The 72,089-nt window shown below is 41.2% G+C and overlaps 1 protein-coding gene across 3 annotated transcripts; it reads left to right on the forward strand.

The window, feature by feature from the left end:
• Positions 1 to 975: 975 nt before the first annotated feature.
• tnca (tenascin Ca) lies at positions 976 to 60,013 on the forward strand. 3 transcript variants are annotated; one of them, XM_026173187.2, is made up of 30 exons: positions 976 to 1,269; positions 21,523 to 21,723; positions 27,974 to 28,535; positions 29,039 to 30,352; positions 30,712 to 30,975; positions 31,067 to 31,182; positions 31,692 to 31,845; positions 33,387 to 33,656; positions 33,853 to 34,038; positions 34,150 to 34,239; positions 34,382 to 34,645; positions 35,139 to 35,537; positions 36,314 to 36,763; positions 42,156 to 42,431; positions 44,448 to 44,720; positions 44,871 to 45,146; positions 45,252 to 45,524; positions 48,379 to 48,687; positions 49,751 to 50,023; positions 50,281 to 50,403; positions 52,637 to 52,780; positions 52,886 to 53,005; positions 53,092 to 53,235; positions 54,448 to 54,578; positions 55,378 to 55,510; positions 55,903 to 56,054; positions 56,250 to 56,346; positions 56,434 to 56,595; positions 58,916 to 59,079; positions 59,278 to 60,013. In XM_026173187.2, exons 3-30 carry the CDS (start codon positions 28,058 to 28,060, stop codon positions 59,386 to 59,388), a joined length of 7,146 nt encoding a protein of 2,381 aa, XP_026028972.2. In that variant the 5' UTR covers positions 976 to 1,269; positions 21,523 to 21,723; positions 27,974 to 28,057; the 3' UTR covers positions 59,389 to 60,013. The 3 variants fall into 3 exon arrangements, with proteins under 3 accessions (XP_026028972.2, XP_080160264.1, XP_026028974.2); XM_080304138.1 differs by lacking the exons at positions 44,448 to 44,720; positions 44,871 to 45,146; positions 45,252 to 45,524; positions 48,379 to 48,687 and having other exon boundaries at positions 978 to 1,269; XM_026173189.2 differs by lacking the exons at positions 35,139 to 35,537; positions 36,314 to 36,763; positions 44,448 to 44,720; ... (1 more) ...; positions 45,252 to 45,524; positions 48,379 to 48,687 and having other exon boundaries at positions 981 to 1,269.
• The last annotated feature ends 12,076 nt before the right edge of the window (positions 60,014 to 72,089 follow it).

Below are 72,089 nucleotides of genomic sequence, written 5' to 3' on the forward strand. Positions count from 1 at the left end.
CCATTTCACTGAAAAATCAACTAATCAGTTTAGATCGCCAAGATCTATTTATTTGGAAAATGTGCTAAATGTGGGCTCATTGTGCTAACTGTAGCTACTTGTACATAATCATTTGAAAAGAAGCACAGAGTCAGTTGAGACATGTACTAAAGCATTTGCAATTTGATAAAACCAATGAAAAATGCCATTCTGTTGTGAACAATTGCAAGGTGGTTTGGAGATTTGTCCATGTTATTTTGAGAATGTCATCTCGGTTTCAAGAAATGAGCCAAACCAATCGAGAAAAACTGTAATGGCACCGTGAAGTTTAAAGGTAAACATCAAATCTGTCCAATAAAACTTTTTATTTGTTTAACAGGATGAAATTAAAGTGAAGTACAGGTATAACCAAAAGGCTGTTAAAACCCAGTAACTTAGTAATAAAGAGAAGTCTGGAATTTCATAAATCACTTGTTTTTATAGCATGAAAAGGCTCCCAACAAGAAGCTTTTTAGGTCATAGTTGCAATATGTGTGTTTGTAATGTTGCAAATATAATGTCTGTGTGTGATGCAAACCTAATTTTGACATCAAACAAGACTGCTTCTTATTTTGCAGCATACACAGTACACCAGATCTAATAAAATCAGTTGCAATAGTTTTTTTTTTAAAGAAATAAAGTAACCCATATTTGCAAAACAGTAAAATCGAGAGGGATTCAAAAATCTGCAAAAGCAATCAGGTTAATAAAATCTTAACTGTCAACTCTGTCATCTCTGCCTTTTGTCAGGGAGACAAAAGATTTTACAGTAAATCCAATAAATGTAGATGAATGGCGTTCATGTCACTGTATCCAGACCAGCCTGCCAGCTCTAATCTCTCTCTGTCTGGGAGCACTGACCTCTTTTGTTCAGTTGATGGCTTATTAGCTGTATTGATTTTGGCTTCTTTACTTTACAGACCTCCTGCAGAGAGCCAGATGACCCATGCACATATCAGCTACTGTTGGCCACCGAGAGCACCAACAAACTTTACCAGTGTTTCTTGCTCAAGATAAATTCCCAATTTATTGATGTCAATTTTGCTGTTTTTTGCTTTGATTTCAAAGACAAAAGGGGGAGTACTCCACTGAAGACTGGATCTGGATTAAGTGTCTCCTGTTATACTGGATCATGTGTTACAGCCTTGCATGCTGTTTCCCCCCCTGCAGTCACTTCATTGATGGAAGCTTCTCACAGAGGACTCAGTTGCATCTGCTGCATGAGCCAAAGTGGCCAACACATTGTGTGTTGTAAGTACTGAGACTTTTCCACTCATTTTAGTGAATTTCAGACAAATCTAGGATAAGTTTGGTCAATACTGTGTCATATGTACAAAGCATCTAACTGAAAACACTTTTCTTGTCCCTGCTGTAACGCTTTCTATAGTGTTTTAAATTTTAGTAAAAGTATGAAAGCTTCATGGCCAGCCTGATTGATTTGAAGGACATCTGATATCCAGTGACACTATAATATGCATGATATTTTAGAGTGATGTCATTAACTGAGTATTAAATACCGTGGCTCCTTATCTGCAGTTTTTTTCGTTCACACACACACACACACACACACACACACACACACACACACACACACACGGTTTTTAGTATCCATGTAGCTGTTAGAAACATTGAAAAACACTTGTGCGTTTAGGGTTAGTATTATAGAAAAAATCATAAATGTTGCGTAACCCTCAGCTTTGTTTTGGAGTATCTGAGAATTGCAGTTGTCTGATCATGATTTATCTCAACAGCTGGTTGAAAGCAACATCTTTTCCCCGATCGGTCTATTTGAGATGTTTGTGATTTCCTCACCATGGTTTCTGAATCATGTTCTCCGTGAGGTGGAGCGCAGTTTGAGGCAGAACAGAAACTGATGTTTGATACAACCTGGAAAAACTGTCAGGGTTTCAAATTTTAATATCGCCAGGGGACAAACGTCAACAAAGAAAACAGACAGTTTGTCATGGTGATTCTTATGCAGACTGGTTTGTAGGCAAAAATTAAAGATAGATTCCAGTTTTAAAAGTAATAGATAGATTTCACTGCTTTTTGTTTCATAACAGTATTTTGATTATGTTAATAAATGCTTTGTCTTATGCATTCACTACTTCTGGAATGGATTATTGTAGTTAATTATCATGATTTTGTCCTAAAACCTCACTGAAAAGCCTTCAGTTGATCAAAGATGCTGCAGCCAGAGTACTTTAGGGACTAGAAAGAGAGAGCTCTTTTTCTCATATTGGCTTCATAACTTAAAAACCTTATAGTACCATATCGCCCCATCAGAGCACTTTGCTCTCAGAGTGCTGGTTTATTTGTGATTCCTAGGGTATTTAAAGGTAGAGTGGGAAAGATAGCCTTGAATTTGGAGGCCTCGCTTCTGTGGAACCAGAACCCAGTTTAGATTCAGAAAACAGACACCATTTCTATCCCCCCAAAAGTCAAAGCATATATTAGCATAACTAAGGGATGGGCCAGAGTCACCTGATCAGATAGGCCTGATAGACGGGTCTGCCTCCCATTCTACTTTTAGAAACTCAAAAAAAAAGTAAACCTGCAGTTGGAGAGACTTGAACATCAGTCTTTGCTCTGGTATGAGGCCCTCAAGATATGATGGCACCTGATCATTCAGGATGTTGTACACTGTAAGGATTTTAAATTCAATTCACAGGGAGCAAGTAAAGAGAAGCCATAAATCTCTGTTTGTAGACCCCTGTTACGCCCCTAGTCTAGGCGTGTAGAGACGCACATAAGGTTGGAGAAGAGAGAGACAAATCCCCGCCCTGGTTCCCAAGCCAGACATCCAAAACCAGTTGTGAGTAAAAAAAGGTGATTTTATTTAAGGTAATGAAGCATAGCTCCAGGGTGAACCCAGGCCAAAATAATAAACAAAACCAACTAAGTCCCACCAGAGAAAACTAACTAAACCCTAAGAAAGAAACAGAACAAACAAATGACAATACTAACCCTCGCTCCCTAACCCGGAAAACAGGAGAAAACTGTTCCAAAGAAAAAGGTGGCTCACCCCTTCCGCTTCAGCCTAAGAGTGCCTAAGCACTAAGTTAATGCACCAAGAGCAGCTCTCACAGATCACGCTCACACAAATACACAGTAAAAGTATAGGCTGGGAAAACCAGGGTCAGGACCGCGTCGGCTGTCAAGCTGCCTGCCTGCCTGCCTGCCTGCCTGCCTGCTTGCTTGCTTGCTTGCTCGCTCGCTCGCCCCACTCTCTCTCTCTCTCTCTCCCGGGAGCTGTCAGAGCAGCTTTTTGAATGTGGTCACCTGTTCCATGGTCCAATCAGCTGCTCACTACTCTTCATTAGGGGAGGGACCTGTAAAGAGTCTTAAACACAGTAAAGAGACACAGAACAAAACAGCCCACACAGTGTTCTTATGGCCACAGCCGTAACAACCCCATTTGTACTCTCACTGTAGCATTTTGGATCAAGTGAAAGCTTTTCCAGGGAGTTTTTAAAACAAGAGGAATAAAAATAGTCCAGCCTTAAAGTAACATTTTTAGACTAGTTTTCAGCATAATTATAGCTCAAGGCACCATCTTCTCTTTAAGCATTATGTTTTATTCAAAAAGAGGACCCAAATGCAGACAAGAGAAGGCAGGAATAAAACTGGCAAGGAAGCCATTGGTTGCTAACACAGTTTACAACCCAGGAGACCAGAGGAGTGATTCAAATCAAGACAGGAGTGAAGGAGAACCCAGACAGTCTTAACAATTCATAAAAAATAAAAAAGAGCTATAAATACACAGGGAACTAATTGTGAACAGGTGGAACTAATGAATATGGGTGAAAACAATCAGTTCGGAGCAGTCGATCATAAGGAGCAGAAAAACAGGCACGGACAGGAAGTAAAACAACAAAGGCTGTGTGAGGAAAGCCAATTACCAAAATAAGACAGGGCACAATAACAAGGGCAATGAGAAGTTGATGCAGGCAAAGGAGCAGACAAAACAGAAACAAAGAAAGAAGTTGACCAAGAAAGAAACAGGATGTGACAGACATGACAGATTAATGGCATGATTTAACTCACAAAATAACATTGAGTGACCTATGAGTCACTCACTGCTTTCAGTGTACAAAAATGTAAAATGGTGACATGTTGGCAAATTCTTATCTTGAGAGGCTGAATTGAGAGTTTGGGCATTTAGGGGGAAAAAGACACCGAAGACCAAAAAGCATGTCAGAGTGGGCGCCTGTGTAAACCTGTGCAGGGTTTGCCATGTGTCCCACATTAACTTCCTGTATGAGTAACCTCTACGGAAATGTTCCCACTCCTACTGTCACCCACATCTGAAGGCAAATCGTGCAGTTGTCGTGGTAACAGCAGATTGTTTTGGTTGGTTGCGGTGGGGCTTTCGATGAGGGAAACTGTGTCATCAGAAATTTGTCTTGTATAGGATTTAGGACTCTCTCGCTGACCTGATGTGGGTGGAAGTCTTCTCAAACAGCTCAAAAGCCTTGTCTTTTGCTAGTTCATGTGTACGGCTTCCTGACTTCCTGGAGCATCTTGGTCTATGATGATGGATTTCAGCATGCTTTATCAAAGCCAGTCTAGTGTGGTTCCCCAGCTGCACCAAGGCCCATCAGCAAGCACTCCAGCGGGTGGTGAAGGAAGCTGGCAGAATTATTGGAACAAGTCTGGCAGAGATCAGTAATATCTTCCCCACTCGCTGTCTGAGCAGGGTGCACAGTATCCTGCGGGACCAACATCACCCTGCGCGCCACCTTTTCCATCTGCTGCCCTCAGGGAGAAGGTACAGGTCTATACAGGCCAGAACATCCAGACTGGCCAACAGCCTGTATCCACAGGCTGTGAGGCTCCTGAACTCTCTGCCCCCCTCTCACGGACAATAACCATATCCAACTTCTTAATAGCAATGAACTGGTCTGCATTGGTGCATCATATCTTTATTCTCTTCCCCCTCCTGCCCCCCCCCCCTCTTTCTTAAATAGATAACTATCATATCTGATATCATATCTCACAGTACAATAATATTGAATGGGTTGCATTGTTGTATTTTGTCATGTTTCTCAGGTCTTTGTCTGAATTTCTACGAACATTATTGCTAAGGATTGTCTTATTGCATTGGAGTCACACTGGGTTAAATATGTACACTTGGGTTTTAAGGGGTATTTATTATTTTCTTCTTTTTTGGGGGTTGTATGGAAGCCCCAAACGCAATTTCATTGTTCTTGACAATGACAATAAATAAATAAATACTAAATACTAAATACTAATACTAATATGTAGCAATTTTAACTAAGCACATGCCTTTACATTAGAGAAACTTTATTTTTGGTAGGAATAATGGCTGAGTCTTTCTCATCTTTCTTGCTGCTTTCCTGGAAGTAGTGCTTGATATGTCACTAAGAAATATATTAACTGAAACTTCAAGGCCTTCATCCTTAAATATATACTCGCTCTCATTTCAAAACAATTATCGATTACTATGATTATCCCTCTTGTAAATATTCCTCATACGTGCCAGGTCATAACATGAGGTATTCAGCCAAGGATGTGCTTGCCATCCCACAATCCCAGCTGATGAGAAAGGATGCCCAGGTCTTTTATGTTAGAGCACCTACTCTCTGGAACAACCTGAGGAGAACACATTGGCAAACTCATTATTTTGTTATTTTATCTGTATTTTTATAAGCAGGCTTTCTCAGTGTTTCCAGTTTTAGTTACTTTACATCTTTACATCTGTATCTTGTAAAGTTTAAAGCTATTAATTTTAATTTCATTATGTTTTTCATGGAATCTCTTTGTGCTGATAGTCCTCCCACAATGTTGCATATCTTTTATTATCTGTCATTATCACTCTAAGACTAAATGACTTTATCTCAATTCGTATTTCCCAGAAATGATGACTTTCCACTGGAAACAGGACGAGATGACGGTATCTCATGTTTTATACGCTATGCTAATGAAACAGCTCCACATTAGAAATATCTCTACTGCAAAAGAGAAAAATATCAACAAACTGACACTTCTAAGCTGTTTGTAACAATAACACTGAAGTGTTTTTGACTCGTGTCCCATATTTAGTGTGACTATGACAGATGAAAAATATTGTTTATGAACTGTGAGCTTAATATTTGTGTGTGATGTGTAAATACTCCTTCCTCTTGACCTCAGTTTGATTGCAAATGTTTGCTGAAAACACAACACGTGGAGCTGCACGTGCAGCAGCTGCATGAAGTTGTCCTTGTGCAGGAGCTCATGCAGCATTTCTGGCAACACTTTATACAAATAGAATCAAGAGCCAAAAAGTAAATAACTTTTCAAGGAACTACTGTGCTGAAGTTGCTTCCTGCAGTACCTTTGATTTATTTAGTCAGACATACCTTGTGTAGAAAAATAGAAATTATACTTAAAGGATCTAATTGGCCAGCTGGGGATATGGTGGAAACGAGGAGTTGAGTCATTCGAGAGACTCAGAGTAGAGGTTAGCATTTGGATCTCCTTCTTTGCTTAGGCTGCTAGTCTGCCCTGGATAAGTGGCCCTGCCAGATAATCAGCTTTGGTCAGTCAAGTCTAAAGATTTTCAGGGTTTTTTATCTTTCCTGGGTGGGTGTCAGTGGGGCATGTGTACATTTATAAACTAATGACTATGATACCTTCAGTGATTCTGCCTCTGGTAGCTATTTCATCACTTCTGGGCCTGTTTGGATTGACAGCTGACATTTTTTTTCCTTTTTATAATTAGACAATGATGCACGTACCTGTGAGATTTACCACCAAACACTGATTGGGAAAGTATTTATTACTTGTATTACTTTTACCTTGATTATCATGAAGAACATTCAAAGCTCTTTTTTGGGATATTGGCTCCTTTTGTTCCCTTCGCTGTCAACACGATCCCACACTGCTTCAGTAATGCTTCTACTGCACAAACTGAGATCAGTTTGAAACCACTGCCAATCTGAAAGATTTATTGCATGGTGAATCAAAACCTGTGTTCATAATTCCATCAATTTGGAGAAAATCCCCAACGTCACTGGTTGATATGCAGCTCCAAACCACAGCACAGCCTTCACTGTATGTTATAGACGGCTGTAGACTCTCCATGTTGCCTCTCTCCTGACCTCTTCCGTACATACTGATGCTGATTCTGAACAAAATATTTCAAATTTATATTCATCACTTCATAAGACTGAAATGCTTTTCAGTCCAGTTCCTGTGTAACTTGGCGTACCTCTGCCTTTTATCTCTGTTACACTTCCTCATTAAGGGCTTCTTGACAGCCACCTTTCCACTGAGACCTTTTCTGTTGAGGCCTCGGCAAACAGTAGATGAATCAACCGAAGGGCCAGTTGCATGTCTTATCTGTTTCCTGTCTTAGGTCTTTACTGGAATCCTTTCTGTGTGATCTGCAGGCACCCTGCACACCATACAGAGATATGACAAGTTTTCATCTAATAGCTATTTGGAAATCAAAGGCAGGTTCAACAATGCTATTTTGTGTCTCTCAAACTGTGCTGACACTGCATCAGTGATCTGCCTCCTTAAAAATCAGACTTAATAAATAATTGATTTGTAAATGTTGCACAAAGTGGTGCCTCCTACTTCTTACCTGTGTTTAGCACAAATACCTCCTAAAATGTATTCGTAATCACCAGTTTTGTTTGTTTTGGGGGGGGTTTCTTCATAAATTTACATAGGTAGGATCTCCAACTGCAACCACAGTGAGTGGGATCAGTGTAATGGGTGTTTTGTGGGTACTTTGTCAACCCTGCAGGACAACATCACACTTCATAACAAACTAGCACATAAATGAAAAGGATGAAGGCTAACAGCTCACAGCTGGAAATATACAGAACATGTTGGAGACTGCCTCCTGGACACAGTAAAAAGACTTAAAGAGTCATAAACCCTTAAAACAATCTGTACCCACAGTATTATACAAAACAGCAAAGTGCGGTCTGAAAGAAACTACAACATGACTCAACAACAGGCATGATTTTTATTTTCTAAGCTAACAGAATATCTCCTTTATGTTGACCTTCATGCTGTTTACCAGGCATAAAATGATCCTGTAAGGGTTATGCCCAGACATATCGGTCCTTCCTGTCCAATGCAGAGACAAATGGGGTGCTGTGCTGCCTCAATATGGCGTGAGAGCAAGTTTGAAATGTAGCCCACTGTATCTACATGATGTATTTACTTTAACCTGGCTGTATACTTTAAGGCATCTGTACAGCAGAGCCACTGTTGACAGCAAGTGATGGCTAGCTGGCTCATCAGCACATCATTATAACAACAGGCTGACTGACTGTGGGGTGGCTGTCATGTTAGTGCTCCAGTATTTTATCCTGACCGGGTAAATTTATTGTTTGAACAAAGGATCTTAAATCATATCCAGGGTTAGAAGATTTAGTTACTGTTTATATGTCCCTGCTAGAATCATATTTGGTGTCATTAATCTTCATATTGAAGCATTTTCAAAGTTTAGAAAATTTCTCGTAGACTTAGCTCATTAATTTTTATTAGACTACTTCTCATATAATAATAACAATTTAAAGAATTGTAACAACTGCAGCCTGAGCTGTAGAAGACGTCACGGGAGTGAGAACAATCAAATTCGTGCTCCCACACATTTTCCGTATGTCCCTGTCCAAGTGGAGACCGCAGAGTTCCTGCAGCTGTGTGCATAAAAGAGCTGAGTAGCTGCTAACTAAGGCCAGACTGAATAGCCTCTGTGAAGACCAGCCATCTCCCACAGTGGGGAGATGTCAGCTAAAAGGAATGAGGCAGGCCTGCAAACCAGGGAGGCCCTGCTGGTTCAGAAGAGACTACCAGTGCTATAACTCATCCAGGCCTGTTTTCAGCTGTGTGCTGTAACTTCTATACACAATAGGCCCATAGCTTCTTCTGAACTATAATATTAACTCTACAGGTCATTAATAAGTGACTGAAATTAAGCATTATAAGATTTAAATTTGAACGTCCTTTGTTCAAACTTGACAAATATGTGTTGAGCAATTTTTTTTAGGCAAATGTGATTCCAGTTTTTTTCTGTGGAGACATTAGAAAGAAGGGGAACTATATTTCCTTTTAGGTATCAAAAGCACTATAATTTTCATTTTTCACTAAGACATTGATCGCTCCCTGATACCTTAGATCATTATTTCAGATAGACATAACCAGTTTGATATCACCCATCTGTTTGTGGTTGTTTTTATGTTTCAAATATGAGCTAAAACCGTCTAAAAAGACTACTGGATCATTTATTTAGGATTTTTTTGTGCAATGAACACTGAAGCTGAAATGGGAGCCACCTGTCTCTCAAGTGTGGACATTTTCCTTAATTCTGCAGATTTGGACATTATACCATGACAGGCTACGGATGTGACTTGTATGTGGAGCACATACAGCATAAAACACGTGCTTATATCTTCCAGGTCAGAAAAATGAAGCCAATGTGGAAGTGTCTTAAACCTGAATTCTATCTGAAGATCATATGGTGATACCTGGTTGCAAATCTTGGTCATGCTATGGAGGATTATCTATGCTCTTTGGATAATGACTGGTCAGTCACAAACTGTTGAGCAAGAAGCTTCACAGCAATATCCCCAACCACTATTTTCTGCAGGCAAAAAAGGACTTTGTAAACCAGTGGGTGATGTCATGATAGCTACATCCATCTTTTACACTGTCCATGGTTTTGGAGCCAACTTTAAGTGGCTATTAGAGGAACTGCAGTTGCTGCCACTTCATATTGGTTTCATTTTTCAAAATATTTGGTTTGAATTTGTGGTGTTGCTTGATCAGCACTCTTGATCAGCAAAGACCTAAAGCAGGGAGGAAAAAAAGGCAAGTTTGATGAGCAGGCGACCAGTCTTTGAGTCTGACCCGTGGCCCTTTGCTGCATGGCTTCCTCTTTCTCCCCCGTTTTGTCTCAGTCTACACCATATATATCTAAAAAACTTAGGTGGTTACCTAGGTGGTTTTGTTTGTTACCTTTCCCCACAAAAATACAATGACAGTAATTAATATTTCAAATTTTAATAAACACATTAAGTGTCTTAGTTCAGAATCCTTAGAAACTTTAGCTAAACAATTCTTTCTTAATTCTTCATATTCTAAATATACAGCTTATGATGAAGAGGGAGTCGTCATCAAGTGACTGAAAGCTTCACTTTCACTTTTTTTGCCTTGAAAGTTTCTCTTTGCCTTACACAAGTTACTGCATCTGTATTTTTTTTTTTTGTAGATATAATATTGTATGAATAAGAAATCGCAAACGTTGTGTCTAAGCATCCTATCTGAACATTTTTTGGCATGGCCTGTGGAGTCTCCATGCTTCTGTTCTCTTTAAGATAAAGTGAATATCTGATTTTACACACAAATGTCTTTGGGGTTGCATTAGGAATTCGGTTGCATCCAACGTTAAAAAAAAAAGTGATATGTCAAACATGCGGAACTACGCACTGTGGAAAACCCCTGTGAATTCAGGAGCAGCTGGCTGTAGTTCACTTGTATGTATTTTAAAGCAGTGGTAGAAAGATGGTTTCGGAAAGTATGAGCTTTAGACAAATTAGGAAAAGGTAAGTGTTAAAGAAAACATCTGCACAGCTTGTCCTGATAAGCTTTTCAAATTAATTTACCTCCTCCAACTCAAAGATAAATAAAGGCTGTGATAAGGGGGGGCAAGCGGACATTACTTTAGTCCAGTATGTTGTTTAAAAGTTGGAAGCTCCGCTGTGCCAAACAAGTATTTTAAACAGAAAACAGAGTCTTAGCACTGCAGCTGGCATGAATGTCATCGACACTCTGGAGAGGATTACAGTTTAGTAACTAACATAAACACCAATAGATTATGCCAACAGTCTTGGCATAAGTGCGTAACATGATATCAGAGTTCACACATTTACAGCTTCATTCTGGATGATATTTGTCATCTGGGACTTTGGCTGATGTTTTGGGACAATGTGTATTGCTTGTTCTCAAATCCGAAGAAGATTTATTAATGGAAAGAAAAATCACATTTCCACTGTCTTCTGGAGTTGGCAGGCTTTGCTGTTAATATGACAATAATGCTGTGCAAATGTTTGGAATAATCCATGCTCGTGATTTTCAGAAAAATACATCAAAGAGAAGCAATGATATTCAGTGCTTTGTCACTGTTTGAATTATTAAGTTATTTATAGTAAAGCAATCATGGCAGCCGCAGCCTACGGTAATGACTTCATTTTAAATTTCTCAGAGGATGATGATATCTGCTGCTCAATTTTCTCCGTGGCTTTCAGAAATCTCTTTTTGTGGTTAATAAACCCCGAACATCTCAACTTTACAGCAGCGAGATCACTGAGGCATGCAGCAGTGACAATAGACATTCCTAATGCAGTCGGTGCATGTCATGTACTTCTTTGTCTGATTTAATTGGCAGATATTTTCTTTCCCTTAATAACGAGAACTCAGTAAAACCATTAACTCAGGAAGCTAAACTGATCAAACATGAAAGTGAAGTGAAATCGGGTGATGTCGACTGCAACGGCAGATGTGTATTTCTCTGTAGTTTTATTGGAGTAGCTGTCATAAGTGACTATTTGAATTGAGACTTATTATTTGGTATGATTAGACGTGTTTTTATTAGTCATGCCATGACTCCTGGGACTGTGAGCTATTGGATGGATTGCCATGAAATTTTGTTCAGACATGTAGCTGCTAAGCATGCTATTCCTAAAGTCAGAGTAGTTTTGTAGCATTGTGAACATGATGGCATGCTGCGGTTTAGCTCAGCACACCGGGCTGGACTCTTAGGCTGTGTTTGGACCTGTTCGCTTGTGATCTTCACAGTGGGCTTAATAGAGAACAAGTGCAGACAGCTGGTGAGACATTTTGGGCACTACATGGATGCCATTTTTATAGCAGCAACCGGAGAACATATGCACCACACGTGCTATTATCTGCTACTATTTTTAGACAGTAAGAATAAATACAGTACATACATCTAAGCACACATAAGTATATTTACATTTACTTGGGCTGAAACATCTTGTTAGTGGACCCAAGTGCAGGATGTAGAGGCAGGTTAAACAAGAAAAAGTGATCAATTATTGACTGATAATGGAATCCACGAAGTAAACAAAGAGGCATGAGAGGTAGACACACGGAGAACAAACAGCTAATCTGACAACTGATAAGGGACAAGACCACACACAAACTTATAAACACACACACAGACACACACACGGGGACCGGGTTTTAGGGGCCTTCGGTAAGTACAATCAAACACAGGGCAGAAAGGGACAGGAAACAGACACCAGTGGAAACAATTATGGAATCAGAGGGACGAGAAACACCGAAACCTTAATCACAGCACGGAGACAAAGAAAAGTGGGAAGCACTACTTGATTCATTCAGAGCACTTTGTTTCACTTCAATAAGCACTTCGGGGTTTGGTATCTTGCCCAAGAGTTAGTTGGCATGCCAGGACTCAAACCACCAACCTTCCAATGAGGAGATGATACCTGCTGAGCAACATCTACCCTGTCGTAAATGAAGGAGAGATGTAGTATCAAGGAAAATATGAACACGAAAACCACAAGAAAGAATAATGATTAAGTTAAGATAGCCAACAAAACCCAACAAAAACCATGTCAGCCATCAAAGTAGTAAATATTAAAAGAAGATGATAATTTTTGGGTTGCTAAGCAGTTGCCAGGCGATCTAATTATGTGTGATGTCGTGTAATATAATTTTTGTACATAACAATATATGGGATGCTGACAGTTAATTTCTTTTGACAGTGTAACAAATGCTACATACATGTGCATATGTATCCACTGTTTTATGAAATTCATTTTTTCTTGTAGTCTCCTGTAGCTCAGCCCGAGGATCGATACTGTGTATCACTGTGATCTGACTTAATAATACTGCTTTGATGAAAAGGGATTGATTAGTAATTTCATCATAACTGCAACAACGGCAGTGATGACTGACTGGTCACCGATCTCAGTAAGCCTATCAGACCCTGAGGTTGATTAAGCACCAGCTCCACACAGACAAACACAGCTGGTACATTCAGGACATATCAATGACCCATGTCATTAATCCTTCAACTACGCTAATGTCTGGGCCTGCAGATCCTCTAATCTGTGAGGAGCAGAAGCTCATTAGAGCTATTACAATGAGACAACAAAGGGAGGTGATCTCCATCCAGCCTGTCAGTTTAGTGTCAGTTAAAGCTGCTCTCAGCAGATGTTGTGGCAAGCCTCAGGAGTGACCTAAAAGAGGTTAGTAATGCCTTCAGAGCCATATTAGTTCATGTTTATGTGAGCTTTGACACCTCTGGTCTGCTTACTGTCTGCACATGGCCGGTAGAGAATCCAGTGGCCACATGAGGACGGATCTTTTATAGAGGCTTGTCACTCTTGTCATCAGTGTTAATAATAATAATAATAATAATAATAATAATAATAATAATAATAATAATAATAATAATAATAATAATAATGATAATAAATACAGGATGCAATATTAAACAGTGTTTTTATGTCTTTAGATGCTTAATTTTAGAGCTGCAAACCAACAGCATTTACCTTTTCCTGCAGTTCATCTGCTGTTACAAGCACCTAACTGCAATTATTTCACCTTAGAAATTCCCAAGTCATTCTTCTGATATTAGCCATGAATGAACCAGCTGTTGTCATGAAATAAATTGATGGCAGATGGAGCTTATTAAACGTTTCCTGCAAATGTCACTGGGCTGCAAGAGTTATAGCGGATCATAAAACTAATGAGGTCATCAAAGAGTAAGCTTCCCTATGTCACTATGTTTACGAGTTACTGACAGTTTGTTGATTATAAATCCGGGAAACCCCCTCTGGAAAAAAACCTTACAATCCGATGTCTAGATAAACAGATACGGCTCAGCAGAATATTAGACTTTAACTTGGTAACAGAGCATAAACACTGAAACTGGCAACAACCTGAATCACAAAGAGTATAAAATGTTCTAGATTATTTTGTTCCGTAAGGAGGCCTTAAACAAGAAGACTTCCTAACATCGCAGCTAAAATAGATTAAAAAAAACAAGACTTTGGAAGACCAAAAGATGAGACCACGGACATCTCCAGCCCACAGAGCCACGGGATGCTCAGAGTCAGTGTCAGCCTGAGCTGTTTATTGCACTATTTCAGTGTTTGCTGTTTATTATTCCACTTGTAGGCTCACAGTATCTCAATTTCAACATTTTATAGCCTCTATAGACCACAGTCTGTCAGACTCGGCCCCCACCGGTCCAGCACCATCACACTCAGCACCGGGTCTCCACAAGGATGTGTTTTGAGTCCCCTCCTGTTTACGCTCTACACATCCGACTGCTCCCCTACCCATCTCTCAAACACCATCATAAAGTTCGTGGATGACACCACAGTGGTTGGACTCATCTCAAGGGGGGATGAGTCGGACTACAGAGATGAGGTCAACAGACTGACTGAGTGGTGTTCAGTTAACAACCTCCAACTGAACACCACGAAAACTAAAGAACTTATCTTGGACTTCAGGAAGGGCAGAGCAGACCCGGCCCCACTTTACATTCACGGGAGCTGTGTGGAGAGGGTACACTCCATGAGGTTTCTGGGCGTGCAGATATCTGATGACCTCTCCTGGACTGCAAATACTACAGCGGTGGTTAAAAAGGCCCAGCAGCGTCTCCACTTTCTGAGAGTGCTCAGGAGGAACAACCTGGAGGAGAGGCTGCTGGTGACATTTTACAGAGCCACCATAGAGAGCATCCTAACGTACGGCATAACAACATGGTATGCAGGGTGCTCAGCTGCAGACAGGAAAGTACTGCAGAGGGTCATCAACACAGCCCAGAAGCTCACTGGCTGCTCTCTGCCCAGCCTGGAGGTCACTGCAAACTCTCGGTACCTCAGCAGAGCTGGCAATATCATCAAGGACCACTCTCACCCCAGCAACCAACTGTTTGAACTATTACCGTCAGGCCGACGGTACAGGTCACATAAAACCAGGACAAACAGATTCAGGGATAGCTTCTTTCCCAGAGCTATCACCGTAGTAAATAAGCACAAAAACAATTGAACCTATTCCATACCGTCACTGTCATTATATTATGCTGCTATTCATACTGTCATTATATTAATGCTGCTATCCTGTATATAATGTACATACTATTGTTTGAGTACTTACGATTGTTTTTTTTGTACTTTTTATATTTTACATTTATATTTATTATTGAAACTTGCACCAAGGGAGTGGCACTCCAATTTCATTGTACTCTGTACAATGACAATAAAGGCTATTCTATTCTCTCAATCATCTCACAAACCACTACTAAACGTGTTACATTGTTTTGTTTAGTTTTTTGTCTCAGTGAATCAGAGAATTTTTTGATAAGAATGTTTAGAATAGATACAAAGTGATAGAGGGCTTTAAATGTTGAGTGCAATAATTCTGGAATAGTTGAATCTATTTTTGGTGTTTTTTCAACTTCTATTAAACTTAGGGATTTGTGTGAGGTGTAAATATACATGTGGGGCTTTGTCAGGTCAACAGACTAAGTCTGTTCTTGGTTGGTCTATACTTTGAAATTATAGTGTCCTTATTAGCAAAGGTATCCAGCATAAACTATATTCCAAAAGTGGAACAAGGCAATTAGAAAGAACCACTAATGAGGACTGCTCATTAATCTTAGTCAGTGGTGAATCAGACCCTGACTGTAGGGGTTCAGGCTGAACTTTACTGGTAGCGTGACTGGCCTGAGTTTAAGGCTAGCTAGTAAAATCAGGAAAATGCTGCTCTTCGACTGCACTGCATAACTGCATAAAGAAAAAGTACTTAATTAATCATGGCATTATTTTGACACACTGTAGTCCACTTTCAGTTTTAAATTGTGACTCCTTAACCATTTATTTGCTTTGTTGTTCATTTTACGATATGATCCAATTTAATGCTAATGGTAGTTTTATCTTTACAGTTTCCAAGTTAAGACTTATGAACTGATTCCTTTTAGGTAAGACAGAGGAATCAGTTCATAAGACAGCGATTACATCGCTGTCTTAAGGTGGGACAGGAAACATTTTGCTTCTCTTTATGCCAGTTTCATTGTTTAGATTATAGAGAACTGGACCGAGCAGCGTGTCAGTATGAATGTTCAGTCTTTGGTGACTTCTTAAAGCAGGAAAAAAACATGTCATTTGAAGAAGAGATAATAATACATAAAAAAACTCCCATCCAGTCATATCTTGTAATGCTAGGAGAAATAAAGGAACCATAAATTTAATGAGCTAAAGCCAGATAGTAATTGTTAATATTATCTTTATAATTAACTCTTCGGCTGATAATACTAAAGAAAGTTAGATGTGTGTTTTGTCGGAGGCCACACACAAAGGACACAATGATAATATGTTATTGTCACACAGCAAATGTGGCACTTAAGGACTGACGGCTTTTGTTAATCAGAAGAGCTCATAAAAATGTAAAAACCCACCAATGCCAAAACAAAACTTATTTAATCTTATGAGTTGAACCGAGAAGCTGAAGCTTGTATAGTTTTGGCTTTTTTGAATAAAGAAATGATAGCATTAATCAAAATCACACCAGATTATTGCTCTGTCATGGAACCAGTGTTTTTATGTACTTCAGCCAGTAATCACAGGATGCTTTCTGTGCATGTAAGCTGCTGTTCATTTGTTTTTTTAACCTTAATTTTAAGCTGAATTCTGAACATTTACTTAAAGCTCAGAGCATGTTCTTAGTGTCGTCTATACTATAATTTGACCAAAGTGATGATGTTGTGAGTTGTTATGGCCGTGCATAATTTAAAGCTGTGTAGGTGTGGCTGTTGTGGTGACAGTTCTCTTGTCCGTCAGTTGGTTAGTCCAGACTGAAAAACCTTTGGAAGCACTGCAATAAACAGCTGTGGTTGGACCTCAGTGGGTGATTTAGTGACTGTGGTCCCTGACCTTTCTCTTTGAGCCACCATGAGATTCCCATTTGTGGTTCTGAGAGAACAAATATGAAGTTTGTTACTGATAAATCATAATTGTTACTGTGAGGACAAATTCATTTGATGATCTCTTGGCTTATTTTTAACTGATTTAGGTTAAGCTAGTAAAAAGAAGCCAAATATGCTTTGAGTAAGCAACTGTTAACATGATAACCTGAAGTGATGAACTTTATGTGCCTGCTAAACATTAGCATCCTTGCATTGTTATTACGAGCATTATTGTTATTACGTGTTGGCCTGCTGACATTAACATTAAGTCAAAGCACAGCTGGTCCTAAGTACAGCCTCACAGAGCTGCTGTGTTGGCGTCTTGGAAGTCGGAGACATGGTTGTTTAACTGTTTTGATCCATTGGTGGCAGACATTCTTCAGTTGCAATCATAACGGACATTTGTTTATAGTTTCCGTAGCAGCGGCTACCAAACGTTAAATGGTTTGTGCCTGATCCAAATGAGCCGTATTGCAGTGTGTAGAACATGTGAAACACATGTGCAGTCTTAAATTAAAGGGGACCACAGTGTCAACTATTTACTTCATTCCACAGACATTTTGTCCATCTGCACGGTTCCCCTTCAGACCAAATCCCTGGGGCCTTTTTATGCTTGGGAGAAGATTTAATTTTATGAATGCTGATAGATTTATTGAGTTTCTCCTCAGGCTGTGAGTGGACTCTCTTCAGCATATATTTAAACTTCCTGTTGAACATGTAAATATTTCCTTGCATCACAGGATCTTGAAGTCCAGACATGTCTTCTTGTTCCTTGTCAGACTGTCCTGCAATGAAAAGTGACAAATCTACTTTGTGCCATTGTAATAATCCGGGTTTATGGTTTTAGTCCATTAACTGAACCCTCTGAGGTTCCCTTTTCTTCTCAGCAACAAAGCCAGACCTACCTTTATCGACTGGATTTTGTTTTGTTTTGCTTGGAGAATGCAGATGTCTGTTTCAAATCACATTTAACATTTTGTTCAGAAATGTAAACACCATATGGAGCTGTAATAGTATTGCACTGTTGTAAGAAAAGCAAAAAAAAGCCTCACAAATCAACAATTCATTTATACACAAAAAAGCAGCAATGTTGAGTTGCAATGAAAAAAATAATTTATCCAAATGTTATTGTACATCAATATGAGTCTAGTATCTCATTTAAACACAGTAACAAAGAAGATGAGGTGAACCTGGATCAACAGACTCTAACATCCTTCATATTTTTTAAATATAATTTATATAAAATTTATCTGCAAAATTTAGATTTTTCATTTTTTTATTTGTAGGATATTTAACTTGCACAGTAAAACGTCTTGAGGTGACTCTATGACTCAAAGATGACTTTGGGGACTGAATTGTGGGTAAAATTGAGGCTGCAATGCTTCAAACCTTCAAACTCATTTGCTACCCGTTGAATATCTGACTGCTGGTCTGGGATTGGCAGACACTCGGCTTTAACACAACTCTCAGTTATTAATGACTAGCTTCTTGCTAGCATGCAGAGACTCACAAAGAACTGGTATCCTATGAGCAGACAGAAAGTGTTTTTCCTTTCTTCCCCTTTTTTGAATCCCGTGCCGTCTGGCAGGTTTGCAATCAGAATTGCGATCTGAATGCACGGTGGTGCCAAACACATTTTGCTTTCACAAGAACTCCTGCATAGAATCTCTACAGGCTCCTCTTGTTCTTGGGACTCTTTACTATGTTTATTTATTCCTTTCTTTTTGTGTTACTTCAGCTATTGCATTATATGTGAAATAGTATGACAATGTCTATGTCAAGACAGGCAAGAGACAAAAACAAAAGAAGGAAAAAAGGTAGCAGACAGTGATGTTAATCTCCACTGCTCAGATATTGAGCCTCCATCAACCATTTACTTCCTTGGCTGTAGCTCAGGCGGTGGAGCAGGTCATTTACTGATCGGAAGGTTTGTGGTTTGATCCTGGCTCCTCCAGTCTGCATGCCAAGTACCCTTGGGCATGGTACTAACCCTAAGTTGCTCTCTGATGCATCCATCTGTGTATGAATGTTAGAAATCTTAGAAGAAAGTGCTTGTGTGATTGGGTGAATGTGACACGTAGTATAGAGTGCTTTGAGTACTCTGGGAGAGTAGAAAGAGCTACATAAGAATCAGTCCATTTATCATTCATCCACACTAACTGTTTTGTGTTTTTTTTTAAATTCTCAATTAACACAAACGATATAACCTGTAACATGGAGAACATGACACTTCTCAAATATGCAGACGACACTGTCTTTGTGGTGATTCTGACAGTTTTGCATGTTCTCATGAAAACAGTGCTTTCATTTTTATAGTGTGCTACGTCCCTGTAAAGGAGTCTTCATGTTCATTCACCTAGTTTAAGTGTGTCTTCTTACAGGAAAATAGAGTCTTTCACTCTATTAATTGAGCCTATATGATGGATGTGAATAAAAAATCGTAGCAAAGCACTCAACACCTGTGAGATGCCTCTTTATTTGCGCCGCAATGTGTTTCCTACAGCACAGGCTTTGCCAGTGAGTACTTATCACTCACTGTGTTTACTGGACAAGTGGAAAATGATTGCACTGGCTATTTCAGATATTGTTTGGAAATCGCCTTTTCATTGTGGGAATGCAAAACTGTGATTGTGGCTAAAATTTTAAATGAATTGTGCAGCCTACGGATACGTCTTTCTGAAACTCAGAATGAAACATAAAAAGAAATTCTATAATGGGTGCTACTGAGTGAAGACATTAGGAAAGTGTTTACAAAAGTCAAGCCTAAGTACCATTTTCTTATACACTTTGTAGGATTTAAAAGATGCGTGATCTTGACTGTGCACAGATATATTTCAAAGCTCACTGACCTCAAGTGCTGCTTAGTGTTGTGTAGACCAGCGGTCCCCAAGCTTTTTTGCGCCACGGACTGGTTTATGTCCGACAATATTTTCTGGCCTTTAAAGTGTCGCAGATAAATACAACAAAATAAAACCAGTACTAGTACCCAAAAAAAAGAAGATTTATACATAACACAGGGGGAAAATCCAGGGAAACCGAGTAAATGAAAAATGATTTTTTTTTTTTAAATGATACAAATCATAAAAAACATAAATTTCACACCCGTGCCTCAACTCTCACAGCCCGTTACCAAACGACTCATGGACTGGTACAGGTTCGTATTTAGGCATATAGTGAAACAATGATGCTGCCAAAGCATAACTGTTTGATAGAAAGTCAAAGAATCTCCAATCTCAATAGTGGAGGTGTTTAGAGTCGGAATAACAGCAGTAGCAATAATCACTGAGATACAATATTTTGTTTTGGACTGACATGACTAATGTATCAGTGAGCTATCCCTACAGCCATGCTGCTAATAAAACCTTTAAATAATTTAGTCTTTGTATGATGCAACCCATTTCTGTCATGTCTTCACAGAATGTGTCCAAGTAGAAACTCAGAACATTATCATTCAAAGGTTCCACTCACAACAGACTGCAAACTGTATATCTTAACAGTCCCACGGACTCACTTAAAAGATTTAAGCCGATTCTTCCCTTATCCTCATCTAATCATATTAAGATTAAACTGTGGAAGCTGCTTCCATATGCTGGCACATTGCTTTTTCTCTCCCTGGGCTTCAGTTATTTAGTCTTTATATAGTTTATATTATATTTATATATTTATAGTCTTGCAGTTATTGCATTCCTGTCTGTGGTGACTGCAAGATACAAGATGAATTCCATTAACACATGTTTGTTTCTCACCTATTCAGTTAAATGTGTTAAATGAATGACTTCATATGAAATATATGTGTATGGTAGCAAAACACTTCCTTTAAGAGATTTCCTCCACTGTTTCATTTTGACTTTTATCCATCACCTTTATTATATAATTGGATAGATACCGAAAGTATTTAATCAGAAATCATGTATTTTGTTGATTTTTCTCATCTTTGGTTTAATACTCTAACAGAGCTGGAGAAAGACTTGTATTTCAAGGAGGATTAGAGTGAAGCATGGAAATAAGTGGAGACTGACGATGGAGGGGTAACATGAAATGACAGTTTGAGCATGCTGAGCAAAGATTGGGATTTATTTTTGCAGCCTTAATGATGTATGAGAAAATCATAAATCATTATTGCAAAGTGAGTCTAGTTGAAAGCTACTGTCTGTCTGCTGTCTACGGTCTTCCTTCACTTTCTTCTTATTGCCTGGCTTTCCCCTCTAATTTCCCTACACAACCACAAGCACCGCTCACTCTGTCATGACTCCCGGCTACAGTGGCATCTCATTTAAAGGAAGCAGACCAGCCCTTGTATCCATCAGTTACAGCAGAGGGAGGGAAGACGGGGCTGTGAAGGGAGGGAGAAAACGACTATTTAAGGGCTCGGGTTTAAAGCAATGGGAGTCTGACCTAAACACTCCTCACACTTTAAAAGACATTTCCTCCCACTCTTTCTCTCTCACTCTCTCTCGCTCTCTCTCTCTCTCTTTCTCACTCCCTGTCTCCCGCTTTTCACTTACTCCCTCTTTCAGCTGAACCCCAGCCTGAGCTGTGAACTGTGAGGGAGGATAAAGAGCTGGACTGACAGAGCTGCCACCTTGCTGGAGAGGCTGTATGACGGAGCAGTGACACAACAGAGCGAAGCATCATCTTTTTTCTTGGCTTCACTAAATTTGTGAAGACCCGGAGGAGCACCTCATGTTACCCGTGGGGGCTTGTGACAAAAAAAACAGGTAAGAAGATCTATTTATGAATTTCTCTGAGTAAACAATTATTTGAAAGGTCAGTTTTCTCATTTCCTTTTGTTTTTAAGTGAAAGTAGTCAACTTGCACGAGTGACGCATACTACAGAACCAAAAGGCACAATTATTATTTATTGGAAGTGCATTCTTGGTGTATACTGCAACTTCTTCCTCTGTCAGACTCACACAGCAGCCAGTGCTGGGAGCAGCGGTGATGACTGACTGCTGTGGGAGTGAACATGTGGAAGAGTTATCCCAGGCTTTGATCGCCTCCGTAGAATGGCCAGCGCACTTTGTGCCAAAAAGAGACCCTTGCAAAAAATGTTGTCAGGTTGTAGATCAGTACTGGGAGAAAATATAAAAATAACAGCTGTGTGTGTGTGTGTGTGTGAGTGTGTGTTTCTGCACGGGGCCAAAAAAATGCACAAATATCCCTGTGTCTGGTGAGGTTTGCAGCCTGATGATTCATCATATTACTCTGGGCAATGCAGTTCAGACTTCATCGTGCATCATTTTTCCACCACTGAGATTAAATGAAAGGAAAAATAGGCGATGCTAGTGACGTTGCCAGCATGGGTAAAGAGAAATCAAAAAATTACATCCTTCAACCACTCAGTCCATTAGCTATGCTTAATTGAAATTTAAGTCAAAGTCAGTGGTTTTAACTTCTGTTTCATCCTTTGTGTGGTTTGAATCACCAGTTCCAGTCCACATTCAGCAGAAAGGAATATTTCAGCTGAATGAGATTATAATCATTCAGTTCCTCTGATGTGCAGTTTTATCCCCCTCACCCACGCTACTTCAGCTCATACCTAGAAGGCACATTGTTTCCCATCATATACAGCTATAGCTATTTAGGAGAGTATTTTTTTGTATTTTCTCTGCTATGTGCCGTGTGTCCTGGGATGATTGTGTGCAGCCGAGTGAGAAAGGTGTCCGTGTCAAAGGGACAGCTGGTTTAATAGCCGGAGCTCCCAGAGGGCTCATACGACACTGTTTCCCTCTACATGACTTTGACACACAGAGTCAGGGGTCATAACTCATGCCTCTTTAGTTTATGTAAATTATATTTTGGTTCCTGTTTCTTTTTCTGTCTTTCTTTGTCAAGTTTCAGGATTCATTCGAGCAGCTGAAGGTTAGCTAGAGCAGTGAACTGGGTTTAATGAAAGTCTTTCCTTCTTTTAGGTTAAAAGTCAACAAGTTAATTTATACAACACATCAATAAATCTATGTTTTCTATCACATAACTGCAGGCTCTGTTTCAGGCCTGTGACTGTGTCAGAGTGTGAGACTTTAACACTGTAAATCTCCCACACTGTCTAAAATCAGGTATGTTGCTAATAAGCGGGACCGACACAGATGGTTGTTTCTGTTCGTGCCTGTTCATGGAGGAAATATCTGCTGGTAACATGCACAACAGTAAAATGCCCACGCTTCACTCACTCACAGCAGATTAACTAATTTAAAATGACACATTTAGACACTTGCATAGTATTTCCTCCATTTATTAACATATATAACAAAGCACATATCTGCATTTAAGAGCATGCAAAATCAAAAAAATTACTTTTTAAAAAATGTTTATTTTTGCAGAGACAGAGTAACTGCTACTGAAATTGCTGAAAGTCTGCATTCTAGTCAGGCTCACCTGCAGACACAGTGAAACTGCTTTTTGGTCCCACAGGATAATATCTGCCATGCTGCAGTGGGAAACTTTGTAATCTGCTAATGAGGTGCTGCTATTTCTCTTACTGTATCAGCTACATTAACTACTCTAATTACCTTTCCTGAGATGATTTCCAGCTGTTTCTGATGCTGTCGAGAATCGGGCTTTGTACTTTGTAATGTATGGAAAAAATAGAAATGTTAATATATCACAGATGAACAACTGGATGCACTCGTTTCTTGTTGACCACTGACTGAATCCTGACACAAAGCTGTCAACCACAAATGTTTTCCATACGGACTGTGTCCAGACTTGCTACACATACAATCTGTTAATGGTTGCTTGTGTTTAGCATTAAATCTGCATGCAGTAGCACTTTTGGCTCGCCAAATGTTGAGCTATTATATGGACATAAGACGAGAACCTCATTGCCTTTATTTCAGTTTGACTAGGCAAAACAGATGTGATCAGCCCAGGGCCAACATTCCCAGTTTCTCTTTTCCACGTGGGAAAGTTCCCTTTTAGCTGCCAGCATGGGGAAAGGATACTAAAGCTACGGGAACTGGATTATAGCTTAGTGAACAGGTTATATTTATTTCAATTTTCTCTCTAAATTGTCTTCCCATGTCCCATAGTCAAAGGAGATGTCCTTGGTCAACCCCAGGGCTTCTCTGAATGATGTGTTCTTGGCGTTGTACTGTAAGCACTACCGTTCTCAGTAGTTTAACAAAAACATCAGGTCACACTTATATAAACAAAGTTTCCGCTGGTTTTGAAAAGTTACAAAAAAGAAAAAATGTGCTGGCAGTTATCTTTTTAAAAAGCCTTTGAAGTTATTTCAAGTCTGAAATTTAAAATGTAAAATTTAAGTTAGTGTTAATGTGCACATAATTTACAATTACTGATATATGAGTGCCATGTCAGAGCCTTTTGCACTTTCACAGCTGCCTCATGCAGCTTGCTGCACGTTTTCTGCAATCCTTCCTGGCTAAAAAACTATTTACTATTAGTGCAGTAGAATTTTTTAGAACCATTCCTTCAGTACAAGTAACAATAAAACACAATGAAAACACCTCACAACATGTAAAACTCTATTAGTGGAAAACGGTACATATTTTTAAAAATAAAATACTTTGCAGAAAATTGTGTTTTTTTAGCAATGTTATATGGATTAATAAATATATATAATAACTGCTTTAGAAGCTTTAGGTTGAGCTTATGTTAATAATTTATATTTTGTTTAATCAGCAATCAAAAGGATCCTGGGAGGATCATGTATTTGTAAATAAACACCTGCTAATGAGCTCAAACACAGATTTACAGCTTGATTTTGAAAAAAGTATATTAAAAAAATTTTTTAATGTAAAAAGAAACAAATAAACAGGTTGTTCAAAATTAATTAATAATTATTTTAATTAATTTAATTAATAATTGAGAATATTAATGAAAAATAAAGGTGGTGTATGAGGAACACTGTTCGTTAAACTTTTCTCATAGATGCTAATTTTAAAATGCTAGTGGAGCAAAAACAAGGCGTTTCTTGTTAACGTGCTGATGGAGTTATTAAAAACATTTTCACACTGTATTCTAACTCTTCTATATATTATATATACATATTGGCCAAGCAGTCACTAAGTCATTTCTAATGCTACTTCTATTACCGCATAACCCACTGATGCTAGCTGATCTCAGAGCTTATCTACTATGTTCCCATCAATCTCCCATTAGAGACAGATGGAGGACTATGAACGCACATCAACCAGAAAAAGGTGTTATTTCCCAACTTGACAAGCTCAAGCGATTGATAATGGAAAGAAGACCTTTGCAAAAACTGAGGTGCACTACAGATTCCTGTGGAATTGGACACAAGCGGAGTTAATCCTGCTTCCAGAGACTATTGCCAACTATAGCTATATGATGGATGAATGCAAACAGGCCAGAAGCTTTAACGACAGAATGTTGTTTGAGATGAAAGGAGAAGGATCACTTTAACTTTGACATTTTAATTGATGTCTGTTTTTAGATCTCGCTACACAAGCACTGCGTGCCTTGCTTGCACCTCTTATTTTAAGAATGTTTTTTCTGCTCTGTGCAACATGGAAAAGTGCACCCAGTTAGAAGAAATGAATCAAAACAATTTATTAATTCAACTAATTAACTTCAATTAGTCTTACAATGAAAAAGGGTTACCAGCCAGTATTTTCTTAAAAATATGTTGAATTCCTCTGCTTATTATTTCAAAAAGTCCATATTGTACAGTTATGTTAGTGACAGTGAGCTACCTGTGGGCATTATCAAGAAGATTTTTTTTTTTTTTGCCAGACTGACTGTAAATTACAAGTGATATGTGTTGTAAAGGTTTCAAGAAGTAGATCACAAACACATTGTAAGACCAAGAGTTCAGATTTACAACCTTAATCGTAACCTACCTTTATCCTGCCGCTCACCAGATGTGTGAGAGCCTCGTGAAACTTAAGCTGGGATTTTATATGGGCGTTTAAACAGGTAAGATGAAGAACAGTGAAAATGCTGGCAGGGGGTGTGGGACAGAAGCCAGGTCAGGTCAAAGGTGGTCATGATAAAGGAAAGGAAAGAGGACCGATGAAAAAGCCCTACCTTCAAACCTATATCTCTGAAGTAGCAACATTTTTACAGCCTTTGTATTGCGTGCGACCATTGCGATTTAAAGATAGCCATGCTGCCTGTCATCTAAGTATAACAATAAAAAACAAGGGAAACATTCAGCTATCACTGCAAAAGTTTTCAAACTGTTTTCACTGTTTCAAAAAGTCCTTGACGAAAGCCAACAACTCTTGATTCCTTTACCAGCTTATTCTATTTTATTGGTTCTTCCCAAATATAAAATCTTTGTGCTTCCTCACAGGAAGGTTCAGCACAACCTGTAGAGAGTCCATCATATTTTAAAAGAAATATATTCAAATTTTACTCTCAAAGTTAACACGCACATTAACAGTGAACCGCTTGATGTGCAATAACAAGGAACTATAATTTTTCTGAGCTCAGATGACATCTTGAGTCAAGGTAATCCGGTGGTTATATATTTTACTGTTACCCACCTTTAGATTTTTCTACAAAATTGTGAGGCAGATTTTGTTCTTGGTATAGGTCTCAATATTTTTTTTGTGTGTGTTACTGCAAGTAGTTTTATGTATATCTAGGCTTTCTTGTGTTGCTTTAAGAGGATGAGGATCAGCCACAGGTGTTTTGATTTTGTGTCTCAGAGGATAAAATACTTCTTGGTCATAAATATATGAATGTGCAGTCATGGCAACCCTGAGATCCAGCAAAAGCTCAGCTGAAGCTTTTCTGAAGATACTTTCCGTTATGCGATAGCTGATCATTGTGTCAATAAACAGTTTCCAGAAACTCTCGGGAGAACATAAATCCAGGTGCACCACATGTCTTTTTAAGTCCATAACTGCATTTTTGGAAGTAATTTTTCACTGGTTTGCATGTGCAGGTTTGCTACCAATGAAAGAGTCTGGACAAAATCCTCCTGTGCTGCCAGAAATGCAGCTTCTTTATAGAGGTATTGTTTGCTGCCTCCCAGGTGTGCCAGCAGACAAGCGTGTGAACCTGAGGGCCTATCTGGATGACTTGATTTGCTGGCTATTTGTGGATGCAATGATTATTGACTGATGAGTGAAGGAATTTAAAATCTAAAGCCTGCAAATGCAGTTAAGCAACAATAACACAGCTTTGAACTATCATAAAACTCCACGAAGGAAGAATTTTTTCCAGTAATGAGGAAGAGTCGGCCACTGTGGGCTATTATTGATTTTCAGTATCTCGTGTGAACTTAGATCATTTGGAAACTCATCACTGAGTAATCCAAGAGGGCTTTCCCACGCTGAGGAAGAAGCTTGTCATTTTACTCCCATAAATTATAGTGCTGTTGGTGTCCAGATACCTAATTTTATGTGGACACTAGAGAATTGGGATTATAATTTTTTGAGTAAAACAGCAGATTTTTTACATTTACACAAACACCGTGAAGCAAGTTGATTTACCAGGACACCTGCGGATTATTTGATAATAGGGGTTTTTTTTAAAGCAGGGCTTTAATAAAATATTATGCAAACTATGTACAAGATTATCAAAAATGATCAAAAACTACATTTATTGGATATTTATTTTTGACTGTTTAACACCAGCAAAGCAAAAACGATGAAAAAACTGTCCAAAAAATAACTGCGTCATATGCTAAATGTTCATGTTGCACTGATTTCCATCTCTCAAGCTTCTGTCTTTCTCTAAACAAGACAAAACTAGTCACATGTAGTCAACTTACACCAAATCACCAAACCCTATTCGCATGTACAGTTGATAGTTATGAAAGACAGGCATTATGAAAAACTGTTTTAAAAGACTTTGTGAGGCATTGAATGTTGTGGATGGCTTTCAATTCGTTAACATTTCATCTCAGTTGCTGGTTTGTTGTAATTAGAGCAGGTATAACACGGTTCTTCAGATGTTTTCTCATATATTTATTAATTGTGCTACAAAGCATTAAATACTAAATTGCTGTAACAATGTATCTGTCTGTCTTTCCAGAACATTCACCGTTAACCAGGATTGAGCTTTTGTCTGAGGTTTGCACGGATATTTATTTCACTAATAAAGCGCTACACATCTAACATGGGTACACAAGGCCTTCTGGGCTGCGTTCTCCTAATCACTTGCCTCACCTTATCAAATGCTGGGCTTGTGAAAAAAATCCTACGGCATCGACGACAGACTTTGGCATCCCCTGAAGATCAAAACATAACCCTCCCGAGAGCAGATCATCCTTTGGTTTTCAACCACGTCTATAACATTAATGTTCCTGGAAGTTCCTTGTGCTCAGTGGACCTAGACACTACAGAAAGTACGCACCTTCATCCCAAAGATGCACCAGTCTCCTCAGGCCATCACATGACCGAGTACACGCTCGACGGGGAGAACCAGATTGTCTTCACTCACCGCATCAACATACCTCGGCAGGCCTGCGGTTGCACCGACCACTTGCCCGGTCTAAAAGCCCTCATGAGCCGGCTTGAGATGCTTGAGGGAGAAGTTTCAGCTTTGAGGGATCAGTGCCACAGTGAAGGGGCCTGCTGCAGTGCTCAGGTCAAAGGTAGGTCTAATTTTTCCATCACGCTGTGTCAGTCACATTTGCCCGTTAGAGCCAGCAAAGTAAAACAATCCTTTATTTATCAGACCCTGCAATGAAAAGTGCTTTGTAACCCCACAAGTCTCGTTCATGAGTCACATCTGTTCCCTTCATCTGCTGAGAGTTCTTTGGAATTTAACGTGGGGGTGTAATTTTAGCTGTACAGTAGAGGACACCAGCTCATCTATTAACTTTGCATGTTTTTTTGTTATTTTTTGGATCAGTAAGGGATTACATAAAGTTTTGTCAGTACCAATGAAAGCAAGAAAACAGTAGCTGCTAAAATAAGCCGGAATAGTTTGGCATTTTAGGAAATACACATTCGCTTATGCATCTGTTGGCTCTTCATAGCATACAGAAAAGTCTTTCTTCACTGCCAACTCTCAACAAGAAAGTCAAAAAAGCATGCTTTCTCCAAATGTCAAGCTGACTGCATTTGTCATTGTTATGCTGCATTTTTTTTAAAGGTGAAGTGGGAACAAAACCTTACTGTAATGGTCATGGAAACTTCAGCGCTGAAACCTGTGGCTGCATATGTGAGCCTGGCTGGAAGGGACCCAACTGCACCGAACCCGAGTGCCCAAAGAACTGCCGGGACCGAGGCCACTGTGTGGATGGAAAGTGCAAGTGCTTTAAAGGCTTCGCTGGAGAAGACTGCTCATTTGAGGCCTGCTCTGTGGACTGCAGCGTGCACGGCCAGTGCGTGGGTGGCGTTTGCGTCTGTACGGATGGTTTCTTTGGCGAAGATTGTTCTCAGAGCAAGTGCCTCAATAACTGCCTAGGCCGTGGGCGCTGTGTTGACGGAGACTGTGTGTGTGATGAACCGTGGACTGGCTTTGACTGCTCTGAGCTTATCTGCCCCAAAGACTGCTACGACCGTGGACGCTGTCTGAATGGAACTTGCTACTGCGATGAAGGATTTGCCGGGGAAGACTGTGGAGAGCGCATCTGTCCGAACAACTGCCGTGGTAATGGTTTCTGTGTCGATGGCCAGTGCGTCTGCACAGCTGGCTACAGTGGAGAAGACTGCAGTCAGCTCACCTGCCTGAATGACTGTAACGGTAGAGGAACCTGCTTCAGTGGGATGTGCATCTGTGACACAGGGTATCAGGGTGAAGATTGTAGCCAGTTGGCATGTCTGAACAACTGTAACAACAGAGGCCAGTGCATAAATGGACAGTGTGCGTGTGATGTTGGCTTCCAGGGAGACGATTGCTCCGAGCTGTCCTGTCCAAACAGCTGCTTGCACAGGGGGCGCTGTCTCAATGGTCAATGCGTATGCGAGGAAGGCTTCGCTGGTGAGGACTGCAGCATCCGCACATGCCCTTCAAACTGCTACGGCCGTGGAGAGTGCTCCGAGGGGCGTTGTTTATGCCACGCAGGCTTCACTGGTGAGGACTGCAGTGAATTGAGCTGCCCCAACAACTGTAGGAACCATGGCCGGTGCATCAATGGTCAGTGTGTCTGTGACGAAGGGTTTGCAGGAGAAGACTGCAGTCAGAGAGCTTGTCCCAACGACTGCCTGACCCGCGGTTACTGTGTTGACGGAGAGTGCATTTGTCATGAAGGCTATTCGGGAGACGATTGCTCCGTGCTCACCTGTCCAGATAACTGCAACAACAGGGGGCGTTGTGTCGACGGAAGATGCATGTGTGAGATCGGATATGAAGGAGAAAGCTGTGCAATGATGAGCTGCATCAACAACTGCCAGGACAAAGGGCACTGCGTGAACGGTCAGTGTGTCTGCGATGAGGGATACATCGGAGAAGACTGCTCACAAGGTAAGAGTCTCTAGACAAAAAAAAGGATTTGACAGTTCACAATTTTAGAAAGTTTCCATGTGTTAACTAAGTGCACCATAAAAGCAAATGCAGAGTGATGTAATTTCCTTCCGTTCTCAAAATTCACTCACCACTCTTCTTGAAAGAAACTATTCTGGTGAATATAAAAGAGGGTTTCGGTTTTTGTGCTGCCCTTGTCTGTACTCGGTTTGTGCTTTTTTGGCAGTTCTTCACACCACAACCAGATGTGTGTCTGGAGTTTGCATTAGCTCTACGTGGTTGATATTCACTGACTTGAGGGCCTGAGAAAATGTCTAATACAACACCCTCAGCTGTTTTTTTTTCTTGATTTTTTCCAGTATCTCCTCCAAAGGACCTAACTGTTGGGGAGGTCACCAGTGAGACTGTCGGCCTGTCCTGGAACAATGAGATGCTGGTCACAGAGTACCTCGTCACATATGTGCCCACAATTCCTGGCGGTCTTCTCCAAGAGTTCACTGTGTCTGGAGACAAAACCGCTGCAACTGTTAAAGAGCTTGAGCCTGGTCTTGAGTATCTGATTAATGTCTACGCTGTTCTGAGTAACAAAAGGAGCATCCCTGTGAGTGCACGGGTGGCCACAGGTATGCCATATTTGTTTCTGTGTTCATTTGCTGTGAATATGGTTAGAAAAAGATACTAGACATTTATTAATTCTCTCTCTGTCCCCCCTAGACCTTCCGCAGCCAGAAGGGCTAAGATTCAAATCAGTAAGAGAGACCTCAGTCGAGGTCATTTGGGACGAGCTGGACATCCCCTTTGATGGCTGGGAGATCTATTTCCGCAACATGGTGAGTCTCCCCATCTCTGCTGAGGACTTGCCTGCATTTTATTAACCATCAGGGGAAAAGTCAGAGGTGATAAGCTACGACAGCTTATTGAAAGTCTCAGCAATACAAGGATTTATTTTAGTGGTAACCATTAAATTTGCTTTGACATATGGAAAAGTGAGGGATGTTATAGAACTGTGGCTAAAACTGCTGCTGAGATACCAAGGCAAAATCCAACCAACTCTTCGAAAAGGAATGAATGTGTCAGCTGATAAGTCCTTTTAATATTCTGTAGCCTTAAAATGTGTTGTCCTTTTCTGACCTTCAAGCTCCTGCTCCTGCCTTTTTGTGCCTTGCATGAAGAAATATACTGCCTGCGGTACACTAAACATAGCATAACCTAAACGGTAATGAAAATGCTAAAACAGAGACACCATGTTTTAATGCCAAAAGCTGATTTTCTCACAGCAGTCAAGTTTAATGTAAATTTTCTACTTTAACTTGATTTGCATATTATGTAACTTTTACAGAAAGAAGAAAATGGAAAAGTTTCAAGCACCCTTCCACCCTCTCAGAACCAATTCTTCCAATCAGGGCTTGGACCAGGACAGGAGTATGAAGTCTCCATCAACATCATCAAGAACAACACCAGAGGACCCCAAACAACCCAAACATTCACTACCAGTGAGTTTCCTGCACACAGAATATTTACAGTCATGCAGTTTATGGCTGCCTATCATCAACTCTCGACCATAATCATCACATTAGAGTCAGAGAAGATTTTAATTTTCCTGCACTATGTGGCAGCTATTAGTACTTTTGCACTTTGACTGTGTCTGCAATGTGAGCTAGAGTGAAGAAAGAAAAGAAGAACTACAAGAAGAAATCCCAGGTGGCTCTCCATAGTCCATCTAACAGATTCAGGGTAAAGAGTAATAACTCAAACTAATTGAAGCTGAGCATAGCATATCCATGTCATAGTTGTTTTTTTTCTCCTCTTCCAATAAATCTTTTGCTCTTAGCTCTCGTCCTTGTCTCGTTGAAACTTTTATTGCCGAGTTACTCCATACATTAAGTTATGAAATGGTTCCAGTTCCTTACGCCATCAATATGGCACGTCAAGCCAGACAACTTCCTTTGAGCATGGAAAAATCTTTTAGTTAACAGGACTGTGTTGATGGACTCTCTGGGTATCACACCGTTTTGTTTCTGATGTCATTTATTTGTATAGGCTGAAAGTCGACACAGAGGAATGATAGAAGCGAGGTTAAACTTTTCATACCCTTGTACCCCCAGTGGTCCTTTTTTAGCATGGATCCAAAATATGGAGGAAAAATGTCTCCTCCACATGTTAACACAGGAGATTTGTCAGGTAGTGGCATGACGTCAGACTTAAAGGGAATCACATTATGTTTCATAATGACTTTTCCTGTTGTGGTGGTTGATATCCAAGTTGAGTTATGCAAGATGTATTTTATGTTTAAACACGTACAAACAAAACAACGATTAACATCTCTTTATCCAGGTTTTCTTTGTGAATTTGTATTGTGTATTTTTAGATAATGAATTACACATACAGAGACTGATTAAATCTTTGTTAGAGACATTTCTCTTCTTATTGACACCAAAGGTAGACATAACTTTTTGGAAAGGTACTTTTTAGCTTGCAAGATGACACTAGAAGAGATGGACATAGCTTGCGGTGCCATGAATTGGTATTGATGTTACCGATTTGGTGCTGTTTTTTTAGCCAAACATGAACATATTTGAAACCCTAAGCAGTTGCTTGGTTAGCAAGCTACATGTATTAGCATCTTCTATGACTTTATGATGCCGAAATACCTTTAATCTTCAGGATAACCAAAGTGGAAACCAGCAGTGATACTTAATATTTTTGCACTGACAGTGCTAACTTGCTGATTTTTAGCAAAAGTGTTCACCATACTCAACAGCTTAGGTTAGCATGATTAGCAAAATTAGCTAAATAGAGCCAAATATACAGCTTACATTGATTACAAATAAGTTATTATGTTTGAATATTAAGCTAGAAAAAAATAACCCCTGGATGCATCAGTTTCTAGGACAATTACCACTCTTCACATTTTTTGTCTTTCAGTGAATCAGTACCTCTGTTGTGGTTAGATGACATCACGTTTCTTCATGCATCTTTTCTCCCCTCTATATCTCATCCAACTTTCCTTCTCTTACCAAATTGCCCAATCTAGAGATTGATAGCCCTCAGCAGGTGGAGGTGAAGGATATTACGGACTCCTCGGCTCTGATCAGCTGGTCTCAGCCAGTGGCTCCCATGGATGGAATCACCATGTTTTACATGCCCAGCTCTGACCCTTCAGATGAAAATCGTGTGGATATATCCCCCCCAGACAAGCAGTATAGCATTGATGGTCTGAGGCCAGACACCGAGTACACAGTGTCGCTCATTTCCAGGAGTGGAGACATCACCAGTGACCCTGTCACTGCCACATTCACTACAGGTTGTCTTGTGATAATAACTGTATTTTCTGTTTTGGTTCACTGTATTGTTATATTTTGAGACTTCTATGCATTTGTACACTACAAACGAGAGCAGTCTAATGTTGTATTAGTATGTATTTAAGGTTATTGTATGATTGTAGGTCAACAAGTGTCAAGCCATTACATAATTAATGAAAGAAACTCTGTTTATGTAAGCACTGGATGCCCCCACGAACCTTCAGACTGTGTCCCAGACAGACAACAGCATCACCCTGGAGTGGACCAACAGTGAAGCTGATATTAGCAGCTATCGGGTAAAATACAGTCCCATCTCTGGGGAAATTCATGGTGAGGAAGTGTTCAAGCGAGGACCAGGCGATAGCACACAGGCTACCATCACCAGTAAGTATCACATGGATTAATACAAATTAAGCTTGACCACACACATGCAATATCCAGAATTGCATTTGTCACCCAACATGGATATTTAGCTTCCGTCTTTCTGCACCGCAGGGCTAAAGCCAGGTACAGAGTACGGGATTGGAGTGACTGCTGTGAAGAATGAGAGAGAAAGCCTCCCAGCTACCACAAACGCAGCAACTGGTGAGAGACACTGCTGAACAGCTGTCCAAACACTCCTCCTTCACACCGCTTCATAAACACACAGACAGATAGGATGTGTTGATACAAATTGAGTGGTGAAATGACACTAATGAGCTGTTTATCTACCTCATTTTTCTGTCAGACCTCGATCCTCCCAGAGATTTTGAGGAAATTGAATCCACAGAGACGTCTCTCAGCGTCAAGTGGCAGAAACCTCAGGCCAAAATCAGTGGATACAGACTGGTGTACATCTCCAGAGACGGTCAGGTTGGGGAGGTGGGGTTCCCAGCTGCAACGACTACCTATCATTTGCCCAATCTGACTCCTGGGATGAGCTACACCCTTACCTTGACTGCAGAGAGGGGGCACAAAAGGAGCACACCCGTCTCCCTGTCTACATCCACAGGTGGGTAGGGAACCATTTTTCCACAGTTTAAATGAATAGAATGAATAAGAACGCATGCATTTTTAGTTAAAGGCTCTGTTACGTTCTTCAGGATTTCTTCGAGGAGCTAAAGTTAAAAGGATCTACAGACAGGTTCAGCTGTTGGAGTTCAGGGGTGTCAGCATCATTAATTCTCTTTTATCTTACTGTTCATTGGACAACCTGAGATTGTTGCTCTCCACTGTAAAAAGATCCATCTCCTATTCTTTTTTTAAAATTAATTAAGATTGGTTTATAGTAACAGCTGCGTTTTTTGCATATATAATGCTAATCGCAGCTTTGTAACCAAGGCAACCAGGACTGAAAGCTTGAAAATGATCATTTGTGTACATGTTTAGAAATACAAGTAGAGATTTGCTGGCTGGAAATAAATCTGCTCCCGACCAGCACCAAGAAACTATTATTTCATCTGTTACTAAACGATGCTTTCTTGATTTTCTTGTTTTCCTTGTAGCCTCTTTCACATTTTATTTAGCTGACTCAGATGACCGTGAGCTAGCGACTCCTACAGGCTTGGAGGACAATGTCATTAGCTTTGTGTATCTAGACCCCTCCGAGTCCCAGTTTTCTGGGACCGAGCCTGAGGATGAGCCTGGAGTGCTGACTGTCTCAAGTGTCACGTCTGATGGATTTGATCTGTCATGGAAACTAAAGGCTCGTGGTGTCTATGATAGTTTTGCACTAGAATATAAAGACACTCAGCGATTGTGGGACATGAGAGAGGTTCAACTTCCTGGAGATGCCCATGGCTCTAGAATCCATGGCCTGACGGCATCGACAGAATATCTAATAAAACTTTATGGAATAACAGGTAGCCAACGAGCTGCGCTACTTGAAGCTGTTGCAATCACAGGTATAAGTCTCTCTTTTAGGGTTTTTCAGCTTCTTCCTTCAGTGGAAGCTTTTGATTAGAGGCCAGACTGATATGGCTTGCATGCTGGATTCTTTGTTCCCAGATTTCACAAGACTTTTTTTTCCACTGAAACCATCATCTGCATAACCTTTGGCATGAGTCCATTTGAACCTAACAAATGTCTCTGTTTTTACAAAAACCCATCTCGTTTGATTCTTTGGTTCCCAAAGTTCAAATGCAAGAAGAAATCCACAGTGGCATCAGTGTCTAGCCTGGATTATTAAAGCTATCAAGCACACTGGTTTTCTACTGAGCTGGTTGTCCCAGTTTCTTCTTGTACCTGAGCTTTTAAATTAAAGCCTTGTCCCATCATTAACCCCGTTTAGAGAGATGAGTGATTCTCTAATAGCAAATTAAACTAGGTCGCCTGCATGTCTCATGACTAAGACTCCTGAGTTGTGTTTTACAAAAGCCGAAAGAACGTGGCTGTGCATGGCTTCAACTTAATTTGAAGACAACTGTATACTTTCACACCAGTGGACTATGCAGAGTCTTCAGAAAGTTAATGACCCTGCTTCAGGTGTCATTAATGCCTTAGCAATGGCTTGATGATTTAGCCGTCATAATATATCCATGATTCAGGTAGAATAAGGACAGCATTTTGTGCAGAATTATTATATTTTTATGTTAACCCATTGTTTTTCTTCACGATCTTTTTACAGTTTCCAGCAGAGCCAATAAGAAATTCATTCTTTAACCTTCTTTTATTCACTTAGCACCCAAGCCCACATCTCCAGATGTGCTTACGCTGAGTATCAAAGATGCCTCAACGCTCCCACAGTCTGTTCCGGATAATGAAGCTGTTCAAAACCCAGACATCCTCGATACTCTAAATAATGAAGTAACTTCCACTTCTGATTCTGGCGGGATAAGCTCCGGTGCCGAGCCTGACAGCTCAGGCTTGGACCTACTCGGGGATCTCACAGTCAGTGTTACCGCCACTAGTGTAAAGCTGGCATGGTCCGCGCCCGATGAGGCGTTCGATAGCTTTTTGGTGGAGCTTACTGCTCCGTCAGCAACAACGCAACCTCGTGTGACCACGGTACCAGGAAATATGAGGAAGGCTGAAATAGAAGGGTTGTCCCCTGCTACACACTATGATATTACATTGCAAGGGCTGGTGGAAGGGGAGCGATCTTTACCTCTCAGAGTTTTTGCTACTACAGGTACATGGAACAAATATTTCATATTGTAGCCCTTCATCTCAATCCATCATCATCATCATATCTTTTATCTCCTATGTCTGAACATTTCAGAATGGTTCAATCATTTCTTTTTCCACAGATACTTCATGTTTTATTGTAAAAGATAATCCTCATTGATCTAATCTTGTCTTTTGCTGAACTTTTAAATCCTCACAACAAAGTATTAGGTCCACAAAAAATCGGAGATTTTGAGATTTAATGTGCATTTAACAAAGAGACTTCTAATTTTGAAAGTTGTTTTTAGTTGACCTTAAACGAATATAAAAGTGATGTCAAATGAAGGAAAGTTCTAACATGTTGTTGGTAGAATTTGTTAAAAGTTAGAATACTTCAAATTATATTAAGAATATGTTATTTAATTCTGATAATGAACTCAAAATTAAATATTAGTATTCAATTTTGACTCTAATGTCAAATATATTGTAAATATACAGTATACTGCAATATATCAAATATACAACATTCAATACTTTAATATCAAACATTTTAATTAAGAGTGTAAAACTTTTTTGAAAAATTATTTTGTGATTAAAATGATTAGAGTTTAATATTGTTCAATATTTAGGAATTTTATTTTATTTTTTTATTTTATTTCACAAGTCCCTCAAAGGACTCTTACGATACTAAAAGTTTGATGCTTTGTGTTTTTATTACAACATGATGATGTCAGCCTGTGATGTTCATATGATATATTACTTGATATGGCTTCTTGAAATATTTTAACTTTGTCCTTGGGCGCTAATAGTAAAGGTCAAGGTCAAATGCTTAGCCAATCTAGGTACTAGTTTTAAGCCAATCCTTAAAAAAAAAAAAACATTCAGCATAATATTAAGTTTTTACTGATATTTTTTTTTTTTTTTTATATATGGCATGACCTTGACCTTCACCAAAAATGTGCTTAAGCTATTATTGGTATCCACCATTTGACAAAATTTCAAAATAATATCTTGATAACTGTTGATGTTAGACTTGTCATGAATCGCTGTGCGGCAGGCAGGAGTTGGACCCAAAGTGCAGGACTCACAGACTCAGGGAGGTGAACTCAAAACTCAGCTTTATTTGCTGGCAGGGAAAAAACAAACTAATCTAAACTGGGAACTTGGAAAACTCACAGAGAGACACACAGGGAGATCCACACAGCATGAGGGACGACGCGACACTGACTCAGAGAAACACAGGGTTTAAATACACTGGGAAGTAACGAGGGGAATGAGACACAGAAGGAGGGCACAGCTGGGAGAAATCAGGACTGACGAGACAAGCAAAGCAGGACGCATTCACATGAGACACGGACCATCAAAGTAAAACAGGAAGTATCACACAGAGACGCGAACTTGACACAGTGGAGACAGCAACTAAGAAATACAGAGACATAAACCATAAGGCAGAGGTCTAAGAACCAAAATACACAGGGAAATACTCAGCTGGGAACACAAGAGACTAGACTAGAGAGAGTAACAAAAAACCAACCATGAGAACATAATGCACAATGCAGAGTGACAGAAAACAAGAAACTCAAACATGCAAAGACACACAATTACACAGAACAGAGGGGACACAGAGAGACATGAAGGGCAAGGGATCAAAACTAGAAGCCATAGAATAAATCACACACAAGTACAATAATACAAAAATCACAAAGAACTAAAAACGCTGGGTCAGGAGACCCAGGACTGTGACAGTACCCCCCCCCAAGGGCTGGCTCCAGACAGCCCAAACACAGAAAAACAAAACCAAACAGAAAACAACCCAGGGCGGGCGGCGGGGGCCCAGGACGGAGGGCTCGGAACAGAAAACAAAAGAGCACAGCAAACACCGGAGCCCAAGAAAACAACCCAAACACAGAGCAGTTCAGGGGGCCGACCATGCGCAAGGCAACGGCGGAGACGTGGAACCAGTTCAGGGGGCCGACCGTGCGCAAGGCAACCGTGGCGACGTGGAACCAGTTCAGGGGGCCGGCCGTGCGCAAGGCAACCGCGGCGACGTGGAACCAGTTCAGGGGGCCGGCCGTGCGCAAGGCAACCGCGGCGACGTGGAACCAGTTCAGGGGGCCGGCCGCGCGCAAGGCAACGGCGGCGGCGAAGGAGACAACGGAGCAGTTCAGGAGGCCGACCGCGCACAAGGCAACGGCGGCGACGTGGAACCAGTTCAGGGGGCCGGCCGTGCGCAAGGCAACGGCGGCGACGTGGAAACAGTTCAGGAGGCCGGCCGCGCGCAAGGCAACGGCGGCGGCGAAGGAGACAACGGAGCAGTTCAGGAGGCCAACCGCGCGCAAGGCAACGGCGGCGGCGAAGGAGACAACGGAGCAGTTCAGGAGGCCGACCGCGTGGAAGGCAGCGGCGGCGGCGAAGGAGACAACGGAGCAGTTCAGGGGGCCGACCGCGCGGAAGGCAGCGGCGGCCCTCCAGTCTCAGGCGTGCTGGCCATGGCCTGGTGGGCACAGGACCAGACGAGGCAGGACCAGACGGTGGCGATGCAGGGGCCGGACCAGGCGAGGACGAAGACTCGGAGGCCGGACCAGGCGTAGCAGAGGCAGAAGGCTGAACAGGCTCCTCGGGCCCTCCAGCTGACGTGGCAGGTGGCTGAACGGGCTCCTCGGGCCCTCCAGTGGAGACAGGAGGCTGAACGGGCCCCTTGGACCCTCCAGCGGAGACAGGAGGCTGAACGGGCCCCTCGGGCCCTTCAGCGGAGACGAGGAGGTGCTGGCCGGGCTCACTGGAACCCCCAGCGGACGAGGTAGATGGCGGCGTGGGAGCCGCGGAGTCCTGGATGAGCTCATCCGAGCTTCCAGCAGGAGCTGATGTAGAGCCAGAGAGGTTTGGGACCCCTGGCTGAATGTTAAGCCGAACAGAAGACCATATTGCTATCGGGGACTGGGCCAATGGTTCAGGTGCGAGCTGAGCTACTGGAGATGCGGATGAGAGTGGGAGCTGAGCTACTGATGGTGGTGAAGTAGATAACTGCACGGGAGACTGAACTGAGGGCGTCTGCACTGGCACAGGGGACTGAACTGATGTCTGTTGTAACAGAGGTGGTGAGAGTGGAGTAGGCAGTGGAGTTGATGATTGAGTGGATGACTGTGCTAAGGGATGCTGCACTGGGGACACTGGAGACTGCGCTGGGGACACTGGAGACTGCACTAGAGACTGCAGTGACGGTTGTAGTGGAGGTGTAACGGGTGGAGGAGTGGCTGAAGTGGCTGCGGGTCGGGCAGCTAGTGGCTCAGCTACAGAGTGTATTAACGGCAGGGCTATGGGTTGAATGTCTGACTGAGTAGCAGCCTGAATGGCTGGGTGTAGTGATGGTGGTGGTGGAGGCGGCGACTGGGCTTTAGGCCGGGTGGCTAACTGAGCTGAGGGCTGGGGAACACACAGTTCATTTTTAACCGAACCCTCAGGACCCTTCATTTCAGTTTGTAGCTCACAACCATCTGAGTCTAAAACAGTCTTTGGATCCTTGGAGTTATTGAGCACAGAGACACCAATCTTCCTAGTTTCATGGATAGGCTCGAAAGGAACAGGAGTGACACAGTTTGAATGGCTCAATGGGCCAGAATAATTGTCCTTAAAATAAGCAGTTCTTTCATTTCCGGTGCCGCTTACACAAAAAGCCGGCCCGGAATTAACAGTTTTTATTTCTGCAGGAGCCAAAAGAGTAGCTCCACCACTCACCCTAGCCGACTGTACAGGAAGAAATCCAGGCCCTCGCTGGGGCTGTGAATGCTGGCGGGGTGTCTGCCGCTTCCCTGTTGAAGAGGGAGAAGGGCTGGCTGAAGATGATGTGGGAAAACTCGGCTGCAGTTGCTCCTGCTGCGGTGTGGAAATGTTGGGTGCACTGGGGGGAACAATGATAATCCCCAGCATTTTATAAAATGCCTGTGCTGGCGTGAGCTGGTTGCTCGCAGGCTCATAGTATTCCTCGCGGTGCCGCCTCGGGTGCTTTCCTCGGGTCCGGGTCGCAGGCGTCAACAGTGGAGAGGAAACAGAAAAGTGAGTAGACGGGTTAGTGGCAAACGAAGACGACCGGCTACACGGAGGACCCCCAAGAACCAACCGGGTCCCATCAAAAGCCAAGCGGCGCCTCCTCATTGAGTCCGCTGGATCCTTTTTGTGGTCGCGTCGTTCTGTCATGAATCGCTGTGCGGCAGGCAGGAGTTGGACCCAAAGTGCAGGACTCACAGACTCAGGGAGGTGAACTCAAAACTCAGCTTTATTTGTTGGCAGGGAAAAAACATAAACTAATCTAAACTGGGAACTTGGAAAACTCACAGAGAGACACACAGGGCGATCCACACAGCATGAGGGACGACGCGACACTGACTCAGAGAAACACAGGGTTTAAATACACTGGGAAGTAACGAGGGGAATGAGACACAGAAGGAGGGCACAGCTGGGAGAAATCAGGACTGACGAGACAAGCAAAGCAGGACGCATTCACATGAGACACGGACCATCAAAGTAAAACAGGAAGTATCACACAGAGACGCGAACTTGACACAGTGGAGACAGCAACTAAGAAATACAGAGACATAAACCATAAGGCAGAGGTCTAAGAACCAAAATACACAGGGAAATACTCAGCTGGGAACGCAAGAGACTAGACTAGAGAGAGTAACAAAAAACCAACCATGAGAACATAATGCACAATGCAGAGTGACAGAAAACAAGAAACTCAAACATGCAAAGACACACAATTACACAGAACAGAGGGGACACAGAGAGACATGAAGGGCAAGGGATCAAAACTAGAAGCCATAGAATAAATCACACACAAGTACAATAATACAAAAATCACAAAGAACTAAAAACGCTGGGTCAGGAGACCCAGGACCGTGACAAGACTGCTAACTAACAAACAGGCAGACAGACAAAAGACAAGCAAACAGAACCAATTACACATTTTCCGCCCTTTGGTGGGACAAGAAGATGGGGAGAATTTAACCCTCCAGTTTTGTGCACCCCACCCCCCTTACTTTAGTGTTCCTGGTCAAAATTGAGCGGTCTGTTTTAAATTAACACAAACATTTTTCACCACGAAATTCAGTTGAGTGGGCCCTACAGTTGGTTGTTCAGTAGGTCATTCAGCCAATGGGGGGGGAGGTTGAGTGTATTCCCATTCATTTGCTATGGCACCACAGATGTAACAAGGATGATTAAAACACTCAAAATTCAATGAAAGAGGTGATCATCACTTTTATGTGTTCAAGTGTTTGCAATTTTATCTCAAAATCTGAGATTTTTCCCCCACTGTGCTCCTCATACTCCTGATGTACTTTATTTTTTTCGCCTTAAAATGAAATGCATAATCCATCTTCCTGTCCAGCTGACCCCAGTCTGATATGTCTATCTACCAGAGATGCTGACGCCAATGGTGGTGAACCTCACCATCTCTGACATAACATGGGATGGCTTCACTGCGTCCTGGAGCCCCACGAGTGGGGACTTTGACAGCTTTGTGATTGAGGTAACAAACCTGGAGAATTTTGCAGAGAGCCAGAACCTCACTCTGTCCGGAGACGCTTTGAGCCTGGGTATCTCTGGGCTGAATCCCAACACCAGCTACATGGTTGGCCTGTATGGGATGTATCAGGGCTCCTTCCTTGAACCTGTGTACAGTGAAGCCACCACAGGTACCTGCAACTTGCAGCGTTGCAGCCTTTTGTCCTCTAAACTGTCCTTCTTTTCCATGAATAATTTCTACTAAAGTCAACATCTGTGAAGCATACACATAAATAGCTCTGTTGTCTCACTCTCAATGGAGCATCTTCACCTCGCAGCATGAAACAAGAACATCATGATAATAACGCAATTGTTGTTTATGGCCTCAATGTCCAACACCCTGGACACAGTGCACTTTACTGCTTCATCTTAACCAACATGCCGTTTACCATTCCTCACCCTCCAGCCACTGATTCTGTCTAGCTGAGAGAGGGCAGGGTGATGCGTACATGTGCCTCATCACTGACCCAAACCCCTTGACTTACCTCCGACTGATCCCCTTATCCCAAAGTGCATGAAGCCCCCCTCTGCCATCCCTGCATCGTGGTCCGGTCTGGCGCTGATGTGCTGCAATGATTGCAAAAGCAAACCAATAACTCTCAGCCTCCCCCGCCAGTCATACAGCAACAGTGCGATAATCTCATATCATCTCATCAGCCCTCATTCAGCGTATAATTGATTAACCATGACCCATCATTTGCCCGTCGATGTGCAAGCGCTCACAGTATGCGTGAGTATCCATGTCATCTTTCAGTTTGTGTGAATGACGCTGGGGTGGTTTTGTGGATTCTGATGAAGTTTATTTTCACGGAACATCAAAGTAAACACAAGTCATTTCCTTTTGGACTGCTAGGTGGCAAATGATTAAATCTTCTTGTCACTATCAAGGTAAAAAGCTAATAACATAAAACGAAGCTAACAGTAGCATCACCTCGATTTACATCTGAATTTTGTTTTTAGTGCATGCTTGCATGTAAGGACTATATTTCCTGCAACATGTAAATGAAGTTTAACTAGCTCTCTAACTCATCTGCTTTGAATTGCTTTGATGCCGCGTTATGCATTGAATTGATCAGCATTAACATGCCCAAACCATGCTACATGTGCATGAAATCTGCTTAATCACATTTTCAAATTTAAGTCAGTGATTAACAACTCAAACTTGCAGGTAATTTTGAAGGCCTTTTGAGTTTCTCTCCTTGGCTTTACATGTTGCTTATATTCAAGGTAAAGAAAAGAGTATATTTGGTTTCCAAAATTTTTACAGTGACACAATTCTCTTAATTTTGAACACGGCTCTACAAGCAATATTAAGGGACACACTGGGATACAATTCAAACACAGACTTTCAACTTTAATTTACAAGGTGAAACAAGAATGCTGCATTGCCACAGCTGAGAAATCACAGCCATTTTAATGCGCAGTGCTTTTTAAATGTTGAGTTGAATTGCTTTCATAGTATTCTCCGTAAAATGCTATCCAATCAGCTTTGCTGCATTTGGCTGAATCACCGGAGACAATAAAGCTCTGCATACTTCAGAAATTGTCCAGCTGCTTCTGTGTTCGGTCACATTAGCAATAAACACGTCTGGCCTGGTAGCTTTAGAAACCATGCATGGCTGTACATACTCTCTTCACTGTGTTTTACGGTGTTTCTATATGTTTGAAATCATCGGGTATCTCCATACGCTTTCAGTTTTAGAAGTGGTCCAGCTTTTTTTGGAATGCAGGATACGGGCGGATTTTTAATATTTACCTCATCATTCTTGTTCCCCTTGAATTAAATTTGAAAAGTCTGTGCTTCAGTTGCCTCATGGTTGTGTATTGCAAACCTATTGCGGTGGCAGCCACAGTTAGAATTGTGAAGATTGTGTTTCTGTTTAAAAAATCCTGAATCTAATTGTGTTTAAATAACTGTGGTGCAGGATTTTTGCTTTGCGTTTAATGCAAAAAAAAATACATGCATGTATTTAATCACAGCTTCTCAGACTGTCAACAGTTACTGTTGGTGGTGGTGAGCGTCCCGTAACGCTAAATGTATTCCTTTCTAGAAAAAGATCAATTTCTAATCATTTACTTGTCATTTAATAATAACATTTTCTGCATAAATGCCTTGGTGACAATCTAATCATGGTTTCTTTCTTTAGTGAATCAACCAGTGGTTGGCAAAATATATATCATGAACTTAACGTCAGAGAGCTTTTCAATCCTCTGGAATGGCACTGAAGGAGAGTTTGATGGTTTTGTCCTGGAGATAATTGATTCTGATTGGCTGATGGAGCCAAAGGAGTATAACATATCCCATGATGTAAAGTCCTATGATGTCACAGGGCTCAGGCCCAGCACTGATTACATAGCCTACCTCTATGGAACGTACAAGGGATCCAGAACGAGTGCAGTCAGTATTGTTGCATCGACAGGTAATCGGTTTTATGTGTATCAAATCATTAGTCTCCAAGAGAATTGTTGTTACCTTCACTCTAAAGTTGACTTGGGTTTTAAAGTGACAAATACATGTGTTATCTTTTTTTTAATAAATGCATATATTTTATATTTTCTTTCCCCTGTAGCTGAAGAGCCTGATTTGTCCAAGCTAGTTGTTTCTAACATTACCTCAGACAGATTCTCTCTGTCTTGGCGGACAAGAGAGAAGGCTTTTGATAAGTTTATAGTAGAAGTCAGAGAGTCTGCTTTGCCCTCGCAGGCAATGGGGCGCGCTCTGCCTGGAGATGTGCGCTCCACAGTAATGGCGGGGCTCAAAGCGAGCACGGGCTACAACATAAAGCTGTATGCCACTGGTGTTGATGGCCAGAACACACAACCCCTATTTGCTGTAGCTACAACAGGTATCACATGACTTGCATTTCTTGACACTGGACATGCCGCCTACATTGTTATGTACATGTATGCAGGACGACATAACTGAAAAGCCATGTTCTTTTTTTATTCAGAGGACATCCCACAGTTGGGGCCCATAGCTGCTTCATCTGCGAGTCCACATAACCTCAGCTTGTCCTGGAGCACTGTGTCAGGTCATTTTGATGGCTTTGTTATCCGAGTCAGTGATTCTGAGCAGCAGTCTGAGACACTGGAGTTCAGATTGCCTGGTGATGTCCGTAACATTACAGTCACTAACCTGATGGATGCTACAGGCTATGATATTGAACTATACGGTATTTCTCATGGGCGTCACACCCCCACAGTGTTAGCCCACGCTGTCACAGGTACTACGTATTTTACTCATATCTTTTATTCTAATACTTCAAGTATACTTTTTTCCACCAAAACTAAAAAGGAATTTAGCTCCTTTTATCAGTTTAACTTAGCAGAATAATTAAATGAATTCAATATGCAGGTCAAAATCCCAAAACACCTTAAGAGCAAAGCGGACATGCATCACAAGCAGCTTTTGGGTTTTTTTTCTGACGCTCATAATCAGCAAGCATTTGTTGATGCTTGAAACATTCATAGTCAGTTTAAAACAGATGTGGTGTCGAACTCCAGGCCTCGAGGGGCCGTGTCCTGCAGGTTTTAGATGTGTCCTTGATCCAACACAGCCGATTTAAATGCCAAACGACCTCCTCAACATGTCTTGTAGTTCTCCAGAGGCCTGGTAATGAGCTGTTCATTTGATTCAGGTGTGTTGACCCAGGGTGAGATCTAAAACCTGCAGGACACCGGCCCTCGTGGCCTGGAGTTCAACACCCCTGACTAGGGAAACCAGTATGGAAGTGCTTTAAACCTGCATTCTATTTAATGGCCACCAGAGGGCAAACCATCACGTTTCAAAAAGCCTCAAGACTCAATAGGAAAATGGCACAATGCCCTCTTCCTGTATGAGTGCAATAAACCTTTTTACTTAAAACTTCTTGGGCTTCAAGCCATTCTGAATATTTTACGCCCATTTTGAAAATAATGGTCATTCAAATAGTGAGAAAGAAGGATAATCGTTTAGGATACGCTAACAGCTTGTAATGGATACATGCACCTTTTAACCATCTTTCACTCCAACTTATTAAACAACCAAAGAGCTAGACAGAATTTAGAAACCCAACTCTTAACCTTTTCCACCCTAACCGGAGAAGTTATAAACCATTTTTATGTGTTAATAATCATCCACCTGGCTTGTCCTCAGAATTTGAAGTTGATTTCTTTGACTTTTTATCTGATTTATAAAAAGTTCAGATAAAACAATTATTTCAGGCAAGTTTAACATCCATGTAGTTGTTCAAAATGACAGCCTCATATAGTTTTTTATTAGGTTTTAGTGGCTTCTCTCAAAGTGGAGCCCTCCCACGCGCCACGTTAATGTTAGAGAGGAAATATTATCTTACTAATTTAGAAGATCTTTGTTTGGCCTCAAAATAGTTCTTGTAAGAGTAGCTGACAAACAGTTAACTGGTCATTTGCAAAACAATGGTTTATTTCAAGAGTTTCATTCAGGATTTAGAGTGCATCATAGCACAGAAACAGAGCTACTAAAGGTTTTGAATGATCTTTTTATGGCCTTTGACAGTGGGCTCATCTCTGTGCTTGTCCTGTCAGACCTCAGTCCAGCAATATTTTAAAACATGTGCAGGTATTAAAGTTACAATGCTGCAGTGATTTAGCTCGTATCTCTCAAATAGACTCCAATTTATTCAACTAAATGGCTAGTCTTCTTCCCACAAAGACGTTATTCACAAAGGATTTTTTGCTGGGACCAATTACATTTACATACCTATTATTAGGAAACACTGCATACATTTTAATTTCTATGCAGATGACACCCAGGTTTATCTAAATATAAACTACAGACTTAAAGGTATGGATGACCTCTAATTTCCTACTTTTAAATTCAGATAAAAATGAGGTTATTGTAGTCATTCCTAAAACAGATATTTGCGTTAGATGACGTTACCTTGGCCTCCAGTAACACTGTGAGGCACCTTCAGCATGCACATTAAACAAATGTAGAGGACTACCTACATTCATTTTCACAATATTGCTAAATTCTGAATCATCCTGTCTCAGAGTGATAAAGCTAGTTCATGCATTTATTACTTCCAGGCTGGACTTTTGTAGTTCATTATAATCAGGTCACTCTAAAAGCTCCTTCAAAAACCTTCAGTTGACCACTGCAGTGAGAGTACCCATTAGGACGAGAAGGAGAGAGGATATTTCTCCCATAATAGCTTCTCTTTGTTGGCTGTCTGTTCAGAGCTGAATTTAAAATCCTTCCCGTCATGCGCAAAATAACAATAATGAATATTCAGGCCCTGACATATTTTAACCCTAACAGAGCATTTTGCTCTCAAAATTGTCCCCACAGTTTTCAAAAGTAAAATCGGAACCAGAGCCTTCAGCTATCAGACTTTACTATGGAACCAGCTCTCAGTTTGGATTCAGTATATAGACACTTACTCTACTTTTATTAGGCTTAAAACCTCATAGTTTGGGTCAGGTCAAGTTAAGGAAGCTTTGGCTACTGGGGGCTTTCAATTAAGCATTGAGGAATAGGGAATAACACCTCCCACAACCAACTGAAAACCAGTTAGGGAATTTGCATTTTTCTCTAAGACCCATGTAATTTGGGCTTCAACTTCCAACAGCACTGGAATACTTCTTTTTTTCCTCAGCAACTATTGGTTGCCAGTAGAAGTCTCTAGGACTGTGTTACTGGGGCCTTAAGTGGCTGCTGGCTACAACCGTCTGTGTCAGCATATCTGCCAGTCAAAGTGAGCAACGTACGTGCAATTGTCATGAAGAAAACCAATACACAAAGACACCAAAATTGCATTTGTTTCGTGCTCTAACTCAGTCTTAAGTGGCCATTCAAGGAACTGCATTTTTTAGCACTTCTGTGTTTGCCACTTTAGATAGTGTGAGGACAAAGTACTAAATTATGATGCATGCTAGATTTGCCCTTAGTGTGTTTTGGCCTATAACTATTACCTTGTAAAAGAACTGTGTCTGTATTTGCTTTTGCAACCATTGCACACGTTATCCTCCTAATGAAGTCTCGTCCCCCTCCTGCCCTTCCCCCTCCCCCCACACACACTCCTTCCTCCCATTCAATTAAACCCACATTCCTCTCAGCTCCTTTGCCTAAAGTGGAAAACTTGACCATTTCCAACATAACCCCCTATGGCTTCCGTGTGTCATGGGGGGTGAAGCATCAGCTACCGCAGGATAATCTAACCCCCTCTAGTGGTGGCTTCAGCCATTTCCACATAGTGGTGACAGACTCTGGCTGGCTGCTGAAGGCTCAGGAGTTCACTGTGCCAGGAAACCAAAGTCACCTGGACATCGGGGGCCTCATTACCGGCATAGGCTATGAGGTCCGACTGACAGGGGTGTCAGAGTCAGGGCTTCTCTCTCGGCCTCTGACTGCAGTGGCTGTGACAGGTACAACTCAGTGCACTGTAAGCCCTCCTGTCTTACTACAAAGTCCAGTGTCTGACTTTGTTGAAGCTACCATGGGTGTATACGTGTATAACTATTATAACCATTTCAGCTCTGCAGTTTCACTATCACAACCTGGTGCAGTTCTGTGATATTTACTAATCACTGATATTCATTTCACGCAACAAAAGACATTGTGTAACAAAATTAGCCTGAGGACGGATACATCTAACTCAGTGCCACGTTTTGATGGTGAGACTTCAGTTCAGTACTCTTACCTAACCCTAACTCAGATGACCTTTTTTTCCAGTATGACCTCACTTTTCCTTGGTTTTAAGCATCTCCTTGGTATGCAGCTGTGTCACCGAGAGGAAGAGGTGTTGAGCTCCCGTCTGTTTCTTCTTACCTCCAAAATATGAGCAAGCACATTTGTTTGTCTTCATATTTTAAAATGTGTTTTCCTTCGCATTTTTAATCGCTGATAGTCAGACAGATATCTATGGACAAAATCCAATTATTGCACCATGTTACTCCCTAGTGAGGCTGGTTTGTAGATCAGGTTCAAACTCCCTGGATGGATATGAACCACTCAATCGAAAATGACATTTTCATATGGAGGAAAACACGGATAAATCAGCAGATATTCTGAGCATGAAATGTCTGTTGATTTAGCTTCTAATCTCGTTTGTCACCTGCCATTACTTTTAAATGCACTGAATGCATCCAGGCTGGCCTTGAGGACGCATTTCAACAAGTGTATGCTGAAATCCTTCCGAAAGAATCCTTCTGTTGACTGACATCTACAAAAAGCATCTTGTCTTTTCATTCAAGCGTATGCCTCTGTAGTCCATGCGCTGTATTTTTTACTGATTAACACTAATGGATGCCTAAGCATGGCAGATTGGTGGCGGTGGACAAGAAGGCCCTCAGGCTGGAACCTAATCCTGTCTTGCCCGATTTCTGACCTCTTCCAAACTGATCCCTGTGGGTGTTTCTCAGAACGTGATGAATATTGCTGGGAAATCACCAGACGCGCTGCAACGTTAATGTTTCCCTGTTTAACCAGAGGCTGAGCCAGAAGTGGAGCATCTCTTTGTCTCAGACGTCACAGCTGACAGTTTCCGTCTGACGTGGACTGCCAATGAAGATCTGTTTGACCGATTTGTGATCAAAATAAGAGACAGCAAAAGGTTAGCCCATCCTCAAGAGCACAGCGTCCGTGGCGATGAACGAACCAAGGTCATAACCGGACTTATGGGTGGCTCCGAGTATGAAATCGAGCTTTACGGTGCCACACTGGATCGACGCTCCCAACCTATTACAGGGGTTGTTCAGACAGGTATACTGAAAAACTGTAGAGTGTGCAGTCTCATGTTAACTACCAAACTTTCTGAGTTTTCAGTGCGACATTCGACTTCAGAGAACTCAACCCAGTGTCCCACTAATCATCTTTATTCCTCTGGTTTCTTTGAAACTTCACGTCTGTCGAAAAACGTCCTTTTGGGAAAAACTGTGTTTTCACATACTTACTTACGATACTTACAGTTTTTACTTTGCTTTTTTGCTCTCTGCGCAAATCCATTTGCTTTTTGCTAGGCCTCAGCACTCCCAGAGGACTTCACTTCTCTGAAGTGACTGACTCTTCAGCCGTAGTTCACTGGTCCATGCCTCGCTCTCCGGTGGATAACTACCGCATCACCTATGTGCCATTTGAAGGAGGTAAGAGGTCAATCATTGTTTATACAAGTTACATTTAAGGTTGAATTTAATTAAACAGTTTTAATTTTAGCTTCCTTGTTGTGTCCGTGTTCATCAGATATACTGATGTTTCCATACTGTTCGAACTACAGTAATGGCTGGCATTCTGTTAAAATACTGCTGTGCAATGCACATTGACTCACAGGTGTGATGAATTCTTAATTCTGTACAGATCAGTGACATTTATTAATGCTTATTTGGTCGAGGTTTTTTATTTATTTATTAATGCACCGTTCAAGATAATAGTGAATTAAAATCTTTTTGATGTTCTGTTGGTACTTCTGGTGCGTTACCATGCTAATGGCGTCACACTGGCAAACATTTGGTCCAGTAAACAATGAATTTTATACATTTAAATGTATAAAATATCAAAAAGTCTATAGATATCACTTTTCAATAAATCTGAAAAAATGTATCAACTCCTCCTAGTCTCTGGAAAACTTAAATTTTCCATGATTTTTTAAATCCATGTCAGTGACATTCCCCATCGGGCTTAGGAGCAAAACTTCTAACATGCTAATCTAAGATTGCAAACATTGTAAATATCTTGAGGAAAATTCTTTTACTTTATTCAAGAGGATGGTTCTTTTGTTTGAAAACGTGTGCTTTCATTTTCATCTTTAGCTACTCAGTGATCTTCCCAGAACTGAAATGATCCCTCCCTGTATGCAGATTTGTTCTGCTCTTGCTCAAAGCTGCACGCCTGCACTCAAGTCACATGCCTATCATGTGCTGCTTGTACAGAGTTCCTGTGCTTCTGCTATAGCCCTTCATCCTGCCTTTCTTTCTGACAGCTGATTGGTTAGTGGGCTCACCAGATGAAATTAAGGCCTTTAACAGCATGTCCTTGGTTCAATCACTGGTCAACCTTTTACCATAGTTCAGTGACAGAGTCACATAGTTGTCGAGCTATTCTAAAAATGGTGCAATATGTTTATTGTCAATGCAAAATCTGTACAAGAGGGAGCTATATATCAAAGTTCAGAAAGAAAGGAAATATAAACCCTTTTCAAGGTAAAATACCTGCTCAGGCTAACCGGGAACGTCTCACTGTCAACATCATTTGATACTATTGGCACTGCACTACTTGGAGATTTTTCATCTTATAAAAATATTTTTTTAAGAAGACCAATTTCCAGCTCAATATTTTTTTATCCACTCTGCCAGAGTAGTTGTGCATGATTCATTTCAATATAATAGTTATTTACTTGATGCAGCCCCTCAGTTCACCCAGTCTGTGAAAGAAGGTCCCTTCCCTTTAAGCCAACTTTCTTTCAGCAGGTGGGTAAGGTTACTGTTTAAACTGTCACAACCTGCTAATCGAGCCACTCGCTATGCAATCAGTGAGACTCAAGAGCAGACACACAGCGTTTTGTGCAGTCTGAAGTCTGAGCCTTTGACTCACAGGGATTACTTACAAATCTACTGACCACATTATTAGAAACTTTAGCCATATTTAATATCCATCAATGGAGTCCACTAATGAAATATGCAATAAATCCTCTTTAATGATTGTTGCTTTTATTAGATAATAACAGATAGAAAGGAAATACCAAACAAGGTATTATTAATAATAATATTAATCAATTTTATTTAAGAGCGCCTTTCAAGACACCCAAGGACACTTAACAACAGAATAAAACACATAGTGTAACAATGACAAAACGAAGAAAAAAGAAAAATATTTTGTATGCATGTATTTAGCTCTTGTGTCACGATTCATAGCACACAAAGATGATTTGTGAGTACATGAGCATGGATGAGAAGCTGAACACAGGAAATCTACGCACGCCTGATCTACAGAGTACAGACATGCAGTTTGGAGCAAGAGCAAATTTGTTTTTAGCTGCTAGTTTTGAGGAAGCTCACTTCATCATCATAAATCATAAAATATAGGACCATGCTCTTGAGTAATGAAAGTAATACACTATCATTAGCAATACGGCGCACTGTGATTGCAATCAGTTTGTCATTTTTTAGTTGACGTAAGCATTTATCTCAGCCTTACAAAGGCTTCTCTTGGCCTCAATCTCCAGTACTCAAACATTTATCACCACCCACCACAAAGTATGTGAAGAGCTTTAGTACATCTTGTTCAGTACAGTGGAAATACACCAATAGATAAAATCTGACACCTCTTGACAAGCTTGTCTTTGAATCAATAGTACATGTGTTTGTTCTCTCTCCCCCACAGGAAGCCAAATGACATTGACTGTAGATGGCAGCGTGTTCGAGGCTTTGCTTCCCAATATGATTCCCGGAAAGACGTACCAAGTAACCGTCAGTGCTCTGAAGGGTCTGGAGGAAAGTGACCCCAGCACAGACACTGTGACCACAGGTTGGCTTTTTTCTCTTATGCAGCCTTGACTCCGGCAATACTGGAGTCAGTTAAAAATGTACTGACCCCACACGTTTTCTCTGTGATCTTCCTCGTGCCCCGCAGGTTTGGACAGACCTCGTGGTCTTACTGTTATCAATGTCACGGACACTTCGGCCCTGTTGCTGTGGCAACCATCTGTCGCCACTGTTGATGGCTACATCATTACCTACAGTGCTGATTCTGGTGTGTCTCTGAGTTTAAACGAGCTTGCTTTCTGTTCATTTTAACTGACTTTGTATTGATTGCATAATTTAATTCCTGCCCTATAGTGTCCCCAACAGTGGAACACGTTTCTGGGAACATTGTGGAGTTTGAGATGAACTCCTTGGTTCCAGCAACCCACTACACCGTGGGAGTTCATGCTATGAAAGAAGCTCAGAGGAGTGCTTCTGCTGTTACCGAATTCACCACAGGTAAACACAGAAAGATGTCCAGATTGTATAAAAGTATTGCTTAATATAAAAGATGGGGAACACTCTATAATATGGCCTGTTACTAAAGATGTAATTCCCTGGAATTAAATGGAATTTCACTGTATTTTATTTGAAATTCTAATTTAATTATACAGTCCCGGTCAAAAGTTTAAGACCACTGGAAAAATGGCAGAAAATCCTATTTTGCATGGTTGGATCTTAACAAGGTTCCAAGAAGAACTTCAATATGCAACAACAAGAAATGGGAGTGAGACAAAACATGTTTTTGAGCATGCAATTTATTGACAACAACGCTTAAACTGAAGCAGGCTGCTTTACAGCTGATCAAAAGTTTAGGACCACATGCCTTTAAAAGGCCAAATCTGTGCAAAAATGTGGATTCATTGTCATTTTTTGGCAGGTAGTCACACTGTGATGACGTTCTCATGGCAAAGACAAAAAAACTTTCCTTTTTTGGACATAGTTGGGTTGTTAAACTGCATAACCAGGATCTCTCGCAGTGCGCCATCACTGCTGAGGTGGGACGCAGTAGGACAGTTATTTGGAATTTCTTAAATGATCCTGAGGATTATGGAACAAAAAAGTCAAGTGGAAGACCCTAAACAATTTCACCAGCACTGAGCCGGAGGATCCAATTGGCTGTCTGTCCATTACTGGTGCCGACTCCAGCCCCGAAACCATAATTTGTTCAATGTCATTTTCTGTAACTGTTCTTAACATTACTTACACATTACTTCAATTTCCACAAATTAAAATTATTTCTTTGTTTCTTGTTAAAGACTGACTTGTTACCACATTATTCTGGTGTACCTAGCTTTAAGAATTTGTATATATAATTACATTGTAATTTCAAACAAAATACAGCAAACTTCAATTTAATTACACCCATATTTCTGAGCCATATTATGAACAGTTTCCTGATGTGTTTATGGTCTCATTTGCTAATTTAAAGTCTTGTTTTTGTAATTTAGGGGCCTCATTAGAGTAAAAAAAAGATTAAAAGTAGCTTATTCTTCGAGGTGAATCTGCCTGTGATTGAAAAAATCCTGCCATAGAAACATCTGGTTTTCCCACGTCTCTGTCTATCTTTTATATGTAGTATATCAGCGTCAATATAACCTTAAGCAACATGCGCTGATTTCTTAACCACATCAGCTGTACCGAATGATTAATGTGATGCTGTATTTGCAGATGTGGACCCTCCTCGCGATCTGATAGCTATGAATATTCAAACTGACAGCGCCACTCTGAAGTGGAGACCACCTCATGCTGCTGTCACTGGATATATGCTCAGCTTCTCCTCTGCTGATGGAACAATCAGGGTACGTACATGCCCGTGTCATTTCATCGTTTGACAACAGATATGTTTTGCCGTGTTTCTCCAGTTTTTCTAACTGTCGTTGAAAGCGCAAGTTTCCGATCATTTAGTTATGCTGCAATAGGCCTGGGCTGCAGGGGGCTTCCCATAATGCTCTGAGAATTTCTCTTTTCACTCTCCATTTTGCATTTAGTTACTCTTCTCCACACTGACTTTTTTGTCCTGTTTCCTTGCCTTGCCTGAGACAAAGTCTGCCAATGTCTTCCTGTTAAAAGGGTTTTTTTTCTTATCGCTGTTGCAAGGCTTCTTTGCTGAGAAAACCTTTATTTGTGAAATTTAAAAAGTAAAATCTGGAGCTCTGATAGATTGTTAGGTCCTAATGTGCATTTTGCACAACATTTCAGAAAACAGAAAAAAAACACAAACAATAAGAAATGATATCATGATGAGTTCTGGATGATTTCCAAGAGCTGCATGCCCTGAAACAGAAACAGACACAGTGCAGGATTCCTTCTCCTTTTTTTCACCATCTGTAGTTTATGAAATCCAGCTTATCAGTGTTCTTTGTTAAAATATTGCCTTACGCTTGCAATCTCGTCTTCTTTCTTTCAGTTTGAGGGAATAGTATAGAACAAGGAAATGACATCAACCCATCGTAATGCTCTTGGGTTCAATCCATTCCAATGTTCATGGTGTTGTCATGTTTTCTGAAATGTTTCTGTGTCCTGCACTTCGAGCCGCTATAGTAATCAGTTAAGAAATGCCATTGGTGTAAATAATGTGTGTGTCTTGCATGAATTCAGGAGGTGATGCTAAGCCCAACAGCATCATCTTACAGCATGTCGCAGCTCACTGGCTCCACGGAGTACAATGTGAGACTGCAGGCTGCCGCTGGAGCCCAGAGGAGTCGCCACGTGGCCACCGTCTTCACTACCCGTAAGCATTAAAACACACACAAACCTCTTCTTAATTAATGTGTACGTATAGCTGAAAATTGGGAGCACTGGACTTGTCGCTGCTTTCTCAGAAGTGAAGGGTTTGGCTGTTATGCAACAGTCCAGATGCACATTAGAAAGAGATCTTCTAATGTGCATTCCTTTCATTTGCACTGATATTGGAGCCAGATCACCTGTGCTTGTTTTTCTTTCTGTCTGAGCTCCAGATGGAATAACCTTCTTTCTCCTTTGTTTGGCCCTCCCCCGTTCCGTAGTTCTCTCTCAGGATGCTATATACAGCCTCATGCTTTGTTTATTTAACAGGGACGAAAAATAAGTGAGCGCATCCTTCAGGGTCTCTAACGCGATGCCTTTTTAATATGTGCTTTTCAGTCGGACAGTTGTACAGACGCCCACGGGACTGTGCTCAGATATTACTGAACGGAGAGACGACCGCTGGTCTGTATACCATCTATATTGGAGGAGAGGAGAGCCAGCCCATCCAGGTTTACTGTGACATGACCACAGATGGCGGAGGATGGCTGGTGAGGAAATCAGCCTTCTGGAATCCAAATAAAGCTCGTTTCACACCATTATTCAAGCTGAATCCTGATGATTCTGCTTATGTGGCACCTGTTTTTCTGATGACAAATGATAGACAGCACCACAGTGGCCTTAGCCTAGCTTCTTATGATTGTCGTGAAGCTGTTTTGACACTCATGAGAGTCGGTACTCTTCAGGTTTTCCTCAGACGCCAGAATGGAAAGCTGGAATTCTTCAGGAACTGGAAGAACTACACGGCTGGCTTTGGTAACATGAACGATGAGTTCTGGCTGGGTAAGCTCGCTCATTCTGGAGCCGTATTTGCTTTCTTTCCCTCACTCACTGCCCTCCTGACTCACACATATTAAACTTGGGTTGTAGGTCTCTCCAACCTCCATAAAATCACATCTTCAGGCCATTATGAGCTGCGAGTGGACTTGAGGGACAACGGGGAGAACGCCTACGCGCAATATGACAAGTTCACAATTGCAGAGCCAAGGACACGCTATAAAATCTACATAGGAACATATAGTGGAACAGCAGGTTGGTATCACTTTAATGAAATAGCCTGACATGTTGGGGAGTACGAGTATTAACTTTGTACTTTAACGTTAGACAAGAGAAGGGTATTCACTCTTGTTTCCTTCCAGTAAGTGTAATAAAGGCTCAGTTCAGTTGAACCTCTCAGAATAAGCAGATTTTTTTTGTCTAGTTTATTTAATGAAGCCAAATTTTATGTTTATACTGTCAATATTTTTTTGACTCACAGCCAATTAATTACAGAGTATTTGCTTGAAAGTTTACACTAATCCAGGTTGGAAAAAAACACTCACTCTGAGTGTCACAATATAAATTTTTCTTTTTGTTTAGCACTTTTGTTGGTTGCTCGATCTGTTCTGATGACACAGGAGAAATCCCTGAAAAGAGCATTTTGATCACCTTCAAAGGATTTAATAACCACGTGAAATAGCTGGCTCGTCAAAACAAATGGAAACTTCATAAAAGGTTTTATTGTTCGCAGCGCGTCTTCTGCTCGTAACTCCTCCTGTGTCAAAATAATGTTCCATTCTCGTCATATATTAACACTCGTGAATGTAGCTTTTGGCTGTGAAATGGAGAAACACCACTGGTGCTCACAAGTTCTTTGTAAAAGTTTGGCTGATAGTTTGATTCAAATATGAACACACAGAGGTCTGGATCACACCCACTGATCCGGATCAGTGAGTCTGAGCCAAGACACGAGGGCACTGCACTGAACACAACTGTCTCAGCAGCTATATCGCCCTCTTTAAAGTTTAATAAAGTGAATATAGGGACATAAAATCTTATGATCCTGAGACACTCAGTGATTCAGACGTAAGCACCACGAAAGATAAGATAAAACCAGATAAGATAAGAGGCTTTATTAGTCCCATTGTTGGGAAATTCAGATTGCTAGAGCAGCAGAACGAAGAGACCAGGAATAAATAGATTAAACAACAACGGAAGACAAATGTAAACTATACAAGGCAGAAGAAATATTATTTACATATATATATATGGATATGTAGATGTAGATGTGATACAGTGATACACTTGGCATTTCAGAAATATGTACAGTGTGTGGTGCATTTTCACGTGTACAGTCTGACAGCAGCTGGAAAGGAAGACCTCGGATATTTCTCCTTTGCACACCGTGGGTGCAGCAGCCTGTCACTGAAGGAGCTGCTCGGTGCTGTCAGGGTGACCTGCCTGGGGGTTGGAGGTGTTCTCTAGCAGGGATGACAGCTTAGCCATCATTCTGCTGTCACCCACCACCTCCGCTAGCATCCCAGAACAGAGCTGGCCTTCTTGATCAGCCAGTTCATTTTCTTCCTGTCTCCAGAGCAGATACTGCTGCCCTGCAGAGCAAACCATAAGTGAGGGTCGATGCAACCACAGAGTCATAGGAGGTCCTCAAGAGATGCCCCTGCTCTCCAAAAGAACCGAGTCTCCATAGCAGATACAGCCTGTTCTGTCCTTTCCTGCAGATGGCCTTTGTATTGTTAATCCAGTCTAGTTAGGGTGTTAGGTACTTATATAAGTCGATGCGCTCAGCATCCATTACCTGGATGTTCACGGGTGTAAGTCGAGGATGTTTGTACCTGATCTGTAGGCGGTTCTCCTGGTACCCGTCAACAAAGTAATTTCTCTGTACTCCCTGTTATCAGACCAACAACTGCTGAGTCATCCAAGAAATTTTGCAGGAAGCAGTGATCAGAGCTGCAGGTGAAGTCTTGTGGTGTATAAGGAGAATAGAATAGAACTGTTCCCCGAGGGGCGCCTGCAGAAGACCCTATCAGACACACACTTCTGGATCCTTACATACTGATGGCACTATGGACTACCTTGCCAGGTAGTCCAGGATCCACGTGGTGTTGGTTGACACCTGTGTACTCCTGCTTGTCCCTCAGGATTGTGGGTACAATGGTATTGAATGCACTGGAGAAGAAGAAAAAAGACATAATCTGGAAATACTAGAAAATGTGACACTATTCCCGTTTTGATCACATTTTGTCTGCACAGTTTATTAAAAAACAACAACAAATAATTCAAAAGAATTTTTTGGGGAATTTTTTTTTTTCAAAAGAAGTTTTCTGTCTTAAAACCTTGGGTTTTTCTTTTGAAGTACAATCAAGCTCACAGCTGTTTCCTTAAAGACATAATTTAATCCTGCATTTTAAATCGTGCAATTTCGACAGTGACGAATGTTCTCATTAAACTCTTGGCAATAAACTGAACGTATTTCCTAGAATGTCAAATTATTTCTAAGAAAAGTCACTTTGACAAATCCAGTTAAGCTCATCAGACTGCCTTAACTGAATAATACTCATTTGTCCACCAGGTGACTCCATGACCTACCACCAGGGTCGGCCCTTCTCCACTTACGACAATGATAACGATATCGCTGTGACCAACTGCGCCTTGTCCTACAAAGGCGCCTTTTGGTATAAAAACTGTCACCGTGTCAACCTCATGGGGAAATATGGCGACAAAAGTCACAGTAAGGTACGAACGCTTTCACACGCATCGCAGAAAATGAAGTGGTAAACCATAACACGAGCCATAAGCAGTTGAATTATCTAATGAGAAAATCAGATTTTTCCCAGTGAAACTTGCTCCCTGCTCACTGCTGGATGTGCAGTTTAGGAAAAGCTGATGATTTGTATTGTTTGGGGGGGGGGGTTGTTGTTGTTTTTTCCACAGGGGATCAACTGGTTCCACTGGAAGGGCCACGAACACTCGATCCAGTTTGCAGAGATGAAGATAAGGCCGGCCAACTTCAGAAATTTTGAGAGCAGAAAAAAGCGATCATAGACTCATCAAGCCCTCTCTCCTTCACACCTCATCTCCAGGCATCAGCATCTGTGCTCCCCCATCTTTAAGACACACTCGAACACACGTACAGGCAGTCACACCACGCTGTGACTGAGTTTTCAATGTGGGGAAAGACCCTGGAGGATCATTAACTGGGGGTTTTTTGTTGTTTTTTGTGTAGTTCTCCCGTGTGTGATTGTATATTTTTGCATTCCCAAAGAGAGTAGATGCTAAGTTTGATTCACGAACGGACATATATGTGTTGTTGGGACCAAACACCTGTAGAAAAATTTAAGTAAATTAATTAAAAAAATTAAAAATGGATCTGAAACGATTCACTGAATCAGTAACATGTCAAAAGGCACATCCCCTGAAGTCATGCATCAGAGTGTTCGCCTCATCCATCTCAAACGGAAACACTGACCAGGTTAGATGCATCACATGAAAACTTTAAAGCTTAAAAACTTAAATATTGTCATATGTTTACTGTACAAATCCACTTATCCCATCCCCCAAGAAGCTATTGAACTCTTGCTTGAATTTTGATTTACTTATTTTGATAGGAAAACAAAAAGACCTGATGCTCTGTAACCTTCAATACAAATAAAAGAAGATGTTAGTTTGATACAAGCGTGTGGTGGCTCTTCTTATTAGTGACCAGCTGAACCACGTCCACCCCAGCAGATGGCGGTGTTTGCTCTGTGCAGTACTGCACAGGGGCGCCCTGTGTGTTGCTGCTAAGTGCAGCTGAAGGACTAATATTACCAGGCAGCTGATGGTAAGTGTTAAAGATTATTCACAGTGGCCGTGGGTCTTAAAACAGTAAAAAGCACCAAATTTTAAAGGTCTTAAATTGCATTTATTCTTAGGTAGAGTAGCTTGGAAAATAACAGCAACATTCATTTATCAGGTGTAGTAGCAATTACTGTTAAACACAGCTCAGAAGGTCTGATAAAAAGTGTTTCATTGTTAATAAAAAAAAAAGGGGGGGGCGGGTTTAAAGACATGACTGGGGTTTGGTCTTTCTTTGATTCAATGTGTTACTAAAAGATCTTAATTTTAGGTTATTACCAGTTTGATGCTATTATAAATCTTTTTTAAATCTTTGCAGAAGGGCGTTTTGCTTTCGGTGACTGCATCTGTTCAACATGCCAAAGTTTAAAATGTGGTTTATCTTTTCTCTTTTGCAATTCAAGGCCTTTGGATCCCCCCCCAGCTCCAAGCCACACAAGGTTTGCAAAGTCAATACCTTTTCTGCAGTTGTCATCAAATCCAAATTTGATCGCCTCTTAAAAAAAGAAAAAGAAAAAAAAAAGACTTTGGAGTTGAAAGATTTGACTTTAATGAGAAAATCCAGTTAAAGATAATTGAGCCACATGCTCTACTTCCTGTCAAGGCTAGATATCTTTTTTCAACATTAGCACGTGACCGAACGATCCGACCCTTCCTCGCAATCTGCAGCCACTTCTATGTCCTCTCTGCACCCTCTGGCACAGTTTGTTTGTTTTGCAGTCCAATTGAATGGGGACATTTTGGCCTCTTGCATCTGATCCTACAAGGGAATGATCGAAGAAACAGCTTCTGAGTATTGGTGTCCATGTCAGCCTTTGTGTGTGCTCACTGAAGACTGACGCTTTCAGTTGTTGGAAGTTTAGGATGTTGGAACTATATGTTTGAATATTACAATTAAGCATGCAAACCCCAGGACACGAGATGTCGGCTGGCACAGAGCTGGGAGTTTTCCATATTAAGTTCAAGATTTAGAAATAACTTCTGACCTGGATTTCTACTAATGCATGCTGCTAATATCTCATTTCATCCTGAGGTGTTTCTAAATAAGGGCTCCACAAGTTGGACGTCCTTGTAATCTATCTCCAGACAGACTAAAGTGCTCAAGTAAAACCTTTCCAGGGATCCTAGTCTTCACTCTTTAGGAACTTGTGTTTGTCAATAACAGGCTAACATTTCCCATGGCAGAAGGGCTGATTGCAGACACAATAATGCAGATATTTTCTCAGATAGTTTAAGTGTTTACATCTCTGCCTGAAATCTGTCAGATTTTATAGAAAGCTATCCCAGAACAGGTTTAGCTTTCTACTGATGTTCTGAGTTCTTCAGGCTCTGACGAAGGAGATGGCAGGAAGTCCGCCACTTTGTTCCAGACTGAGATACTTGAGACAGTCAGAAGATGGATTGGTGTGAAATTTGTGGTCCCAGGAAGATAAAAAAAAAAACATTATTCAGAATCAGAATACTTTAATAATCCTTAAGGAAATTATGTGGGTTACAGTTGCTCCAAGACAATAAGGTAATAAGACTGAACTAATTAAATAATACAGGGTGGGCCATTTATATGGATACACCGTAATAAAATGGGATTGGTTGGTGATATTAAAGTCCTGTTTGTGGCACATTAGTATATGTGAGGGGGCAAACTACTCAAGATGGGTGGTGACCATTTAGAAGTCGGCCATCTTGGATACAACTTTTGTTTTTTCAATAGGAAGAGGGCCATGTGACACATCAAACTTATTGGTAATGTCACAAGAAAAACAATGGTGTGCTTGGTTTCAATGTAACTTTATTCTTTCATGAGTTATTTACAAGTTTCTGACCACTTATAAAATGTGTTCAATGCTGCCCATTGTGTTGGATTGTCAATGCAACCCTCTTCTCCCACTCTTCACACACTGGTAGCAACACCGCAGGAGAAATGCCAGCACAGGCATCCAGTATCCATAGTTCACTTTACTCAAATAGCACCTGCAGTCCCAGTCACCAGATTTCAATCCAAAAGACCCAGCATCTTTGGGAAATGCAGTCAACAAGTCTGCAACAACTGCATGATACTATCGTGGCAATATGGACCATGCTCTCTAAATAATAATAATGGATTGGATTTATATAGCGCTTTTCAAGGCACCCAAAGCGCTTTACAATGCCACTATTCATTCACTCTCGCATTCATACACTGGTGGAGGCAAGCTACAGTTGTAGCCACAGCTGCCCTGGGGCAGACTGACAGAAGCGAGGCTGCCATTTCACGCCATCGGCCCCTCTGGCCAGCACCAGTAGGCAAGTAGGGTAAAGTGTCTTGCCCAAGGACACAACGACCAGGACAGAGAGCCCAGGGATCGAACCGGCGACCTTCCGGTTACAGATACGCTTCCCAACTCCCTGAGCCACGGTCGCCCGAAAGAACGTTTCACTTTATTGAGTCTATGCCATGAAGAATTAAAGCAGATCTAAGAGCAAAATGGGGGCTCAACCCACTATATCCATAGTACTTCATGCCAATAAGAGTATTTCTAGGAAAGCTTTTTAGCTTCCAGCATATCAGTATCAGAATGCGGCCTGGTTCCTCCACTGAGGATTTCATCTGAGGCCTCTTTTTCTTGTTTGTCTAAAGAAGTCTAAGGACACTAATGTACACTTAGGAGTGTGCATTACAACAAATTCATCCCTTGATCAGACAATAGTATGACCAGGTCAGTCTTTCTAATTGTACTGGGTGTAAGAGTTTGGAAGGTAACCTTTCCTAACCCTTGTTTGGAAGTGTTGCCTGCAGAAACCTTCATCTTCTTAAAAAGAACAGGTCAGCATGTCTTAGCTTTGCAAAGTTGCATCTGTGCAAACCACAAGATAACTGTAACTATGTGAAAACCAACACTGCTGAGCATTGTTGGTGAAAACCAACAATGCTCAGCAGTGGCAATGGTTGGTGAAAACCAAACACAGCATATCAGCACAAACACATCATACGGGTGACGATCTTGGCACCTTGCATTCATTTAGTTAAGCATGAACTCCTCTGTATACCAAAATATTCTACAGTCAAATGTATGAGAGCTAAAGTCTGGCTCAAATTGAGTCATGCAACAGGACAACAATTCCCAGCACAGCAGGACAACTACAAAAGAATGGCTGAAAAAGAAAAGAAACCCGATATTGCAACAGGCCAGTTAGAGTTCAGACCTCAACCTGATTGAAATGCTGCCGTGTAACTTTAAGAGAGCTGTTCTCAAACCTCTGAAATGAAGCAACGCTGCAAACAAAAGCATGCCAAAATTCCACAAAGTGACAAGACTGATAAAGTGAGAAAATGAACTAATGATAAATTCAAGTTATTGCTGCTAAATGGTGGGGCATTTTTCACAGGACTGCACAGATTCCTGTAAAAACTTTGTTTTTCACATGACTCCACATCCCACAGGGTAATGCATACACCCCTTCAACAGAGACTTGCCTCAGTACATGTGAACCAAAATTAGCCAAGAGTTCTCAGAACTGTCATGCAGTTGTAGCACATTGTGATACTCTCAGTATTTGAACAGTGTTATATCACTGTTTGTTCAAAGAGCTGTCTCAGATTTACACAGCCAGCTCTCTCCTGCTGATGCAATGACCTAAAAAATAACTGGTTTCTATTCAGTAAACAAAAATGAGCACATGATGTTCTGTTTTATGTAATGTTGACTGTATAATTTGATTCTATTTTCATAGTGTGCCCTATGTGAAATATTTTCTGCAAGCAACATGAAGACAGAGCTTTTACTTCATGAGGTCAAATGGGAGCCAAAATTTAAAAAAAAAAAAAAAAAGGATTTCTTCATGTGCCAACTGAGCAAAGGTTACTGTGTTGCCTAAGAAAATCTGTTTGCATTAATCACGCCATGCGGCCTCACTGAATCACTCTGGACTGTCATAAATCAAGTTTTTCAAGGAAACTTTTCCCCAAGAGTGTGTGCTATATTTGAATTGGCTCTGCTTTCAGTGCCGAGTCCCTGGCACTGTGCGAACATGTATCTAAATCATCGGCCACAGTCCTTTCAGTGCTCAACGCACTACTTTCCACTCCTTCTCTGGACATATGTAATTGAAAAATAGGTAATTTTATGCTCTGTCTGATTCTTCTACATGCTGATGGAACTCCTAAAGCTAAAGATGATGGTGGCACAGCACTAAAAATAAGAAAGCGCATACACAGGAAGTTTGACCTAAAGCTCATTGTAGAGCAAATGGACATGATAGACTGCACCTGGAGGTGTCCACAAACAAATTTTACACAGAAGACAATTCACACATTCCTGCACACTACAGGGCAAACATTACTGGACAGTGATTAATGCCGTGTTGCTGAATTCAAGCAGCACGACACAGCAACACTGCAGAGCCTTTAGACTATTGTCTCAATAATGGTAGTGTGCTGGTTTGTTACTGACCTAATTTAAAAGGTTTGTGAAATGTGTTTTGACAGTTTTATGAGTTATACTATTTACCTGAAATGCAAGAGTGCTAACATTGATCAATAAACTTCAAACCTAACAGAAATTTTAGTTTATCAAATGATGATAAATAACAAGGAAATGCACAGATCGGGTAAAAAGTAATGCATCTGTCCTTAAAAGGTTTTCAAATTAGGTAAGTGCAACTTGAGATGAACAACAACATAAAAACGAAGCCAAAAGGCAGACGCAGTGTGTGAAAAGCTCAGTACACCCCATGACTCGGTAGCTTGTAGAAGCACATTTAACAGCAAAAACTTTACAAGTCTCCTACACTGTTGTGAAGGAAGTTTGGCCTCCTCTTATTTACAACATTGCTTCAGTTCATTGAGGTTTGTGGACATTCATTGATAGCTCTGTTAAGGTCATGCCGTTTCAATCAGGTGGAGGTCTGGACTTTGACTGGACCATTGCAACATCTTGCTTCTTTTCTTTTAGCCATTCTGTTGTAGATTTGCTGCTGTGCTGTCTTGTTGCAACACACTATTTCAGCCGAGCCTCAGCAGTCTAGAATACTCTAGAATACTTTGGGATTGATTTGGTTCATGGTCGACTCAGTGACTGCAAGATGTCCAATTCATCACTGCATTTTGGTCTTGCCTGTCCAAAGAACATTGTTCCAGAACGCCGATTACAATTTGTTCAGATGCAAACCTGCTGACGTGTTCTTTTTAGAGAGAAGAGTCTTTCACCAACTCTTTCAAACAAGTGTTTTAGTCTTTTTTCTGCTTGTACTGTCATGACGTTTAACATTTAACACACTAACTGAGGCATGTGGAAAACGAGCCGTCGCTCTTGGGGTTTTTAATGCTGAATCACACTACTTATTAATCTGTGGCTCTCTTCCACAGCATGTCTTTATCCTGTCTTCCTTCTCTCACCCCAACCGGTCGCAGCAGATGGCCCCGCCCCTCCCTGAGCCTGGTTCTGCCGGAGGTTTTTCCTTCCCACTGTCGCCAAAGTGCTTGCTCATAGGGGTTCATATGATTGTTGGGTTTTTCTCTGTATGTAGTATTGTAGGGTCTACCTTATAATATAAGGTGCCTTGAGACAACTGTTGTTGTGATGTATATAAATAAAATTGAATTGAACTGAATTGAATTGAATTGAATTGAGTCTTTTGAAACCTACTGCCTTTTAGCATGAGCGAATTTCAATTCAGTTCAATTTATTTTTTTATTTTTTTATTTTTTTTAATTCCTCCATAAAGCTAGGACATCTTACTATTCATCACTGATTGATAAAAAGAAACAAAGCCCAGGTTTTTTTTCTGCACTGTCGTCAGGCTGACAAAGAGTGAGAGCTCTGTTGAGCTGCATATCCCTTTAAACTTAACCAGCAATGCATTCATCTATAATACAATATATCTGTCTGCCAGAAAGGCAAATGCCAGATACTGTTATTACTATAATTATTATTATTATTAATAGCAGTAGTGGTAGTGGTATTATTATTGTTATTGTTCTTTCAATATCATTCCATGGAACATGGAACAAATCCATCTAAGTCTCATTCATTAAAGTGCTTTGAGAATAATGGTGCGAATTGAGATGAATTAATTCACAGCTATTTATGTGCAGGATAATCCAAGCAATACATAACATTGTGGAAAAATAATGACATTATAGTCATTAATCATTCTGACTATGCCCTGATGTCTGTTGGCACAACAGCGCACACAACCATCTGATGCGTTACTCAAATTAGAATGTAGAAAATAAGACAGAGCTTAATACGCCGTGGCTGGCTGAATGACCTCCGATGTACATCATGCTTGATCATGCTTCGGGGGGGTTTCTGCCTATCAACGTGGAGCATGATCTGCTCGAATGGATCCCTGTTTCACAGATTAACAACAGAGCTTGTTTAGTTAATCACTGTGGATTTGATCAAATTTATAGATTTGATGCTATTGTCCATTTTACATAAGCAGAGTAATTACATGAAAGCCTCGAGGCCAGATGTCTGACCTCTGATTAAAAGCCAAGAAATCAGAGCTGACAGTTACATTAAACTGAATTATTTGGCTGCACGGTTGCAGTTTTAGTCTCTTCCGTCCTGTAGACAGTGGCTTTCATTTCCTTCTTGCTCCAAATTAAGGGATCTGTTAATCCTTATGTTAGTATGGATGCTAGTGCAAAGTCATCCCTCCTTCATTTTACAATGAGAGCATTAAAGACGAAACACATTTCATTAGATTGCTCCAGATGTATGTCAACTTGGACCTGAGCCTAAGAGGATTTTAGCCGTGCATATTGAACCGCACATATAAGCTACTCAAGTGGTTTCAATGCAGTCCCATATAGTGCTGCTTTACCTCATCAAGTTGCCATCTGGACTTTTAGGCAACAAATGCACTGGTGAAATATAAAGTATGTGTCATGTATGCACACAGAATTTTAATAGAAGCTATAAACCTGATTTAAAAGGTCAAAGAGATGTTTTACTTTGCTGTACTTACATATAATGGTGGCATATACATATAAGTGAAATGTTTATATCATGCTACCAACCTGTTATATGGCTAACACACAGACAGACAGCCATTCACACTCACATTCTATGGCCAAATTAGATCCACCAGTTAACCAAATCTGGTGGCACTGGGATTTGGGGAGGATTCTGGACGACTGCGAGAACCCACTGAAACCCAAGGCAAGGATGCAAACTTTTTAAAAGTGATTTGAATCCTGGACCTGCTTGCTGCGTGGATTTTTTTTTAGACCAAGGGTCTAAAGGTGCTGCAACATGAGGCATGTAGAATATGAGAAAAATTATGTTTGTGTTTTTGCACCTTAAACACAACCTCGAAGGCGTCAAAAAATGTAATAAGCATAAAAACAAACCTGATTGTTTCCATCCTTACAAAGAGATAGATGAAAGTAATTAATTGCTGCTTTTATCTATAGTGTTGCTGAATACTACAGCCAGTTAGTATGCACTTTACATACACAGAGGCTGAAAGCAGGGGTATCACTCTAGAACATGTTTGTGCAAAGTTAACAAAATGTACTTACTGATGTATGTGAGCTGCATCGTAATACATAAACCATCCATCCATTCTCTCCCACTTATCCTTTTCAACGTCACGGGTGGGCTGGAGCCTATCCCAGCTGTCTTAGGGCAAGAGGCAAGGTGCCCTGGACAGGTCGCCAGTCTGTCACAGGGCTAACAGATAGACACAGACAACTATTCACACTCACATTCACACCTACGGGCAATTTAGGGTTACCAATTAACCTATCCCCACTAAATGCATGCTTTTGGACTGGGCGAGGAAACCATAGTACCCAGAGAGCACAGGGAGAACATGCAAACTCCTTATGTTCCACCTGATGGTGGATTTGAACTCAGGACCTTCTTGCTGTGAGGCAACAGTGCTAACCACTACATAAACCTAAATATTGGCTTTTGTGTTGTTTTTTTAATATATAAACCTAAAACTGGAATAATAGTTGGTTGCAAAGACTGTAAAAGATGATTTTTTACTTACTGATTTGTGGACAGCTTTATGGCTGCCATCACCACCTTACTTGTTTTATGCCTGAAGTTTCTATATTTGATGAGAAGGTGGACCGCTCACTAATTAGTTATTGTCAGATAATTGCATTGAAAATGCTCCAAAGTTACAAAACCATAAATATTTTGAGAGGTCCAGCCTAGGAGACTGCGAGGGGTTACCACAGTAAATTTTAAATTCCCCCCCAAAATTAAACAGATAAGTTAGATGGTTGTTATGAAGATGGAAACATGTTATGAAGAACCAGGGTGTAAATCTAACATATTTTCTCCATACAGGATACTTTACAGGGTACTTTAACATGATCAAAAAACAATAAATAAATTAAATAAATGAAAACCAATTTATTTTACTGCTCGACAGTCCAGTGAAAGGTCAAATTCTATACTAACCAGCTAAACTAGTAGCACCCAACGGAAGTCCTGCCCTAAAATAAGAGAGCAACAAAAGACATAATGTCAACCACAGCTAAACGTATAAATGTGAACAACTTAATGCATGATAAAAAATACATTGAAAGAAGTCGATCCTCTACATTATTTTGTACCTTATAATAAATCTCCTGCTTGTGCGATTGTGTACCAGTGTACGGTCCTAAATCCACGCCTTGACTTTGTTTCATTTATACTTTTCAAATCATCTCTGAAAATCCCGGGATGATATTTGCTTTACCTGCTCGTATTCCCCTCCGTCGCGCTCATTTGAGGAAGGTTTTAACTCTGCAGCTCTGACTGCAGTGACATAACATCCCGGCTAAGAACGGGAGCGCACAGAGCTCGGTGATGGGGATTACGGCTCATTCTTTAGAGCGCTCGGTTTATTTTAGGGTCTGACTGGATAAAACAGGATTAGCATCACAATGAATCTACAAGCATTCAAACTCAGAGGCCGGCTCCTTCGTGGCCTTTGACATTTGAAATGCTTGTAAATCCCCATCTGTGTTGTGATAGTTAAACATAGATTTGATCAGCTGTCATTCCAGCGAGGAGCCCATTTTTGATAAGTGCTCGTCTTTTTTAGAGTCGCAGCAGTGCTGACAGCTTTTTATTTGCCAGCATATTTTCTCCATGACAAAGCTTTAATGCAAAGCAGCTACTGGTCCATGCAGTCGTTTTTATATGTATTGTTCTGGGTGGTGATGACCTTTTACCTCTGAAGTCTGCAGCCACACTGGCGGCTCTCTAAGTAGTTGAATAGTTTATTATAGCCGTTTCCGACATCTATGCCAAAGTCAGAAGTCGGAAGAATAATGCTACGATGAATCTTCTGGGTAATGTGAATGTGCAAAACTTTAAATAGCATAGGTCTTGGGATGCATCACTGCATATTTTGATCTGCTAGGAGCAGAGATCATAGTAGTTAGTAAGATTCACCCTCTGGGAATCATGAATGTTTGTACACCATTCCATGTTAATCCATCCGGTATTTGCTAAACCGATTGAAAGATTTGCAATCTGTAATTACTGATGTGCATGTGATAGAGCCGCCATATATGTCATGTTTAACACTGGAGAGCGTTTGCTTTGTAAAAGTAGACATGGCAAACTAATACTTGTTAATGTGACTCGTAATAATAAACTGAACGTGATAAATCTTGAGGAAAAAAAGGGAAGCGTTATTGTTGGCAGAGAAGCTTTCTATCTTTCAGCATCTGCTCCTATTTTCACATATTCTTGCTCCCAAGCTACAGGAAACACTGTCTCTCTAATGCTGGCCTCAGAGGAGCAGTTCTCATTCCACCCCAGGTCAGATTATCAGCAAGGTTACAACACAATTTCTATCACCTTGCTCTCATTAAAGAAATGCATCATTCTGTTTGGTTTTGCCAAGAGTGAGGACTGTTGCACTCAAAGACATGAAGCTCTTCAAACAAAGATGGAGTGCAGGTGAGACAATTGGTTATTACCTAACATGTACTGCATGCAAGCCCTCGAGTCATTTGCAATTTGTTTCAGTATACTACCTGTAACAACTCACTTCACCCTGCTTTCCTTTTGGCCTGTTTATGTGGCAGGTCTCATCTGCAGGTATTAGAGAGGTGGGGTGGTTTGTTTCCCATCAGTGACATTGCAATCCCTTGGCCCAGTGTGCTAGTGCGCTATAAAAGTTATTTATCTCAGGGTCTTCTCCCCAAGATACCGCTTGGATTTTGGCTTCCGTACTAAACAATATTTTTTTGTGCCATTTCTTCATCCATCCAGTGGTGTAAAGCCATCCAGTGGGATGGCTTTACACCACTGAAATTAAGTTCTTTCCCTGTGTGCATCTCCCTTTTTGTCATGGCCCTGCAGCTCTGTCTGTGAAGACTGGGGGCTCATCCATCTAAATTTGATTAGTTTGTGACCGTTTTGTTATGGCGTTGTTGGCAGGATTCAATTCTGTTTGCTGCATCCTTTTTCTTTTTTTTTTCTTTTTTTTTTGCCTGTCCCGTTTGGCTCTTTTGCCATCAGAATTGTTGTCTAAAGGCAAAGAAAGATGCCCAACGGATTTACTTTACCAAATTGACCATCCCAGCCTTGCCGTAATGGTCCATTTGATTCACCTTTTATTGTTTATTTTATTTTCACTTACTGAATACGGGACAGACTTGACTGGGGGAAAGAAGGGGAGAAAGAAAGAGGGAAAGAGAAACAGCTGAGAAGAGGGACGGGGGAGAAGGGCAAAAAACAAAAACCAACAGAATGAGCAGAAAAAAAAAGAAATAAAAAATGCATATATCAATCACCTGGATCACCTGCTGAGAAAGAAAAAAGAAAACAAGCAGAAGAGAACAAGAGTAATAGAATAAACAACATCACAATGATATATGGGAATATGACAGTAAATACTAAATATTAAACATTATTGTGCAGCACATAAGATCAACAGAACACAGTGTGCTTTGAGGTAGGAGCCAAAAAGGGTGTAGTTTGTGGGTGTGATCACCCGTGTGTACACCTGTGAGCATGGACGCGCTTGTTTTGTTTTTTTAAAGGTTCCTTCATGTAATGATCTGCTAGAGGGTGTGGGGGGGCCACAGCCCCGTCCTCCAGGGCATGAAGCAGGTATGGAGGAGATCAAAACTCCAGACATCCAGAGGCCCCCAGAACACAAGAGACCAAGGAAGACCAACAGAGGGGCAGCTGCGCCACTGTCCCAGAAAGAGCTGAGGAGAGTTCCAGATGAGGGCTCACTCAGCAGCCGCGGAGCAGAAGCCAGGGGGAGTTGCAGTGACGCGCCCGTGAGCTCCGCCGGCAGCCAGCCGTGCCTGAGTGACCGAGCCCCAGGCCGAGAGGCCGGGGGCACCCCACCTCCGAAGTGGCCCGAGCGAGCCCCAGGCTCCAGGCCCCGATAAGCGGCCGCTAAGGAGTGAGCGGCCGCTTATCGGCATATAGACATCCTGACATATAGACACAGAAATACAGGCACACACAGATACAAACATCCATTCCCACCCTCATGCTCTCATATGCACTTACTCCACACTCAACCAACGTGGAGACAGACATAAAGAGACGCTGTACACACGATCACACTCCCCAAGCGTACTCTACAAACCGGGTCTAGGTACCCTTGCCCCTGGAGGGGGGAACTGCACCCAGACCCAGGTGGTGTTACCCTTTTCCCTGCGGTGGGGGGAGGCAGACCGCCCCGACTCCGCAGCAGCAGGGAGGCCCCACACTCCAGACCGCAGTCGGACGGCCAACTCCTCCTCCTAGTCCTAGCCCCCCTGCTCCAGCAGGTCGCAGAGAACAGAGGTGAGAGAAGACTCCAAACCTCCCTCCACCCGCTCATTGTAGTGTTGATGCATGTGTGTTCTAAGGTGCATTTAAAACCCAGGAGGGCATGGAGCTACCTGCCAGAGAGCAGCAGGTAAGCGCATAGTCCCTCCTGCTAGCCCTCAATGTCTACGTGTA

The sequence above is a fragment of the Astatotilapia calliptera genome, chromosome 7 (assembly GCF_964374335.1).
Source record: "Astatotilapia calliptera chromosome 7, fAstCal68.1, whole genome shotgun sequence".
NCBI classification, from domain to species: domain Eukaryota; kingdom Metazoa; phylum Chordata; class Actinopteri; order Cichliformes; family Cichlidae; genus Astatotilapia; species Astatotilapia calliptera.

Coding starts and splice junctions, on each gene's coding strand:
- tnca (XM_026173187.2), top strand. CDS start 28,058: ATGGGTACACAAGGCCTTCTGGGCTGCGTTCTCCTAATCACTTGCCTC. Junction 33,657..33,852: donor CACTGCCACATTCACTACAG/GTTGTCTTGTGA, acceptor TGTTTATGTAAG/CACTGGATGCCCCCACGAAC. Junction 55,511..55,902: donor GGCCACCGTCTTCACTACCC/GTAAGCATTAAA, acceptor TGTGCTTTTCAG/TCGGACAGTTGTACAGACGC.